Source organism: Crinia signifera, chromosome 19, assembly GCF_055691185.1.
Source record: "Crinia signifera chromosome 19, ASM5569118v1, whole genome shotgun sequence".
Classification (NCBI taxonomy): Eukaryota; Metazoa; Chordata; class Amphibia; order Anura; family Myobatrachidae; genus Crinia; species Crinia signifera.
In genome coordinates, this window is record NC_139226.1 from 11,622,635 (window position 1) to 11,694,723 (window position 72,089).

A 72,089-nucleotide genomic window follows, 5' to 3' on the forward strand; every position below is an offset into this window, starting at 1 on the left:
CGCAGCGAGCCCCGCGAGGGGACGCGGATACCTTCACAGGTAAACGCGTCCCTTCGCGGGCTTCCCAGGTGTCCGCGTCGCCATGGACACCTGGGAAGCCCGCGAGGGGACGCGTATAACTGTGAAGGTATCCGCGTCCCCTCGCGGGGCTCGCTGCGCTCGCCACGCTTCGGGCTCGGTGGCTCGCTGCGCTCGCCACACTATTCTATTCTCACTCCACGCCCTAGTGGATAGTAGGGCATGAAAAGGTCGGAGGCGCTCGCCACGCTTCGGGTTCACGTTGATGGCGGGGTGGCGTCAACTACTTTTGGGGGGACATTTCAATGTTCATGGGTGTTTTTGGCCCATTTACTATTGTTCCTATTATAATTTGGCTAAATTGAGCCATTTCACATTGTTTCCTATGGGAAATCGAATCGGATCGCATCGCATCGTTCAATATCGTGTATGTGTACGATGCGATGCGATCCGATTTCAGTACGGTGCTGTACGTAGAAAACCTGGGCGCCCAGATAGGAAACAAGTACCCAAAATTCACATAATGCCACACGGATTGAGCCAGAATTCACATAATGCCACACAGATTAAGCAAAAATTCACAATACGTTTCATAAACAGGAACATTGTCCACCAAAGGCGCGCATTAAACATTTACACCATAATGTCCATTACACGTTAAGTTACACGCCATTATGTCCATTATGTATTATGTCAAACACCATAATGCCTATTAAACATTATGCTACATAAGTGCTGCTTATCTACATGCTCATTGCCAAGGGTTCCATGCTCATTGACAGAGGTTCCATGCTCATTGCCATGTGGGATTACATGCTCATTGCCAAGGGGAATACATGCTCGCGGTAAATGGGGGACAGCCGCCAGGCAGAAGCGATAGCCACTGACAGTGGCAGAGCCTGGCTGTATTCAGAGCACTGCAGGCCCCGGCTATTTGAAATAATACCCCTTTCACACCAGAAAATTCATTCCCAGGTTGGCCCCTTTTACACCAGCCTAGTCCCTGCATTTTCTGGTGTGAGGGGGAGAGAAAATCACCCCTCCCCCCCCCTTTAACCAGTTATCCTATTTAACCGGCTATATCTTCGGAACCAACTGATCCATTTACATGAGACAAGTATCATATTGAAGAACTTTTGAGTGGGCTTTGACTTTTGGTCCAGTGAAACTGGAACGTTTGGTTCCAGAGTAATCTGCCCTCAAAGAACATGAACAGCCATGAAATTACATTTCAAAAATAAAAAAATTAGTTTACACTAGGGTGGCCAATCCCGGGATCGGGATCGGCGGGATCCCGGGATTTGGCCCCCAAAATGCCGGGATTTCAATCCCGGGATTGGAGATTCCAATCCCGGGATTTCGGGATTAGACTACGCATGCGCAGTCTAATTCCGGACAGCGTCTGAGCACTCGCTCAGACGCTGCCCGGCTTCTCCCATACCCGGCGTGCGGCCTGCGCAGTGTGATGAGGTCAGCTGTCACGCTGCGCAGGCCACACAGCCGCCCACACGCCCAGCAACCCGGCTCAAAACACCTTATCAGTCCAGCACAGTGCACGCCCGCCCAGCTACCCGCCCGCCCACCCAGCTACCCGCCCGCCCAGCTACCCATCCAAGCTACATGACCGCCTGCCCAGCTACCCGACCGCCCACCCAGCTTCCCGACCACCCGTCCACCCCCCTGCCCAGCTACCCGACCTCCGGACATACACGGCTCCCAGCAACCCGGCTAGCAGACATACCTGCAGCTCACCTGGCTCCCAGCAATGTCTGCATGCTCGCCCACCCACCCAGCACCCGCAAATGTAAGTACTGTGAATGTGCAGGGTGGCCGGGGCGTTTTTTTCAAATTAGGGAAGCCAATCCCGGGATCCCGGGAATCCCGGGATTGAGCATTTTTCAATCCCGAATCCCGGGATTGAAAAAATGCCCCGGGATTGGCTTCCCTAGTTTACACGTAATATCTCTGGAATCGATTGACCAATATGGACCTGGTATCATATTGAAGGCCCAGCGATTTGGAATTGAATGAGATCAACCACAAGCTTCTGTGATGCCAGGGGGGGAACTGGCAGCCGTCGGAACCGGGTCGGAATTGACGGGTCCCATATTATCCTATGGGGAAAAAACGTTACAGCTTTGCCAGGCGATATCTCTGGTTTCCGGGGGGCTAGAAACACAGGGCTGGGCTTGTTGGAAAGCCCTGGTCCTCAGCTACAAAATGAAATGACAGGGGGGCACGTGCCCGGGTGCCCCCCCCCCTGAATCCGCCACTGATTGTCAGTGACACTAGTGCAAAGACAACCCCCCCCCTCCCCCTTTTCCCAGGTAATTATACTATATAACACACCGTAATGTCCATCACATACTATATAACACACCGTAATGCCCATTACATACCATATAACACACCGTAATGCCCATTACATACTATATAACACCATAATGCCCATTACATACTATATAACACACCGTAATGCCCATTACATACTATATAACACCATAATGCCCATTACATACTATATAACACACCGTAATGCCCATTACATACTATATAACACACCGTAATGCCCATAATGCCCCTTTCAGACCGCACTTTGTAAACGGTATATTGCCGTTTTTTTACCGTTTTAAAACGGTAATCTGTGCGGTCTGAAAGGTGCAGGACCACTTAACCGGTTAGAAAATACCGTTTTTTCTAACCGGTTAAAATGCAGGGTCCTACCCGTTTCAGAACCAGTATTTTAGGCTCAAAATCGGGTCTGAAACGGTATTTAGGACCCAGCCAATGAGCTGGGTCCTAAATTCAGCGCAGTAAATATATAATGAGCGCTCATTAAATATTCACAGCACTGGAGCCGCCCCGTGCCCCCCCCCGTGTCGACCTACCCCCCGTGCAGCCGGTACCTCCGTTGTGGATCCCGGCACTGCAGTTCTGTATGGTCGGAAGCACTTATGAAAAAAAGTGTCTTTCAGAAAATGGCTGCCCCATAGGAAAACCTGTTTAAAAAAACTGTCTTTCGTATGGAGGCAGACATTTTCCAAAAGTCACTTTTCTTATAAGAAAAGTGACTTTTTAGAAAATGGCTGCCCCCATACGGGTTTTCCTATGGGGCAGCCATTTTCTGAAAGACACTTTTTTTCATAAGTGCTTCCGACCATACTGAACTGCAGTGCCGGGATCCACAACGGAGGTGTACTGGCTGCACGGGGGTAGGTCGACACGCGCGGGGGGCGTGGACACGCGCGGGGGCGTCGACACGCGCGCGGGGGGAGGGGGGAGCTGCACGGAGGGGAGGGTCAAAAAATCGGCACTTAAACGGTAATATACCGTTTAAGAGCTGCGGTGTGAAAGGGGTTTTATCTGGCAGACCCGTTTTTGGAAACGTTTTCGAATACAGGGTCAAAGCCAGTTATGCGGTCTGAAAGCAGCATTACATACTATATAACATATTATATAACACACCGTATATATGGTATGGTTACATACTATATAACACACTGTGATGCCCATTACATACTATATAACACACCGTAATTCCCATCACATACTATATAACACACCGTAATGCCCATTACATACTATATAACACACCGTAATGCCCATTACATACTATATAACACACCGTAATGCCCATTACATACTATATAACACACCGTAATGCCCATTACATACTATATAACACACCGTAATGCCCATTACATACTATATAACACACCGTAATGCTCCATTACATACTATATAACACACCGTAATGCCCATTACATACTATATAACACACCGTAATGCCCATTACATACTATATAACACACCGTAATGCCCACTACATACTATATAACACACGGTAATGCCCACTACATACTATATAACACACGGTAATGCCCATTACATATTATATAACACACCGTAATGCCCATTACATACTATATAACACACCGTTATGCCCATTACATACTATATAACACACCGTAATGCCTATTACATACTATATAACACACCGTAATGCCCATTACATACTATATAACACACCATAATGCCCATCACATACTATATAACACACCATAATGCCCATTACATACTATATAACACCGTAATGCCCATTACATACTATATAACACACCGTAATGCCCAATTTTTTTTTTTAAATGCTTTTTATTGAAATTTTCAAGAAAAAAGAGATACAAAGTCATTTAAACAAGTAAGCATTTGTCAGCAGTTGAGTACAGTTATTACAGGAACAACGTTTTTCACATTTTGTATAAGGAGAATTTGCATGTACTATTTTTCTAAAATAAAAGCTATATAAAGACATTTCTATCTTGTTATGTGTTTGACTATCAATCTATCATAGAAGTATATATCTCGTCATGTCTTCCACATTTTATTACAGCATCCTAAATAAAATGTAGCAATATAGATCATTATATTAATAATAATAGCAATAATGATAGGCCTCTGTTTTTTTTTTTTTTTTTTTTATAATAGATAGCCTATAGGCATTTTACTGCTAGAAAAATCAACAATGAGATACGTTGTGCTACATTTCTGTGGTTTATAGACCCAACACTGACAAATATAACATAAATAAAACAACCTTGACTTAACAATGACAAAGACAGAAATAGAGTAAAGGTATACGATAAGAATAGGAGGGGGAGGGGGGGAGTCAGGACCGAGGTTTGTTATGTTTACATTATGCATATAGTTGATTTGATCAGTTCTCAACAATGGTTACTTCTATATTACATAACAAAGAAAAGCGAGAGGTGTAAAAGTCATAAATACATATGACCTTCAGCTGCGGTCACATTCTGGGGTTTATTGGCATTTAACTAAGGTAACTGCAGTGCCGGGATCCACAACGGAGGTGTACTGGCTGCACGGGGGTAGGTCGACACGCGCGGGGGGCGTCGACACGCGCACGGGGGGGAGGGGGGAGCTGCACGGAGGGGAGGGGAGGGCTGAAGGCTGCACTGGCTTTGACCCTGTATTTGGAAAGTTTCCAAAAACGGGTCTGCCAGTGTCAAAAAATCGGCACTTAAACAGTAATATACCGTTTAAGAGCTGCGGTGTGAAAGGGGTTTTATCTGGCAGACCAGTTTTTGGAAACGTTTTTAAATACAGGGTCAAAGCCAGTTATGCGGTCTGAAAGCAGCATTACATACTATATAACATATTATATAACACACCGTATATATGGTATTTTTACATACTATATAACACACTGTGATGCCCATTACATACTATATAACACACCGTAATGCTCCATTAAATACTATATAACACACCGTAATGCCCATTACATATTATATAACACACCGTAATGCCCATTACATACTATATAACACACTGTAATGCCCATTACATACTATATAACACACCGTAATGCCCATTACATACTATATAACACACCGTAATGCCCATTACATACTATATAACACACCGTAATGCCCATTACATACGATATAACACTCCGTAATGCCCATTACATACTATATAACACACCGTAATGCCCATTACATACTATATAACACTCCGTAATGCCCATTACATACTAAATAACACACTGTAATGCCCATTACATACTATATAACACCGTAATGCCCATTACATACTATATAACACACCGTAATGCCCATTACATACTATATAACACACCGTAAAGCCCATTACATACTATATAACACACCGTAATGCCCATTACATACTATATAACACACCGTAATGCCCATTACATACTATATAACACACCGTAATGCCCATTACATACGATATAACACTCCGTAATGCCCATTACATACGATATAACACACCGTAATGCCCATTACATACTATATAACACTCCGTAATGCCCATTACATACTATATAACACACCGTAATGCCCATTACATACTATATAACACACCGTAATGCCCATTACATACTATATAACACACCGTAATGCCCATTACATACTATATAACACACTGTACCACCCATTACATACTATATAACACACTGTAATGTCCATTACATACTATATAACACACCGTAATGCCCATTACATACTATATAACACACCGTAATGCCCATTACATACTATGTAACACACCGTAATGCCCATTACATACTATATAACACACTGTAATGCCCATTACATACTATATAACACACCGTAAAGCCCATTACATACTATATAACACACCGCAATGCCCATTACATACTATATAACACACCGTAAAGCCCATTACATACTATATAACACACCGCAATGCCCATTACATACTATATAACACACCGTAATGCCCATTACATACTATATAACAACCTGTAATGCCCATTACATACTATATAACACACCGTAATGCCCATTACATACTATATAACACACCGTAATGCCCATTACATACTATATAACACACCGTAATGCCCATTACATACTATATAACACACCGTAATGCCCATTACATACTATATAACACACCGTAATGCCCATTACATACTATATAACACACCGTAATGCCCATTACATACTATATAACACACCGTAATGCCCATTACATACTATATAACACACTGTAATGACCATCACATACTATATAACACAGCGTAATGCCCATTACATACTATATAATACACCGTAATGCCCATTACATACCATATAACACACCGTAATGTCCATTACATACTATAGAACACACCGTAATGCCCATTACATACTATAGAACACACCGTAATGCCCATTACATACTATAGAACACACCGTAATGCCCATTACATACTATAGAACACACCGTAATGCCCATTACATACTATAGAACACACCGTAATGCCCATTACATACTATAGAACACACCGTAATGCCCATTACATACGATATAACACTCCGTAATGCCCATTACATATGATATAACACTCCGTAATGCCCATTACATTCTATATAACACTCCGTAATGCCCATTACATACTATATAACACACCGTAATGCCCATTACATACTATATAACACACCGTAATGCCCATTACATACTATATAACACACCGTAATGCCCATTACATACTATATAACACACCGTAATGCCCATTACTAATTATATAACACACCGTAATGCCCATTACTAATTATATAACACACCGTAATGCCCATTACATACTATATAACACACCGTAATGCCCATCACATACTATATAACACACCATAATGCCCATCACATACTATATAACACACCATAATGCCCATTACATACTATATAACACACCGTAATGCCCATTTTTTTTTTTAAATGCTTTTTATTGAAATTTTCAAGAAAAAAGAGATACAAAGTCATTTAAACAAGTAAGCATTTGTCAGCAGTTGAGTACAGTTATTACAGGAACAACGTTTTTCACATTTTGTATAAGGAGAATTTGCATGTACTATTTTTCTAAAATAAAAGCTATATAAAGACATTTCTATCTTGTTATGTGTTTGACTATCAATCTATCATAGAAGTATATATCTCGTCATGTCTTCCACATTTTATTACAGCATCCTAAATAAAATTTAGCAATATAGATCATTATATTAATAATAATAATAGCAATAATGATAGGCCTCTATGTTTTTTTTTTTTTTTTCATAATAGATAGCCTATAGGCATTTTACTGCTAGAAAAATCAACAATGAGATACGTTGTGCTACATTTTTGTGGTTTATAGACCCAACACTGACAAATATAACATAAATAAAACAACCTTGACTTAACAATGACAAAGACAGAAATAGAGTAAAGGTATACGATAAGAATAGGAGGGGGAGGGGTGGAGGGGGGGAGGGGGGGAGTCAGGACCGAGGTTTGTTATGTTTACATTATGCATATAGTTGATTTTATCAGTTCTCAACAATGGTTACTTCTATATTACATAACAAAGAAAAGCGAGAGGTGTAAAAGTCATAAATACATATGACCTTCAGCTGCGGTCACATTCTGGGGTTTATTGGCATTTAACGAAGGTAACATGGCCTTAAAGTGATTTTTAGTTTCATCATCAAGCGTATTAAGAAATAATTGCCATTTTCTAAAAAATGATTGGGTCCCATTACGGGGTTCTATTCTGGCATATTTCCACTCATAATATACCATTTGTAGCAATTTTTGTTTTAATATTAATAGTTGTGGGGCAGACTTCTTTGTCCAATGTAAGAGTATACATTTTCTTGCTACTGTAAGTATAGTTATGAGTAGCGGAATAGACCTTTTATCTATAGGCCAAGCATTAAAATTCAGTCCCATAAGCGCAGCTGGGTCAAATGCAAACTTTATTTTAAACATTATAGAAATATATTGCAATACCTTAAACCAAAATTTTTTGAGTTTGTAACAATCCCACATTGAGTGTGCATAATCTGCCTTAACAGCTCTACATTTTATACAATGTCCTAATTCTTCCGGGACCATAAACTTTCTTCTATATGATGTAATATACACTAGTTTGCAGGAATCTATGATCTGCAAACTCTCTTTGTTCTAGGGAATAGGATTGCCACCTAGCAACAGCTGGTGGGTTATGGTGTAAGCCTCCCGACATACGCTGGAATGGTATAGTGAAATAAAATTTTCACTTACCTTACCACAGCCAGGGGAGTAGGGAGCTTAGCTGCTGATGCATGACATGTGCACAGGCAGTGCACATATACTGCAGGTCATGCAGGTGCACTCTAGTCACATGCACCTGCTGTATATAAGGCTAAGCCCCGCCCCCTGAGGTCAGATTTTACAGAAGCTTACAGATGGCAATCCTAAAGTGGAACAAGAGAGAAATACCATTGTATGCAAAGACCATTGTATGCAAAAATAAATGTTAACTAGAACATTCATAACGAACATAGATCAGATCTGAGAAACTCTACTGGAAGGAGTAAGAATGAAACTGGGTTGGACTAGGAACCAACAACTGAAATAACTGCCATGCTGTATTGTAGCCAGGCATGTTATAAACTGAGGCAAACTTGTGAGTATAGCAGAGAAGAGGAAATAATTAATTTCTGATCTTTAGGTGGCTGCATTTGTTGCTTCTTCCAGGCCTTTGGAGTGCCTTGAATCAAAGGATAAGTTAGGTATATAACCGAACCTTAGAGAGAACAAGCAGCAGACCTAGCAAGGTACTGGGTGGGAAGGGTGGGAGCTGTTGCTAGGTGGCAATCCTATTCCCTAGAACAAAGAGAGTTTGCAGATCATAGATTCCTGCAAACTAGTGTTTGTTCGTCGGGAGGCTTGCCACCTAGCAACAGCTGGTGGGTAGACTACCACACACCTGGTGGTTGCTCTAAGGAACGCAATTCTTTGAGAACCAGAAGGCCTCCAGCAATGTCTAAAGAAAGTCCAAGCGGATGAACAATGTGCAGCTTGCAATACAGGCTGAAATGGTATGCCTCTAGCAGCCATTGAATTAACTGCGTCACAGTGAAGGGGATGGCCTCTGAAGTGGAGTGTCTATTCCAGAACTCTGTATGGTGGAAACTATACACTCCCTGGTCATAAAAAGGTCTGGCAGGATGAAAAATATTCTGGCATGTGAGAGAGAAGTTTGTTTGATGTCTCTCGTTACAGGTACTGTGAGGGGTAAGTAAGTGGATTGGCAATCAACTATACAAAGATCTGGATCTGACTGGTCTCTGACCAGATCACATTCCACCAGAGGTGTGTGCATGGAACTTGTTTTTGTGTGTCCCCGTAGAATAATAAGGAAACCCATTGGAGTAGGGGTCATCCAGGTTCAGATATGTGGTTTGACGAAAACTCAGCCCCTCTGGCTGCAAAGGCAGGGGCTAACAGTGAAGCTAACTTCTTTGAAAGGCCAAAGATATCTGCAGATGGTGGTATAGTGGCCAAGAAGTACAAAAAGGGATTAATGTCCCACCAGGTAGAATGCCATAGCATGGTGGGCTAGCTAGAAAGAATCCTTTAAGTATTCTTATTCTCTGAGGCCTGGGATAAGGAGAGCTAGAGTCAAGCCATATGAGCATATCTTGGCATAAGCCAAACCTGTTTCGAATGTGGTGGCAAGGAAGTCCAGAGTTATGCTAGGCTCGGAAAAGGGGGCCTGAAGAAGGAAGGTTAGAGGACTGTAAGGCTAGAAATTCAATTATGGATTGATATCTGGATCTTATTCTAGGCCTAAAACAGGCAAGGCGTGGAAAAGGCAGAGAGGATGGGAATGGTCTGCAACCTAGTAATGTTGCAATCCACATACAATGTGGAAGATGTTTCAGTAGGTCTGTGCTGCCCTGGAAGCAGTCTGTAGATGAACCTAGAGGAAGCCCGGAACCTTGTGAAAAAGGTTGATAAAGGGAACAAAACTCTGGAGGGCCAGACAGAGTATGCCAGAAATATTTGGGTATTTTGGACACGTCTGTTTTGATTTTGTGGATGACCCACAACCGCAGAGCCAGAGGGAAAAAGGCATATGAAAGTGGAATGTCAGCCCGCGAAAAAGGACATAGCATCCATGTGGAGAGTCCCTTGATATTTGGATATGAATGTCAGAACTTGTACGTTTGTTGGTGTTGCAAACGTATCCACTTGTGGGTGACCCAAGGTCAATTCTCAATTCTGAGAAAGATCTCTGGTGTGTTATGGCAGCAGTGGGATCTAAATCTACACCTCCGAAGGAACTGGAGAGTCGCTCAATCCACAGTATGACTGGTTATGTATAAGGAAATGGCTATCTTGTTTAACTCTTCTTGTATGCATGTAGCAAACAGGAGAATGGACCGCTGTACTGCCCACTTCCAGGCATTTATTGCCTGCTGACAGAGAATGCAAGATCAAGTGCCTATTATTCTTTTGAGGTAGATAAACAGTGGTTTTGTTGTCCAGACAGAGCTGAACTGAATTATCCCGTGGGTCTGAGGGAAATATAGAGGATATAGCCAATCTGGCAGCTCTTAGCTCTGAGATTGATATGAGCTTTAGAATCTCAAGTGGTCCACTTCCCTCCTACTGTATTGCACTGGGTGAATGCCCCCCAGCCCATGAGGGATGCATCTGATGTGATGACTATGTCTGGAGTAGGAGGTAGGGGAGATCTGGAATAGGAAATGTTTTCCAACTGTGAATCTCCCTGTGGACTATGGGAGATAGTATCATTTTGTCTGTCCTAATCCTGTCAAATAAGGGATGATAGGAGGTTCTGGAATTGTCTGCATATGAGAGGTACGTGGAGAAAACCCAGGATCTGAGGCTCTCATTTTCCTTATCAGCCTAGCCAAGTCTCTCAGTGAAAACTGAGCACCTGAGAAACAGACTTGTATGGCGTTCCACTTGTCTGAGGGAACCGCTATTGATAAAGAAGAGGAATCTATCAAAGACCCCAGAAAGACAACAGATTGGGAAGGTATTAATACAAATTTCTCAAGGTTCTTATGAAAACCTAGATGCCAGAGGAGCGACAGGATAAGATACCTGGGAGAAAAGGGGGACAATTGTTCTGCATGCACTACCAGGAGATTACCTAGGTAGATAATAACAGTGAACCCTTTACTGTCTGAGGTGTGTAATTGCTGCCTTCATGATGCATATGAGTATGTAAGGGGCATTGGACAGTCCGAAATCCATTACAGTCCAGTTGCATGGAACGTCTCTCCACAGGGAACTTAGCAGCCTCCTATGATTTGGATGTTCCAGTATCATGTTCAATGCCTCCTTCGGGTCTGTTTAGCTACAATGTTTAGCTTGGACCAGCCTAAAGGGTATATCTGCTAAACCCTCCATATGGAAAGACCAAGGTTTCATATATATTCAGTACTGGCCTATATGAAAGGTCCTGTTTCCTTACAGGGAAATGGTAGCTGACCCAACCTATTTGCAATTGTCTGCCGACTCGATCTAGCCCTGTTAAAGGGCCAGGGACATTATTTATCCAGCATCCAGAACTAGTGTTCCCTGGATGGGAGCATATCTGGTTAGGAAAAGGAACAAGGGGAATATGCCCCTCCTCCCACCTGTACATGGTAGTCCGCCTACAGGAGGCCAATGCTCTGGAAAGACAGGGAGGAATCCTCTGTCTTTATTAGGATGATATTCACTTCACCTCTCGTGACCTGCGTCTGGGAGAAGCCTCCTCTGAGCACTCTGTGGCTGTCACATTGCTCTAGGTTCAAACTGCTGGCTCTAACAGAATGACCCTCCTAGCAACCAGGCCCCTTGAAGGGCTGGGGACTTTAGCAGAACTTAACCTTGTGTATGAAGTCAGGACTGAAAGATCAGAATTAGGTTTGGGACATCCACTGATGCAGGAGCTACATTACTGAGATCTGCACTTGCTTGCTGGCAGTTCTGCAGGCATTTGAAATAGAATTAAAGGCCTGGCCAATCATCAGGGTAGCTCTATTAACAGCTTTCAATAGGGCCATTTGGAAGCAGGGAATCTAGGGAGTTCGCTGGAACCCTTTTTACTCTGCCTTATCCAGGGCAAATAATACTGGCCCACAGTGTCAGTTACTATGAACTTTATTTATTTTTATTTATTTATTTTTTGCAGCACTTTTCCCCCCACTTGTGCTGAGAAAGCAGAGTCAATCTCTAGGGTAAAAAGGGCAGGGATTTCAGGAATGCCCATGTGTTACAGAGAACAATCTGTCCTCCTTAATGAGGGGCTGCAAAAGCCAGCTGGGTGAATTACTACACCTCAAGCACTTGTTCAGGGCAGTGTGTGCTGTGTATAGCATAAATGGGGCATTTCACTTGCCAATGCCACTCAGGTCATTTGCAAATCACTATATTCACCCCTGTGAGAGGATTCACTGGATCTTGTTACATCCTCCAACTCCCAAGCCACTCCCTGTGAGTTAGCTGGGGACTGTGTACTGTGGTGACTAGTCCCTTTTCTGAGCACTAGTCCCTGTTATGAGCTTGTTGTTGAGCATACTGCCAGTGACAGGCAGGAAATGTGCTGGCCATGGGCAAGAGAGGGTGGTCTGTTACAGACCTCTCAGGTATTCCTACTGCAGGCAATACCTGGTAAAGAGATGTTATTGCCTGAACAGGCATCTCTTGAAGAAACATGTACTGTTGTTTGTTTATTTTTGTGCCTTTCCACAACACTGTGAGAATAGGCAAGGGGAGGAGGAGACTCTGCCTGTGTGGGCTCTCCTTTCTCCTTTTACAGACCTCTCAGGTATTCCTACTGCAGGCAATACCTGGTAAAGAGATGTTATTGCCTGAACAGGCATCTCTTGAAGAAACTCTGCCTGACTGGGCTCTCCTTTCTCCACAGAAACTTCCCTGCTGTCTTCCGACCTGACAGGGTTAAATAACTTTCTCCTCTTAAATAATACCTCATTCTGTGAGGAAGAGGAGGTATAAGCAGCCACAGCCATGTAATGTTTGGAGGGCCGTTTGTTTTGCTGAAGGATGGGGATTTTATCAGTCTGTCTGTAGCAGACACAGACACAGCTTCCTCCTTCCTTCAGCGCTGAGGTAAAATCTGACCTCAGGGGGCGGGGCTTAGCCTTATATACAGCAGGTGCATGTGACTAGAGTGCACCTGCATGACCTGCAGTATATGTGCACTGCCTGTGCACATGTCATGCATCAGCAGCTAAGCTCCCTACTCCCCTGGCTGTGGTAAGGTAAGTGAAAATTTTATTTCACTATACCATTCCAGCGTATGTCGGGAGGCTTACACCATAACCCACCAGCTGTTGCTAGGTGGCAAGCCTCCCGACGAACAAAAGCTCTGTGGATAGTTCTAGTACATACTTCCTGGTAATACATTGAAGTCAAAGATTTCCTGGTAATAATACCTAATCCTGTAGTTCATCCTAGTTCATACGTGTGTAGCTTTGAGAGTAAATCTATAAAAAAAGATTTTTTATATGGTGTTGGGGCATACAAGTTACAGATAGTAAACATTTTACCTTGAACATTAATATTTAGAATAACATATCTACCTTTGGGATCGGAATCCTCTGAATTGGTCTGTATGTTATGGAAGTACATTTATTTATATATGCAAAGTCTATCTAATTTATTCATGTCGCACGCAATCAATAAGAGAATGTCCAGATTTATAATCAATGAATATTATTTATAAGTGTAACCAGATGAAACTGTATCATGGATAATAAATATAACAATACAGGTATTATACTTAATAACGATTATTACTTACTCCAGCATCCTTAAATACAATTAACCTCAGTGTTATATATATGTGTGTGTGTGTGTGAATACAGCGCGGGAGGGGGCGTGGCTATGGTGCAGCAGCCATTTTATAATAACTAATTGTCGGCCATCTTAGCCAGAACACATGTTGGTCTGCCGCATGGCATTCCGCCATCTTGGATTCCTCCACATGGCACACAAAGGAACCTTAACAATCTACAGGCTCATACAGCTGCCTGGCAATCACACATAAACTGCCTGTACTTTCATATATTCTGCCCACAACATTTACTCCAAATTACCTCTAACCTGCATCATGCGATACTCACAATCCTGAATATAACTTGCACATTCATCAAACACACTATCCCTGCAGCATACACTATTTGAATATCATTAAGCTACAATGTGCTTCTCTGTACAGAACACCTAACTGGCACTATACACTTCTAAGGACTAATCATACCATAATAACATCACATGCCATTACACACACAATCCGAGCATCATGCTAACAACACCTGTTACATATATGTTGGTTTATTCCGCCAGTTTATCTAGATATTCTCACTGGATATTACACAAAGCATTCACACTCTTCAATACAAAGAGTCCATTCATGCTCACGCATAGCTTTACACATGCTTTCAAATACATGCGTCCCTTTGAGCAAACACACACTTGATTAAGCACAAATGCTGGAGTCCATACATGCTCCCGCACAGCCTAACACATGCTTCCAAATACATAGTTGTAGATCAATCTACCAAGCCAAGCACATCTTCTCTGAACAGATCACAACACCACACTTCCAACACAATACATACCTCCATATGTCCAGGGGCAACATCCCATTGATCCTACTGATCCACAATATACTCCACTCACGATTCATAACTACAGGCTAATAACACAGCACGTTTCAACCATTAGATCTATGTATGATATATTATTACAATGCCTTATCTCAATGATTCTAGCTAAACATCATTCACACAGGTCACTCTCAACTACAGACAGAAGCTTTCTTTGTGTAACCATATGTAAACATATTCTGGGCCTAAGCACATGTTAATAAATAACTAAGAATGGAAGTTAACTACTCTTAAACTCTCTAACATAATCCATGTTCCATAACCGGGGTCCTAGTACACAATTCGATTAGTCCTACAAGTATACGTTACTCAAAGCCATGTGCCCATCTTGTCCATGAGTGCTGCATTCCATCTTATCTGGTCAAGGTTCCAAAAGCAAGTAAGCGTTTGTGTTTCATTCACTATCCAAGGAAACTTTCTAGGGGGAGGGGTTGATCCTTTCATTCACCTGGTATCACTAGCCTATAGACACGCCCCTTTGTTTGCTGTATCCTGTATGGTTCACTGGTGTTTGGGAATGTTAATGACTTCATCTCTAATGCTGGTTTTTCTGTGACTACTCTACTGTGAACTTATAACTTGTTATAACATGTGAGTGCAACATGATATAGAATTCTAATAACTGTCATCTGACAGCTATTATAACTCTGATCATTTAGAGACTAAACATGACATGTATGCTGGAATGTGTAACTTGATATGCAATATTTCCTGGCCTATGGGATAAAATGATTATGTATTTCTGACTATATTAATGTTATGGGCATGGTTATAATTATAATTATGGAAATTATATGCTGGGAAAAATTAGGCATTGACAATGTCTAGGTTCTTCCTCGCCAGAGTTATGACTCCGTGTGCTTTTTTATTAAAAAATGCCGAACCTAAGACCGTCCAGCCTAGCATATTCATCTTTTTAATTTCCATGGGTACAAGATGTGTCTCCTGTAAGCATGCAATTTCGATATTTTGTTTGGAAAGATATGTCAACAATTTTCGGCGTTTAGCCGGGGTATGAATACCTCTAACATTCAAAGAGCCTATACATACAGCCATTTGTCATAATAATTTGTATAGAATTTTGACGACTGATAATAATTCAAACCTCGGTCAGGGAAAGGACATGAAGGGAAGGAAAAGACAAGACTAAACATATAATAGAAATAGAAACATAAAAAATAAAATGATAAAGCCAGCTAAGCTTCACATATGAAGGACTTCCATAACGTAAACTAAACCATGGATATCCATTCCAATACCATTATGTAAGTTAACTTGTATGTAAATTTGAACAATAAACACAAAGGGAATTCTCTTATCGTCTAAGAAACCTGATCACGGAGGGTCTTGATCTGCTATATCTTCAGATAGTTCACTTGATCTCGAGCGCGCTAGGTAGTCCTCGGCTGCTTTGGCAGAATCAAAGTCTTTGAAACCCGTAGCTGTGACAATGCGCAGCCTGGCTGGGTACAAGACATAAAACTTGCGTTTTTCTTTTATCAAAGTAGAACAAATGTTATTAAACGATCTTCTTGCCTTGGAGACCTCAATTGAGAAATCTTGAAACACCCTTATATTGTGTTCCCCAGACAATGGGATTTACCTTACGAGAAGCAATCCAAATAGCCTGCTTGTGAAGGTAATTTAGGACCTTCATAATGACCACTCTTGGCCTCTCCTGGTCACGGTTTTGATAATGTCCCATTCTGTGAATGCGCTCAATAACTATGTCTGCGCAAGCCGCTTCAATATTTAGGAGCTTAGGCAGGGTATTACGTGCAAAATATTCCAGGGCCGGGCCTTTCAATGATTCCGGAATACCAGCAATTCGAAGATTATTACGTCTCTGTCTATTTTCAACATTAATTAAAGCTTCACTGAGTTTTTTGTTATCTTGCTGCAATGTCTGTACGGATTTTTGTAGTGCAATAACACTATCAGTATTACTGCTTATGCGGGATTCTGCTTCCGTCATTCTCACTGAAAGTGAGGTGATGCGATCTGAAATTTCCGTAACTGCTTTTTGCAGTAGTGGGGACATAACTGAGTGAATTGCCTTAACCAAGTCCGTGTATGACAAAGAGTTAAGAGAGGTACTATCAGGGTTACCTGGGACATCCAATGATCCATCTTGAATCGGTTTCTTTGAAACTGGAGTACCTGCTTGGTCTTCACCAGGAGGCATTGTGCTGTGATCTCCTCGTCTCTTCTCCTGTCCTTGGCGTTGGGGTTGAGGAGTTGTTTTTGATCCCGAGGGGGCCTCAAGGAATTTATCCATCTTCTGAGGGAGTCTGCGAGGAGACCGGGAGCGGTTTTTGCGTTGTTTCGTCAGTTTTAAAGAATTCAAGTGTCCCGTACTAATTTTGTAAAAAAATAAATGAAACAACACTTTTCACATGAACAGTCCACAAACAAACGTTTCTATTACTTAGAGTTTCATACAGTAAGGTTTAATAGAGCTCAGTGTGTCATTTCTTGTTTATCCTCAAGATGGCATCATTGGGCTTCTTATATGTTAAGAATATGGAGTCAGCTCCTTTATGAGTAATGTGCCTTAAGTAGCATGTCCCTTTGTGAGATTTTCATTTTTTAAGGAATGTAGTAGCATATTAAATGAATTTGTGGATGATACATCTAGGAAGCCCAGTTTCTACATTTTTTCAGTTCAGTATCACATATTTCTTATAGTATTGTTAGAGTAGCCTGTTTAGAGGTTCTGTAATATAAGAATGACTTGAGGAAAAGTCTATATGTTACAGGCGTTATACTTTTTAGGAGGTATATCTGTTATTTTTTTTTTGTTGGAAGCAGTAAAGATCGCTGTGAAGATCAAAGTGAAGATCAAAGCCGGCTGTACCAAGTTAAAGAGAGAAGAGTGCACTGCTGCTCACTATAAATGAGATATTTTCTGTTTTGTCCCCCTTATGATGGATTATAGGTTGGGAGAGAGATGAGAGGGCTTGTATAGCATAAGGGAGTCTTCTCCTTATTTCCTTATGCGTGGCACCCTTAAAAATGGCGGCGTTGCAGTCACAATACTACCTGCGCCACTCACCCACTGCAGGTAATCTCAGCCTCAGCCAGATCCCAGCTCTGTTTCTTGCCCGGCCGACTCAGTCCTACTCACTGTTATTCCTTTTCCGTGAGCGTCTGAAGATCGTGGCGGTAGGCAGCGGGTCTTCTGCGTGTAAATATGCTGCTGGGTGTTGGCTGTTTATCGGAGCGAGCAGGCCTCAGGTTCTGAGCTGGCGTGTCATCCCGGTATGGCCGCTGAGAAGGGATTTCTCGATCCGCTGTGCACCAGGAGGGCTGGCGGTGCGTTGTACATGCTGGATCGCCTGGTGAAGTCAGCTGGGGATAGATGTTTGCCGGGCGTTCTAACGGAGCTCCGGCGCCATGCGTCCTTCTTCCTCAAGCGTCAGGCCACGCCCCCCACAGTAATGCCCATTACTAATTATATAACACAACGTAATGCCCATGACATACTATATAACACACCGTAATGCACATTACATACTATATAACACACCGTAATGCCCATTACATACTATATAACACCCCGTAATGCACATTACATACTATATAACACACCGTAATGCCCATTACATACTATGGGCCTTATTCTGGTTGGTGCGTACTTTCCCGAATTCTTTTGGATGGCGTTTTTTAGCCGTCTGCGCATGTGCCACGCATGGTCTACGTACTTGTTCTTACTAATACCGTACAGAAATGTGCACCGGAATCACTCGTGAAATATGGGCGTATTATGGGCGTCATTCGGAAATACAAAGTGGGCTAAACTGGGCGGAAACATGGGCAGACACGGGGGAGTGCACTTTTTTTGGTAGGCGTGCATTCGGATAGCATGCCGAATGCACGCGAACAAAAAGGCAAGAAATATGCGGTGTCCATAAGCAAGTATTGCTTTGCGGACACCACTCGTTAATGCGCTAGGCAATCGGAATGCCTAATCACTAAAACCAATGTTAGCTGAACACAATACAATCCACTCCTTTACTCATTACTCGTTAATTACACGCTTGTCAGTGCTTCAATTGGAACTATTGCAGCTTAAATGGTCCATTACTAAGCACACACATATATGCTGCACTTTTCACACACTTTTACACTGCAAATAATGAACACAAGTAATGGTTAGTATTACTGCCTCACAGCACTGAGGTCATGGGTTCTATCCCCACCATGTGTTATATATACAGGGCAGCACGGATGGTGTAATGGTTAGTATTACTGCCTCACAGCACTGAGGTCATGGGTTCAATACCCACCATGGCCCTAACTGTGTGGAGTTTGTATATTCTCCCTGTGCTTGCGTGGGTTTACTCCGGGTACTCCGGTTTCCTCCCACAATCCAAAAATATACTGGTTGGTCAATTGGCTCTCAACAAAATTTAACCCTAGAATGTCTGTGTGTGTGTGTACATGTGGTAGGGAATATAGATTGTAAGCTCCACTGGGACAGGGACTGATGTTCAAATATTCTCTGTACAGCGCTGCGGAATATGTGTGCGCTATATAAGAAACTGTTAATAAATAAATAATAAATAAATAACTTCAGCCTCGTAGACCAGACTGTTATTCCACTGCCATTCTTCCCTTTAGTAGGAAAACGACTCCAAATCCTGCCCCTAGGATGCGCCCCCTTACACGACCTCCCACTCCCCATTTACAGGCATCACTTGTGACGTACCCAATCCTACCCTACAGCTGACCAATCATAACTGAGCCATCTGGTGGGGGCGTGACCTGTCACTGTGTCGGTCTCACGCCCATCTCCCCCACAGCACCCGGCTACCGATGTCCCGGCCCCTACCGCCGTCATCCCACTGTCCCTGAGACCAGCTCGTCACCTGCCCTCCGCACCCCGGTGTGAGCCACGTGATGAGCAGAACCGGGAAGGTGCTCACGGGGAGCCTGGGCGGGGCCAGCGGAGAATGAATGGTCACTGGGCGGGGTAGGGAACCTCCCTCCTAGTATATTAGGCATACGAGGTCGCTGGTGCTCCGTGTAACGTGTATACCTATACCGGCATCTGCACCGACAACCCCCGGGCGCACAGTGGTGAGTAGCGTCTATAGATGAACCCCATCCCACTGCAGGTTGAAAGGGTGGTTGGTGCCTGGTGCTGACATTATCCGCCAGAAGGAGGCGGCTGATGATGCTCTGTGCCCCAGTATTGCCCGGCCTGACCCCGGAGCTCACTCCCGTCCCTGTGTCACCTGTGTGCCCCAGCAGCTGGCACTCGGCTCGGTGTAACCCGTGTCAGTGCTGCTGCAATCCCCCTTCCTGGCCATACATTGTGCTGCTGCCTGCTGGTGGCATTGTGATGTATACACTGTGTGATGCTGGCTTATGTGTTATACAGCGGGCATCTGTTCCCTCCTGCCCTCTCCACATGGGCATTACCGGGCGGTAAGAAGTTAGAGCCGGGTGACCTCTGTGTCTGGCAGTGCTGGGCCCCTGTTCCCTGTGTGTAACGTGCCATGTGTACACCCGTGTGATCCCCGTGGGCACGTTGGGGGTATTGCTCTTTGCCTGTAATATGAGGGTGGCAGGCACTAGGGCTATGTGTCCCATATCTATCTAATACAGTATAAGTAATGTGTGCAGGGTGTATTGGCTGATACGCGTGTACTAGGAACCTTTACACACATATAGCTCCTCCCTTCTTGCATTGTGTTCTCTGTTGGAAACTTGGAATTCTGACTGAGGATAGAAACTAGAGTAGCCACTAGCCAGGAAGTTGCAGAAGGCGCTGCATGCGGGGACTAAGTAAAAACCGGACCCGGATAAGACACCGGAACGCCGGACCAGACATCAAACTCTGCATTCCGGAGCTTATAGTGTCTGGTCCGAGGGGTGTCCCATGCGGGGGGTGTCTTGTCCGGGGGGATGCCTGTGATTGCTCACACCAGGGACATGGGGAAGGGGAGATTACAGCCTCCCCGTGTGGTCTGGACCGTTCCAGTTTTTATTACACCCCCGGACCATGCAGTGAGGCTGTATTCTCCCCCCTCTCCTCTCCCAGGTGACAGGTGCGAGAGCAGCCTCATCAGATGGAGCACCCCCGGACAGGACACCCCCGGACCGGATACTACAAGCTCCGGAATGCAGAGTTTGATGTCCAGTCCGGCATTCCGGTGTCTTATCCGATTCCGGATTTTACCCATACCCCTGCATGCGTTGGGCTGCTGAGCATACAACTGTCAGTAGAGATGACTAGTGAATCGCTGTCGCTGTTTAACTCTGGCTGAGAAGAGATGAGCGGATAAGTGTCTGTGTCATTATGGTCTATGCGGTTAGGATACACTGTTGTTTAACGATCGGCACACAGTAGTTTGCAGGAATCTATGACCTGCAAACTTCCTTTGTTCTAGGGAATAGGATTGCCACCTAGCAACAGCTGGTGGGTTAGGGTGGCAAGCCTCCCGAATGCGCAGAAAGGTAAAGTGAAAAAAAAATGTTCACTTACCTTTCCCCTGCTCTAGGGAGCGGGTCCGGGTGCCGGGCGCGTGCACGCGCCGGGCGCGCGCGCGCACGCTGGTCACGTGCACGCTCGCGCTCTCCTGAGCCCAGGATCCCGCCCCCTAGCTTTAGTTTTTTCGGAAGGTCGCCGATGGCAATCCCAATTAGAACATCTGGATGGAACACCTTAGTCAAACTATTAGGGAATAATGACAAAGAGAATTAGGTGCAACGAAGGATTTTACTGAACATAATCACGTAAGTGAAACAAGAACTAGTAAGGACTAACTAGGACCAGCAATACGGTCTATAGAAGGTAGAGTCCAATGAGAAGGACCAAGTGGTCGACTTGAAACTGTGGGCGGATGAGCCAAACGGATCTACTTGTTCTCCTTAGCTGGTTGTGCCTGCGGCTTCTTCTGGCCTTTTGGTGCGCCTGGAAGGGCAGAAGAGAATTACAGGATTATAGAATTGAGTTAGAGTAACCAACGGACCTAGCAAGGTCTAGGGTGGGTTGGGTGGGAGCTGTTGCTAGGTGGCAATCCTATTCCCTAGAACAAAGGAAGTTTGCAGGTCATAGATTCCTGCAACTACTGTTTGTTCGTCGGGAGGCTTGCCACCTAGCAACAGCTGGTGGGTAGACTACCACATACCTGGTGGTTGCTCTAATGAACTCGATCCTTTGAGGATCAGTGGGTCTCCAGTAGTGTTTTACAAACGTATGGCTGGATGACCAACGGGCAGCTTGCATTATCGATTGCAGAGGTAAGCCCTTGGCTGCAGCGGAAGTTACGGCTGCACCCCTAATTGAATGACATTTGAAGGTTGATGTGTCTATTCCGGCCAGGTTCATTGCGGCTACTATCCATCCACGGATAGTAGATGGTCTAGCAGGACGGAAGGGTTTCCGGCATGTAATGAATAACTGGGAATGGACGCCTCGAATCGGGGATGTCATTTGGAGGTAATGTGTCAAGCATGTAACTAGACACAGGTCCTCATCTGAATGGTCTTTCAGTATGTCAAACTCTACCAGCGGGTTGCTTAGAGAGCTGGTTTTTGTGTGACCCTTTAGGATTATGTGAAAGCCTAATGGGGTTTGTGTCAGCCATGGGTCTGACATGTGTATGAGGCTGAGTTCAGCGCCTCTCGCAGCTAAGGCTAGTAGGGATGCTAGCTTTCTGGATAACATACCCATATCCGATGTAAGGCCTATGGAGGCTAGGAATTGTAAAAATGGTTCGGTGTCCCATGTGCTAGAGTAGCGGGGACCACATGGTCTGGAGAGGAAAGCTCCCTTCAGAAGACGTAGGTAGAGCTTGTTCTCTGTAAGACCGGGGACCAATAATGCTAAGGCCGAGCCGTAAGAGCGTATGGTAGTAGATGCCAGGCCAGCTTCGAACTTAGCTGCTAAGAAGTCTAAGGCTAAGTTGAGGGTATTGGAAGAGAGGGCTTGAGACCGAGTAGCTACCCATGTACTGTATTCGTTAATGATAGCTCGGTATCTGGCCCTAGTTCTGGGTCTCAGAGAGGCATTGATTAGTGTTACTGATGCCGAAGATAAGTTGGCGTTTGCTAATAGCCGAGTAATGTCGCTATCCACATGGATTGTGGCAGTTTCTGGAGGAGGTCTGGGGTCCCCTGAAAACATTCTCTGGGGAGACCTAGGGGGATCTTGGGTCCCTTGCGCAACTGATTGACTAAAGGGAACCAGATCCTGGAGGGCCAGACTGGGTAGACCAGGATTATGTGGGGTACTCTGTCTATCCTGATCTTGTGTAGGACTTTTAGCAGTAAGGCTGGAGGGGGAAATGCATATGGAAGGGAAAGGTCTGTCCATGGGAAGGACATAGCATCCATGTGTGATGCTCCCTTCGTCCATACCCTGGAGACAAAGGTAGGAACTTGTGCATTGGATGGGGTCGCAAACAGGTCTATCCCCGGGATTCCGAACGTTTTGATAATGTTCTGGAAAACCTGTGGTCTGCGGGTTACTCTGTCTAAAGAAAGATGGTCCCTGGATAAAGAGTCTGCCAGTTCGTTTAATTCCCCCGGTATATAAACGGCTGTGAGGAGAATGTTCCTCTGGACTGCCCAATTCCAAATCTCTACTGCTTCTAGACAGAGATGGAGAGATTTGGTGCCTCCCATCCTGTTCAGGTACGAAACTGCCGTCCTGTTGTCTAAGCAGATCTGTACCGAAATCCCTTGAGATTGGGGAGGAGTGAGGGAGTGTAGTGCTAGTTTGGCCGCTCTCAGCTCTAATAGATTTATGTGGAACCTGGTTTCCTGGGTGGACCAAACTCCCCTTATTGCTTTGTTCTGTGTGCATGCCCCCCAACCCGTCAGGGAAGCGTCTGAGGAAATTATTATGTTTGGTATTGGGTCCAATAGAGGTCTGGGTGTTGGTAAGGGAAGAATTGTCCAGTTCTCTATTTCTGTTCGAACTGGGGGGGTTAATTGGATTTTCTCTCTCCAGGAAAAACCCTTCCTGAGTAGGTTCCCTAGGAGGAATTGGGAAAATCTGCATAGGAGAGGGACTTGCAGAAATCCGGGACCCAGAGCTCTCATTTTCCCTATGAGTTTGGCTAAGTCCCTCATCGACAGCTGGCGATGGAGGGTACGAGAAATTACTGTCTGTACTTCCGTCCATTTCTCTGGTGGGACTGATATCGAGAAGGAAGTGGAGTCTATTAGGAATCCCAGGAATATTATTGACTGACATGGGACCAGGATTGATTTGGGGTAGTTTATGGCGAAGCCCAAATCCTAGGAGAAGGGTCGTGGTTAGATCCCGTTGTGAGAGGAGAGTCTCTCTGTCTGGGTGAACTACAAGTAGATCGTCCAGATATATTAGGCAACGGATGCCCTTCTGACGGAGGTGAGACACTACCGCCTTCATCAGACGAGTAAAAGTGTACGGTGCGTTCGACAGCCCGAAGACCATCACCGTCCATTGGTATAGTGTGTCCTTCCAGAAGAATCTTAGGAATCTTCTGTGGTTTTTGCAGACCCGTATCGAATGGAAGGCCTCTTTGAGGTCTACCTTGATACAGTAGTCGTTTTGGGAAAGTAGGAATGGGACTTCTGGTAAGCCCTCCATCCTGAATGTGCGTCTTCTTATGAAGCGATTTAGGTTTTTTACATTCAGGACGGGTCTGTAAGTGCCATCTGTTTTTCTTATAGGGAAAAGGTGGCTGATCCAACCTTTTTTGGTTATGTCCGCTAATTCTATCTTGCCCTGGGATAGTGCTATGGACAACACTTCGTCTAGCAGTGGGCTGCAGTTCCTTGTACAGGGAAATGCTTGGCGCGGAAAATGGATAAGAGGTAGGGATAGCCCTTTCTCTATAATTTTCAAAATCCACTTGTCTGTGGATATTGTTTTCCAAACTGTTACAGCTTGTGAGAGGCCAAGGTGGGGGGTTATGTGTACGGGACTTACCATAACCTGTATCTCTCCTTGAGGGGTTCCTGTTGTAGGACGTTCCACCTCTCGTGGGTCTTGTCCTGTAGGAGCCTCCTCTCGATCCTCTGGTGGCGCCACTGTAGTCTCGGGCCGAACCACTGGCTGACGCAGCTCGACCCTCTTGGGAAAAGGGTCTTCTGGAGGATTGGGGGCCTTTGAGATCTGAGAAGGATCTACGGGCTTTGTATCTTATCTTAACCTCATTAATGAAGTCTGGACCGAACAGGTCTCCATCTGCCAGGTTGGGTACCTCCACGGGCTTAGGTGCGAGGTTAGTTAAACCCGCCTTTGTGAGCCAGCGTGCTCTGCGGGGTATTTGATATATAATCAAAAGTTTGGCCAATCATTAAAGTGGCTCTGCTAATGGCCTTAAGGAGGGCGTTCTTAGATGCTATTAGGGAATCTAGAGAACCCCCACATTCTCCCTCTTTTTCTGCCTTATCGAGGACAAAGAGGAGGGGACCAGCTGCATCTGCCACTTTCAGCTGTATTTTCCTTAATAGCTTATCATTAGCGTCACTTTGGGTTTTTTCCCCTATTAGTGAGCTGAGTGCCGGGTCGATTTCGGGAGCAAATAGGGCTGGTATATCTGGTATGCCCGTATGGCTTCTTGGAACCATTTCGTCCTCTTTTACCAGAGCAGTTCTGAATGCTAACTGGGCAAAATTATAAACCTCTGAGCGTTCATTAAGTGCCCAATGAGAGGCGTATAATTTATTGGGTGGCGTTCTGCCTGCCAATTGTACCCTGGCCATCTGCAGGTCGCTGTACTCGCCCCTTTTAGTGGATGCGGACGTTCTAGTAACCTCCTCTGACTCCCAGTCTACCTGAGGGGTTACTGTCTCACTATAGTCGTGAGGTTTAGGCAGCGCATGCTGCTTGCTAGAACCCTTATGGGACTGGGTTAGCAATTGCTGCCGTTCAGAGGCAGTGTGTTTTTGCCGGCCGTGGGCAGAAGATGGTGGTATGTCACGCACCATTTGGGTATTCCGGCTACGGGCAATACCCAGGAAAGAGACGTATTCTCCCGTACGGGCGTCTCTGTGAGAAACATTGTCTGTATGTTTCTTTTTTGTGGTGTGTTTCCTCACCTTTTTCTGAGGAAACACTGAGGGAGACTGTTGCTGACCACCAGGTGTCTCCCTCTCAGACTGGGAGCTGTCCCTGCTCCCCTCAGAGCTGACAGGGACTGTGCACTTTTTTCTCTTAATAATAATATTATCTTCTGAGGAGGAACTGTCCTCAGACAGTTGTTGCCTCCTCTTTCTGGGCATTTTTGCCCACTTGCTGACAGATGGGGACTTGTACAGTGTGTCTGTTGCTGAGACAGACACAGAGTCCTCCATCTCTGTCGCGCTGAAGAAAAAACTAAAGCTAGGGGGCGGGATCCTGGGCTCAGGAGAGCGCGAGCGTGCACGTGACCAGCGTGCGCGCGCGCGCCCGGCGCGTGCACGCGCCCGGCACCCGGACCCGCTCCCTAGAGCAGGGGAAAGGTAAGTGAAAAAAATTTTTTCACTTTACCTTTCTGCGCATTCGGGAGGCTTGCCACCCTAACCCACCAGCTGTTGCTAGGTGGCAAGCCTCCCGACGAACAAAAGGGGATGAAGCGCAGGCTGGGGGTACATAACAGAAAGGGGGGTGTGTGTTTCTACATTTGGCAGTGTGGCATGCGAGAGAGCAGTGCAAGCTCACTGCTAATAGCAGGGGCGGGCGGGCGGCTAGACGTGAGAACACTGACGCGAGTCCCTCCCGGTCAGACAGTGGCAGCCATGGGCAAGAAGATTCATTGGAATGAGTTGAGACCAGGGCCGGAACTAACCGCTCAGCAGAGGATGCAAAGCAGGCAGGCGCCTGGCAGGAGAGGCGCTGTCCCTGCTCTGCATCCCCTGCTGTCTCTGAGGCTGCCGGCTGCTGCTGCGCCTGTCACACTGCATGACAGGCAGCAGCACCGACACCACAGAGCTCCCTCCGGGCACCTAAACCATCAGCCTGGTCACTCAGCTGCAGCTCAGCAGCACGGACAGATAAGAGGCGGGGCTACACGGGCGGAGGGGCGTGGCTACAAGGAGCCAGACTGGTGACAAAATAAAAGAGGATGATTATGATGAACTGCAGCCTGCTAGGAGTAAACTGTGAGTGTACTATTGTCGGCAACTGGTGTGGGCATGTGTATGTGCAGCACTACTACTATCGACAACTGGTGTCGGCATGTGTATGTGCAGCACTACTACTATCGACAACTGGTGTCGGCATGTGTATGGGCAGCACTACTATTGTCGGCAACTGGTGTGGGCATGTGTATGGGCAGCACTACTACTGTCGGCAACTGGTGTCGGCATGTGTATGGGCAGCACTACTACTGTCGGCAACTGGTGTCGGCATGTGTATGGGCAGCACTACTACTGTCGGCAACTGGTGTCGGCATGTGTATGGGCAGCACTACTACTGTCGGCAACTGGTGTCGGCATGTGTATGGGCAGCACTACTACTGTCGGCAACTGGTGTGGGCATGTGTATGGGCAGCACTACTACTGTCGGCAACTGGTGTGGGCATGTGTATGGGCAGCACTACTACTGTCGGCAACTGGTGTGGGCATGTGTATGGGCAACACTACTACTGTCGGCAACGGGTGTGGGCATGTGTATGGGCAACACTACTACTGTCGGCAACTGGTGTGGGCATGTGTATGGGCAGCACTACTACTGTCGGCAACTGGTGTGGGCATGTGTATGGGCAACACTACTACTGTCGGCAACGGGTGTGGGCATGTGTATGGGCAACACTACTACTGTCGGCAACTGGTGTGGGCATGTGTATGGGCAGCACTACTACTGTCGGTAACTGGTGTCTGCACATGTATAGGCAGCGCTACTAATGTCAGCTAATTGCTGTCTGCATATGTATAGGCAGTGCCACTACTACTGTCGGCAACTGGTGTGGGCATATGCATAGGCAGCATTACTGATGTCGGAAACTGGTATGGGAATATGGTTATACAATGCTACTAATGTCGGCAATTGGTGTGGGCATATGGTTACACAATGCTACTAATGTTGGCAACTGGTGTGAGCATATGTATTGGCAGTGCTACTACTACCGGCAGCTGGTGTGGGCACATGTATAGGCAGCACTACTTCTGTCATCACCTAGTGTGGGCCTATGGTTATGCACAAAAACAAAAATACAAACGTGACCTCTCAGGCGCTCCGCTTAAAGGTAACCAGGGTTCCTCTCCCCAATATAGATCATATGAAAAGAGGAAATAAAGATGCAATAGTGAAGCAAGTTTTGGCACGCTTCCCTCCCCTTTTTAATGACTAAAATACATATATAAAAACATGTCATAAAAACAATTTCATACAGACAATATAAAAGCTAAATCCACAAAAATTGAGAAAGTGCTGTGTGCAGTCACGGATTCAGATATCCAAACAGGGACAAGGGTGAGATAATTACCAGGTATGTTGGGAACTGGTGGTTAGACAGTTCCTTATAGCGCTTACAACACAGTTTGACAGTGGTGTTGACACTGGGTTCTGGCACCTGCTCCCCGGTCCTCCGTTCACCGTCTGACACCAGCAGTAGTGTGTAAAACAGCCACAGTACTTTTTCAAGACACCTTGAAATTATGGTAATTATCTCACCCGTGTCCCTGTTTGGATATCTGAATCCGTGACTGCACACAGCACTTTCTCAATTTTTGTGGATTTAGCTTTTATATTGTCTGTATGAAATTGTTTTTATGACATGTTTTCATAGATGTATTTTATTCATTAACCCCTTCCCGACATATGACGTACATTTACGTCATATGTCGGTTGCGGGGGAATCAAGCCAGCTCACGGAGTGAGCTGGCTTGAAAGAGAGCAGGTAATGGCTGTATATTACAGCTAGGTACCTGCTCTCACGGCCACGAGTGGCGAGTTCGCCGATCGTGGCCGTTTAACCCTTTAAGCACCGCGGGCAAAGCGCCCGCAGTGCTTAAATAGCTGATCGGAGGGGGGGCGCCCCCTCCGGCGCCGATAGGGGCCCCCCGCGGCGAGATCGGAGGGTGCCGATCGGTTGCCATGGCAGCCAGGGGTCTAATGTAGACCCCTGTGCTGGCCGTGTCAGCATTCCTATTACATCCTGCCTGAGGCAGGATGTAATAGGAAGTGCTGAAAATCACTATGTTCAGCCATAGAGCTCTATGGCTGAACCTAGTACAGGCGATCGCGCCCCCTAGTGGTCAAGTACACTAGGGGGCCTTGTAATAAAAGTTAAAAAAAAAAAAAAAAATATTAAAAGTTCAAATTAACCCCCTTTCCCCATTTCACAAATAAAAAAAAATAAAAAAATAAATAAACATATTTGGTATCGCCGCGTTCCTAAAAGTCCGATCTATTAAAATATAACATTAGTTATCCTGCACGGTTAAAGGCGTAAACGGAAAATAATTCCCAACGCCAAAACTACGTTTTTTGGTCGCATCGCCTACCCAAAAAAAAATAACTAAAAGAGATCAGAAAGTCGCCCATATCCCATAATGGTATTAATTAAAAAGTACACTTCAGCCCGCAAAAAATGAGCCCTCACCCAGGTCCGTAGGTGGAAAAATAAAAGTTATAAGCCGCAGAACATGGCGACGCGACGCAAATTAGAAAAACCGTAAAAGTTTCTATTTTTTTTTTTAGTGGTAAAACATAACGAAAACTATATAAGTTTGGTATCACCGGAATCGTAACGACCCATAGAATAAAGATAACCCATCATTTTAAACGAACTATGAACTCCAAAAAAACCGTAACCAGCGCAAAATTGTGGAATTGCGTTTTTTTTCTTTTTTACCCCGCATTGAATTATTTCCTGATTCCCCAGAATATTATACAGTATAGTAAATGGTACCATTAAAAAGTACAACTTGTCCCGCAAAAAAAAAGCCCTTATGTGTCTATATAGCCGGAAAATTAAAAAAGTTACGCTTATTTGAACGCGAGGAGGAAAAAAAAAAAAATTAACAAAAAAGGCCTCGTCGGGAAGGGGTTAAAAAGGGGAGGGAAGCGTGCCAAAACTTGCTTCACTATTGCATCTTTATTTCCTCTTTTCATATGATCTATATTGGGGAGAGGAACCCTGGTTACCTTTAAGCGGAGCGCCTGAGAGGTCACGTTTGTATTTTTGTTTTTGTGCATAACCATAGGCCCACACTAGGTGATGACAGAAGTAGTGCTGCCTATACATGTGCCCACACCAGCTGCCGGTAGTAGTAGCACTGCCAATACATATGCTCACACCAGTTGCCAACATTAGTAGCATTGTGTAACCATATGCCCATACAAGTTTCCGACATCAGTAATGCTGCCTATGCATATGCCCACACCAGTTGCCGACAGTAGTAGTGGCACTGCCTATACATATGCAGACAGCAATTAGCCGACATTAGTAGCGCTGCCTATACATGTGCAGACACCAGTTACCGACAGTAGTAGTGCTGCCCATACACATGCCCACACCAGTTGCCGACAGTAGTAGTGCTGCCCATACACATGCCCACACCAGTTGCCGACAGTAGTAGTGCTGCCCATACACATGCCGACACCAGTTGCCGACAGTAGTAGTGCTGCCCATACACATGCCGACACCAGTTGCCGACAGTAGTAGTGCTGCCCATACACATGCCGACACCAGTTGCTGACAATAGTACACTCACAGTTTACTCTCCTAGCAGGCTGCAGTTCATCCTCATCATCCTGTTTCATTTTGTCACCAGTCTGGCTCCTTGTAGCTCCGCCCCTTCTGCCCCGTGTAGCCACGCCCGTCCGCCCGTGTAGCCCCGCCTCTTATCTGTCCGTGCTGCTGAGCTGCAGCTGAGTGACCAGGCTGATGGTTTAGGTGCCCGGAGAGCTCTGTGGTGTCGGCGCTGCTGCCTGTCATGCAGTGTGACAGGCGCAGCAGCAGCCGGCAGCCTCAGAGACAACAGGGGATGCAGAGCAGGGACAGCGCCTCTCCTGCCCGGCGCCTGCCTGCTTTGCATCCTCTGCTGAGCGGGTAGCGCCGGCCCTGTGTCGATCATGATGCTCTCTAGAGATGGGTCGTTCACGAACGAACCGGTTCTTTTGAACGGATCACAACCAAGAACGAGTGAGCCGACGAGCCCAAAAATAGGTGATCCGGTTCAGTTTCGGTTTCGGGTGCAATGCATTTTCCTGATCTCAGTGCTGCCACCTGTGGCAGCTGAGATGTACTACCTCTGGAGACTGAGTACAGTGCTTTGATTACAAGTGATAGAAAGATTATCTGCTGCTGCCAGGGATGGCCATTCGGTGCAGACGCCATCGATGGTTGCCATCGATGGTGATTCTGCACCCAGCCATCAATCAGTATTTTTACTCGGTCATGTATATTCCCTTTTTTTTTAAAAGCGAGCCGAGGATCCGTTTAAAAGATCTGTATCATTCCACTGAGAGATCAGTCGGATCCCGGCTCGGCTTAATGATCCATTTTGCCCATCTCATTGCTCTCAGCAGATGTGGATGGGGTCCGGAACTCCGGATGTCCAGTGACAGTCACTGACTACTGGCAGCAGCCTGTGCGAGGGGGCGGGTACAGCCGACGCTGATGCCTGGCAGCAGCCAGAGGGTGGTTGAGGTGAACCGTGGCGCTGATGTCGGGCACCGGCCAGTGGGACCGCCAATGCCGTGTAGCAGGCGCGCACGGGGTATGGTGTCCGCTAGTCAGCGTAGGCAGGGTATTCTACAGTCAGGGGCCAGTTGAGATGACCATGGCCCAGCCAGGACACACAGTCACTGCAAACGGCTGCCTGAGGTGGTAATGCTCTCCTGGTCTGCCAGCATGATCGCAGGGAGGTTTCAGAGAAGCAGCTGCAGGCTGAGGTGAGTTTGTGTTTATGGCTATGTAATTACCCCACTTGTTCTAGAGTGTAACTGCCGCCAGGCGTCTTAACTATTCCCTCCCGAGTGTCGCCGCCCACAAACCCCCCCTCCCCTTGACTAGCGTCTCACTATTCAATCCCTACTGCCCTGCATCTCTCTAACACGTCCTGCGTCTAACTATCCCCTCCCTACCACCCTGCGTCTCACTATCCCCTCCCTGCCGCCCTGCATCTCTCTATCACCGCCCTGCGTCTCACTATCCTCTTCCTACCTCCCTGCGTCTCACTATCCCCTCCCTGCGTCTCACTATCCCCTCCCTGCGTCTCACTATCCCCTGCCTACCTCCCTGCGTCTCACTATCCCCTCCCTGCGTCTCACTATCCCCTCCCTACCACCCTGCGTCTCACTATCCCCTCCCTACCGCCCTGCATCTCTCTATCACCGCCCTGCGTCTCACTATCCTCTTCCTACCTCCCTGCGTCTCACTATCCCCTCCCTGCGTCTCACTATCCCCTCCCTGCGTCTCACTATCCCCTCCCTACGTCTCACTATCCCCTGCCTACCTCCCTGCGTCTCACTATCCCCTCCCTGCGTCTCACTATCCCCTCCCTACCACCCTGCGTCTCACTATCCCCTCCCTACCGCCCTGCATCTCTCTATCACCGCCCTGCGTCTCACTATCCTCTTCCTACCTCCCTGCGTCTCACTATCCCCTCCCTGCGTCTCACTATCCCCTGCCTACCTCCCTGCGTCTCACTATCACCTCCCTGCGTCTCACTATCCCCTGCCTACCTCCCTGCGTCTCACTATCCCCTCCCTGCGTCTCACTATCCCCTCCCTGCGTCTCACTATCCCCTCCCTGCGTCTCACTATCCCCTCCCTGCGTCTCACTATCCCCTCCCTGCGTCTCACTATCCCCTCCCTGCGTCTCACTATCCCCTCCCTACCTCCCTGCGTCTCGCTATCCCCTCCCTACCGCCCTGCGTCTCGCTATCCCCTCCCTACCGCCCTGCGTCTCGCTATCCCCTCCCTACCGCCCTGCGTCTCGCTATCCCCTCCCTACCGCCCTGCATCTCGCTATCCCCTCCCTACCGCCCTGCGTCTCGCTATCCCCTCCCTACCGCCCTGCGTCTCGCTATCCCCTCCCTACCGCCCTGCGTCTCGCTATCCCCTCCCTACCGCCCTGCATCTCGCTATCCCCTCCCTACCACCCTGCATCTCGCTATCCCCTCCCTACCGCCCTGCGTCTCGCTATCCCCTCCCTACCGCCCTGCGTCTCGCTATCCCCTCCCTACATCTCTCTGTCCCCTCCCTACCGCCCTGCTCTCTGTCCCCTCCCTACCGCCCTGCGTCTCTCTGTCCCCTCCCTGCCGCCCTGCGTCTCTCTGTCCCCGCCCTGCGTCTCTCTGTCCCCTCCCTGCTGCCCTGCGTCTCTCTATCCCCTCCCTACATCTCTCTCTGTCCCCTCCCTACCGCCCTGCGTCTCTCTGTCCCCTCCCTGCAGCCCTGCATCTCACTGTCACCTCCCTACATCTCTCTATCCCCTCCCTACCGCCCTGCGTCTCTGTCCCCTCCCTGCGTCTCTCTATCCCCTCCCTACATCTCTCTCTGTCTCCTCCCTGCTGCCCTGCATCTCACTGTCACCTCCCTACATCTCTCTATCCCCTCCCTACCGCCCTGCGTCTGTCTCCTCCCTGCATCTCTCTATCCCCTCCCTACATCTCTCTCTGTCCCCTCCCTGCCGCCCTGCATCTTACTGTCACCTCCCTACATCTCTCTATCCCCACCCTACCGCCCTGCGTCTCTCTGTCCCCTCCCTGTCGCCCTGCATCTCACTGTCACCTCCCTACATCTCTCTATCCCCTCCCTGCCGCCCTGCATCTCGCTGTCACCTCCCTACATCTCTCTATCCCCTCCCTACCGCCCTGCATCTCACTGTCCCCTCTTACCACCCTGCGTCTCTCTCTATCCCCTCCCTGCCGCCCTGCGTCTCTCTGTCCCCTCCCTACCGCCCTGCGTCTCACTGTCCCCTCTTACCACCCTGCGTCTCTCTCTATCCCCTCCCTATGTCTCTCTGTCCCCTCCCTGCCGCCCTGCATCTCACTGTCACCTCCCTACATCTCTCTATCCCCTCCCTACCGCCCTGCATCTCTGTCTCCTCCCTGCGTCTCTCTATCACCTCCCTACATCTCTCTCTGTCCCCTCCCTACCGCCCTGCATCTCACGGTCACCTCCCTACTACCCTGCATCTCACTATCCCCTCCCTACCACCTACTGTCTATCTACCCCCTCCCTATCCTCTATCTCCTCCCTATTGTCCTGTATCTCTGCCCCCTCCATCAGATAAAAACTTGTACTGCACCACTGTGGAGTGGTAAAGTGGTGACTGCAGTGTGGAGTATGTTTTTTTTCTTTTTATGTGGAGGCATATGTGTTTTTTTTCATGGAGGGGGCCCTTCCAAGATTTTGCTATGGGGCCCACTATGCTCTAGTTACGCCCCTGCCTGCTATATTACGGTTTATTCAGAAGTTCTGAGTGCTGCTACTGCTGTACACAGTGTGAGTAATTATACTGGGGACCTTACAAGCTAAGCTGGCACCAGGGCAATATTGTTGGACACAGGTTTGGGTGGCTTAAATATATATATATATGTGTGTGTGTGTGTGTGTGTTTATATATATATATATATATATATATATATATATATATATATATATATATATATATATATATATATATATATATATATATATATATATATATATATATATATATATATATATATATATATATATATATATATATATATATATATAATTGCAGGGGATCCGGCACTCACTCTTGCTGAAAATGCTGCGCCCGGTGCCCTCACCTTTGGCTACCTAGTGGAATGCTTTTATACATGTCTATTGGGGGCCCTTTTATAATATACATGTATAAAAGCATACCACTAGGTAGCCAAACTCAGGAAAACGAATACTCATTCAACAATGTTTTGAATATATACATAGGCGTGCGCAGCACATTTTATTAGGGGGTGCACCATCAAAGGAGTGTGCATAGCTCCGCCCATTGGGTGTGTCTAACACCGACAATCAGGCGTGTCTTCCATCATCTATTGGCACTCGCTACAATATAAAAAGTCTCTCAGCCACACCAAAATCTCCAGCCTAGTTCAGTATTAATCTTCTAATTACTACATGCAAATACAGCCATAAACATATATGGACGACGCAGGTATGTAGTGATATGACAATGGTCTAGTCCAGGGGTGGCCAACCGGTCAGAGGTAAAGAGCCGAAAAATATCAGTAGTCAAGCTAAAGAGCCGACATCATGCGCTTGCCGAAGGCACATGCGCCAAAAAAAGGGGCGTAGTCTATTTTGACCCCTTTGGTGGGTGTGATACAAATATGCCTTTAATAGTGCAGTGCCATATATACATATGCCCCAATAGTGCCAGATACACATATGCCCCCCACGGTGCCAGGTATGCACCACACGGTGCCGGGTATGCCCCCACAGTTCCAAAAAGCTGGTATGCCCCCACAGTGCCACAAACTGCTATGCCCCCACAGTGCCACAAACTGCTATGCCCCCACAGTGCCACAAACTGCTATGCCCCCACAGTGCCACAAACTGCTATGCCCCCACAGTGCCACAAACTGCTATGCCCCCACAGTGCAAATTTCCCAGCAGCAGCACTCACCTTTGTTGCTGCTGCTGCCAGGCAGGGAGAGGACAGTCTGGTGTCCCCCTGCAGTCCTCCTGTCATGTCACTGATGGGAGGAGAGCACAGCACACCGCGCGTCTCCTCCCCCTCACTTCCCTGTGACTGGGCCGTCCACCAATCAAAGCTCGCTGGCCGGCTCCTGATTGGCTGCTGGCCCGCAAGCTCTGATTGGCGGACGGCCCAGTCAAAAGGATGTACAGTAAGGGGTAGGAGAGATGCGCGATGCACGCTCTCCTCCCCTCAGAAGGAGAAGGGATTCAGGGAACCGGCAGCAGGGGGGACTGGGACAGACGGTTGGCGGCGGGCAGCAGTGGGAGCAGGAGCCGCACTTTACAAGGGGGAGAGCCGCATGAGGCTCAAGAGCCACAGGTTGGCCACCACTGGTCTAGTGCAATTAACAATGCAAACACACATATAATTGATTGATGGGCGCTTCTTTTAATGGAATACAGTTCTAAAAAGCAAAAGTCTTTGGTTAAGGGTATTGTTAGTGGCAGAGGTGTTCATAAGGGTGGGCACAGCATTTGGGGGTGCCTGTGCACCCCTAACACTCAATGTGCACACACCAATGAATATATATGTCTGTGTGTGTTCACCCTCTCAACGCTTTCTTCCCTTGTTACACCGTAAACTCTTTCCCACTGAGCCGCTCAATTACAAGTGCAGTAACATTTTCCCAAATTCCGACTAATTAAACTATTATATTTTTCAGGTGTCAAAAAAATTGTCCAGGCCATTCGGTGCAGATAATGGGTAGGTCTTATTTCTCTTGTGTTACATTCCTGTTTCATCACTACAGGCATTGCTAGATATGACGGAATAAATATAACTATTATGTAATCCAACCACAACTCATACATATTTGCCTACTCTCCTGGATTGGTTAGGAGGGTCCCAAAAATCGTGTGGCGCTGCAGGCCCCCTGGAGACTAGGCAAAACTCCAACATCTCCCCTTAGCCACCATTGAAAGGGGATATGTCTTTGGCGGCTGATGACTGATTGCACATTTATAATAGTCCCGTCCTGACTTTTAAATGCTGGTAATATGGGCATTGAATAGCTGTAATGAGACCACTCCCCTGCTCTGCCCACTTAGTATGAAGCCATGCCCCCTCCCAGGTAGGGTAAACTGCATACATTTAACCCTTGGGGAAGCTGCATAATCAAAATCAGTGGGGCGGAGGTTCATGTGCTCGGTAAACTGCAATGTTCGCCGTTTACTAAGCAAACCTGAATCAGGACCATAGTGCAGATCGTAAGAAACATAGATATTGGGAGAGGGTTAAAGGTGTCTATTTCAACACACAGGGAGTACACTGCTTGAGAGAAAGCCAAGGGATAGAGTACAGGAGTTCTCTAAAATACAGGAGAACATCTCTTGTAAACTTAGAAATATTCACAAATTATAATCTGGAGGCAAGACAAGGGGTATGGATGGGGGATCACAGGCCACACAGTCTGGTGTTCAGAAAAAAAAAAAATTTGTATTCCAAATGAAAGTTGAAAAAAACATATACTTTTTATTATTATCACAAGTATAAATAGTCCTGAACATGCAAAAAAGTTTAAAACATCCAGAATCTCAAGAAAAAATTGGTGTCTCCTGAGAAAAGAAACTGTTTCTTTAAGAGTACATTTAAAAAATAGCACAGTCCTGATACAAAGTACCGTTTTGGCTCAATATAGGAGTTTTTTTGTTGCACTGCAAGTAGAGAGATAGGCACAGGGTGGGAAAGAGAGTAGATAGTTCGTACCACCACTCCCGTGTGCTTCTGGTCCTGATCGTAGTTAGTGATCCAAATCCTTGGACCCTGGGCCACAAACGGCATGTGTGCTGGGAAATCAGCCGGCCAGGGAGCGGGAGGGAGGAGGTACCGTAGCAGGACTTCTGATAGTGTTTGTTTGTCCTGGCTGACAGTAGGTGTTTTATAACCAGGAGGGGGGGGGGGCTATAAAACACCCCATTTGTTCCCCTCTGTATTCGTGCCCAGTGATTGAGGTTCAAAGCTTGACAGTGAAGGATGGACTATCGGGAACCTTCACAAAATGTTCCTTCAATTTTTGGTGGTGGTATAATCTATGTCAGGGCTTGACAAATCTTTCTAAAATCTAGGAGCCAGGACAAAAGTTTGGGAGCCAAAGTAAATTTGTCCCCCCCACCCCCCCCCCCCTAAGCAGCTACAAGTAAGCTGGGTACAATCCTATGTCTCATCACCTGGTTACTGCTGGCCAATAAACTGCTTAAAGTTCCTGCAGCCTTCGAGATCGAGAGGTCTCATCTTATGTACTTTTGCTGGTTAGTGAGGGAGAAGGGGGAGAGGGCAGCGCTGCCGCTGCTCAGGCAGGAGGGGGAGACAGGCAGTGGTGCTGGTTAGTGAGGATGGAGGGGGAACAGGCAGCGCTGCCGCTGCTCAGTCAGGGGGGGGGGGGGGGAAGGGGAGTCGGGCAGCGCTGGTTAGCGAAGGAGAAGGGGGAGAGGGCAGCGCTGCCGCTGCTCAGGCAGGAGGGGGAGACAGGCAGTGGTGCTGGTTAGTGAGGATGGAGGGGGAACAGGCAGCGCTGCCGCTGCTCAGTCAGGGGGGGGGGGGGAGAAGGGGAGTCGGGCAGCGCTGGTTAGCGAAGGAGAAGGGGGAGAGGGCAGCGCTGCCGCTGCTCAGTCAGGGGGGGGGGAGAAGGGGAGTCGGGCAGCGCTGGCGCTGGTTAGTGAGGGAGAAGGTGGAGAGGGCAGCGCTGCCGCTGCTCAGGCAGGAGGGGGAGAAGGGGAGTCGGGCAGCGCTGGCGCGGGTTAGTGAGGGAGAAGGGTAATCGGGCACCGCCCACGACCAGATTCTGCTTCCTCCCTCCCTGCAAAAAAATCTGGTCGCCAGGAAGCAGAATCTGGTCGCCATGGCGACCTGGCCCCCGGGATTTGCCGAACCCTGATCTATGTTGATTTATATAATATATATTGTGACAAGAAATCACATAGACTGGATTGAAACAAAGTCTGGTTCTTTATTTGCAGCAGGTAGACAGCACACCAGGATAACAGCCTGCCAATTCTTAGGTTACAGCAATGCAGTTTTCCAGTTTACCTAGCAGGCTTCAGCAGGCAGAGTAAGTGGGCCAGCACACCAATATAGACAATTAGAATAACCTCTTTTTTATTATTTCATAAGCCAGGGAAATACTCAATAGTCACCCATCCATCAATATAATCGGGGACAGAGATATTGACAGCCGGTTTCGGTTCTAATACCATTACCAAAATTATGTTTACAACAAAGGGGTGGAGAGGTGCCCCCTTTGGAGAAGGAGCCCGGCATCAGATGAGTTTCCAGAGTAAGGCCTCTGGTGTGCATGGGACCTTCTGGTAATGGCGGCAGACTCTGTGCTGGGGGATTGCTGGGTGTTACTGGAGAGGGTAACGTAACTGTAATGTTAGAGATTTGTTAATATTTCCTGCACTTTCCTATGTGACTTATTTCTGATAAATGATTTTATATAACGTATATAACAAGGTTATAATTACTCTTTAGATGCTGGTGGTGTCCTCTTCCTGCTCAGTCTGGCATTCTTCTACCTTTGCTCTGTATTTGGTAAGTGTATAGGATGTATAGTAAGAACACTGGGGGAAATTTCCCTCGTACCTATGTAATCAGTGGGATTAATCCTGCGGGTCTATCAGACACCAGTTATATGTATGAACTCTCTGCACATGTTACATCTGCCTGACCTGCAGTGCAGCACAGTTTTGTCCATTTTGAGAACCAATATATTCTGTGATCAGGTCTGAATTAGACCCAATGAGTGAATCTTGCACTTTCTTCCCTCTGAGTTACCTCTTGGTTGAATCTGGTCTTTCTCTGTCCCAGGTGATGCCGCTGCGGAATCCTGCTTCTTCTTCATTGCGTCAGACCTCCTCGATCAGGCGCTGGTAATTAAGGATTTAACGAAGGGCATTAATTACTGCATAATTATCCAACCAGCAATTGGAGAAACTGTTGCTTGTGCCCTGAATGCTACAGCCGTGTTACTAAATAATACCCACCTGCTGCTGAAGACACGGAATGGACCTCAGGAGACACTGGTCCTGGAACATGGGAGAGGGAGGGTCGGACGCTCGGTTACTTCTAATAGTACAGGTTAGTAGGTCTCATGTCCTACAGCTTAGATGGGGTGGAAGGTGGCCACTTTCATGGGTCCGACACCAAATCCAGCCATCTGGTGACCTCTATATCCACAACGGGGGGGAAAATGTATGAAGCCGGGAAAAGAGTGGAGATGTTGGGCACTGGAGTAGTTTCCATAGCAACCAATCAGCTGCTAAAGATTCTACTTCATCAGGGCTGGGCAATTGCGGCCCTCCAGATGTTGATGAACTACACATCCCAGCATGCCTTGCATCAGTTTCAGCATGGCCACATAGCAAAACGAATGCAAAGCATCCTGGGATGTGTAGTTCATCAACATCTGGAGGGCCGCAATTGCCCAGCCCTGTACTTCATAAATGTTTGAGCACGCCCCAAGTTGTGTTTACCAATTTTTTTTTTGTTACTACGACCGCTATCCATTATATTATATGTGAGTGTTTTGGTTTGTGCAGAACACAGAAGTGACACCACATTCTCTCATGATTCCCCCACTTCTACATACCCTCCAACAATCAGTGCACATCCGAAAAAGGGGCATGGCCAAATGGGCGTGTCGGTGGAAAAGGGTGTGTGGCCACATGCCCTTTCCGAATGTGTACTCGCGTCAATTCACATCATGTACCCGGGGCCCCAATATGACCCGGGTATCATGATAGCGGCACTCACTCACTTCCTTTACCCTCCTAAGCCGGCCATCAGCTCTAATCCTGTATCGGCGGCTCCCCTTTTGCGCTGTTGCGTGCGCTCATTTTGCCCTCCCCTGGAAACGGAGACATGGTGCAGGGGTTCCGGGGAGAAATCACTATGCAAGGGGAGGACGGCCGTCGCGCTGAGTCCCCCTGCAGTGCTACCCGGGAAATGTAGTCTATCAGGTCACTCCCACACAAAGAGCAGCCAGCAGTGTAATATAAGAAAACTACAGTTCCCAGAGACGGAGGAGCTGCCTATCAAAAAGCGGTACATTCGGTACAGTCTGATTTAGCCGGTAAAGACCATTAAAAAATGGTACTGTACCGGCTAAATCAGTACAGTTGGAGGGTATGCTTCTATAGAATGCCGTGTTGTGTTTCCGGAAGGGGCCTAAATCATTTTCTTTCCAAATTTCTTTGTGCATATAAGGAATGGGCAAGGGCTCCCCAATAGCGCCACTTACACATTACCCACAGAGACCAACCGTTTCCATGTAGGGGAGGGGCACTGTGTTCCTGGCCCAAAAGGTTTTTGCCCTCCAGATAATTCAGTGTTTTCTCTCTCCCAGCCTGTCCCACTTCTACAGATGTTACAGCGCCAACTGGTCACCCAGAAGCTTGGATTACATGGGTTGTATCAGTGTCTGCTATAATGGCGGTCATTGGTGTCATAGGTGAGTAATATTATGTATATATACATACACCCAAATCCAATTAAAATGAACCTATACACCCCCCCCCCCCCCACAAAAAAAATAAAAAAAAATAATGAAGAATAAAATAAATAACAAATAATGCGTAACAGGTAACAAATAATGCGTAACAGGTAACATGGCATATCAGGCATGTCCAACCTGCGGCCCTCCAGCTGTTGTGAAATTACAAGTCCCATCATGCCTTGACACAGTTTTGCTATTAGGGAATGCTAAAACTATGGAAAGGCATGCTGGGATGTGTAGTCTCACAACCGCTGGAGGGCCACAGTTTGGACATGCCTGTGATATGATTTATGTAGTTCCAAAGAAAAGTATTTGAAAACACTTAAATATGTGGAATCCTAAATTTGGGCTTTTCTTTAAAAAGAGGTAAAAATATATTTTGACATATGAAAATAAGACGTTATTTTTTTCAGTAATTTGTTTCAGATTTTTATTTATTTTCAAGTCACAATGTGTACATGTAATTATTGGATCATTTAGGCTAATTGAAAAATCCCAATTAGACCAGAAGTTCCGATGGGGTTCCCAACATTTAAACATTTTCAGATGGTGATTCTCACCGACTTTGGACCCGCTGGGACGTTACAATAAATAAGCCGCGTTAATTCCTATTGATATTACTGCGGCTGTATATCTCCCCAGTAACTGAATAGCGATGTGGGGGCTTCATCTGTTTTAGGTTTATGGTTAAGCTGAACAATGTTTTCTACCTTTGTGGTCCATATCTGGAGTTTCCGTTTTGGGCTAAGCTGGTCCATAGAGTACAGCTGGCACCACATTCGGATTCATGTAGGATGGGCACTAGCAGACTATATGCCAAATAGGGTTTGTAGAAGAGTCCTAATGCCACACAGAAGATCAGCCAATTACTGTTAAAGGGGGAACCAGGTTGGCATGCCAAAACACTGCCCCCTCTACTGATGCCAGCTTCATGAGCACGCTGCTATTCACTTATATCACATACATAGCGGAAGCCTTTATCCACCATAGTGTTAGTGCCCGATGGGAGAAGGGTCTTTGCCCTTACCCCTGGCTGTGCCATTACCAGATGCCCAGGTTAATGTATGTACAGTAGGTGTTATCTGAATCTGTCATATTCTTTCATTATATGTTAATTTTAAATTTATTTGTTTAAAGTTGCTGTGTGGATGTTCAGAAAGCGGAGGAGAAGAGGTGCCGGCTATACTGCAGCGAACGCAACAAATAGGAATGAAGCCGACGACAGTTCCGGCAGCTCTTCTAAAAGTGACGTGTCAGCTTAACGGACCAAGGGCACTAACATTGCCGGAGCAGCCACCTATCCTCTCCATTACCTCAGTGTCTTATAGGGGTGGAATTCAATTAGCCATGATACTTACTGTGGGGTTTTGGCTCCAGGGTTACGTGTCCAGAGATATTTAATTATATCCACTGGTGAGCTCTTGGCTAATGTGCACTAACCCTTAGCGCTCTTCTGGTAGTACCATTGAATATCACTGGACGTTTACCCTGGGAGCTGAAACCCTGCTGGAAGTCCCGCAGCTCATTGAATCCACCCCAAAGCTTTTTATTGAATTGCCATAGAACACAATGCAGTGATAGAACGTGGTCTGTTTGTCAGTGGGAGAAAAGCCATAAATCCAGCTAAAGGGAGTGTTAGATATTTTGACTATTTATCAAGCCCTGTAGCTTACACAAGTGTTAATAATTGTACACAGATTGCAGACCCCATAACATACTATTAAGAACGCCATAATATTCTATGATGTCATTTTACTGTAAATGAATTGTGCCACCCTGTCATGGTATGAAGTTTGGAGGACGCGTTTCGTCCTTTAGACTTCATCAACCCCTTGCTGAAGTTTAAACGACAAAACCTGTTGGGATTACCTGACTGATTTCTTATATAAAGACGGTGTTCTCCTTACAAATGTTTTCCATCAAGAAGTAGCTGGGAAGGGGTCTTCCGGAGCTTCATGCCGCTTTCAGACCGCAAAACTGGCTTTGACCAGGTATTTTAAAACGTTTCTAAAAACGGGTCTGCCAGCTAAACCCCCTTTCACACCTCATGTCTTTAAACAGTATTTCAATGCAGTGTTTGTTCCTTCACAACACGGAACCCGTTTCAACCCATAGAAAACAGTGGATGAAAAAAAACGGGTCTGAAACGGGTAGGACCCTGCTTTATTACCGTTTAGAAATACCACTTCAATAGAACCGGTAAATTCACTCTGCGCCTTTCAGACTGCACAAATTACCGTTTTAAAACGGTAAAAAAACAGCAAAATAACGGGTAAAAAGTGCAGTCTGAAAGGGGCTTTAGTGGTGAAATCCTTTTAGGTGCTAAATACTGCACAATTACTGCCCTGTCATAGAATGCTCCCACTAGATGGCAGTTTTGTTTGTAAAATATAATTATTTATGTAGCTTTTTTATATCAGTTGGTCTACTTGTCCTGCTCCGTTCTCCTCCTGCACCAGATGTGGGTCCTCTGTCAGTCCTCACTCCTTGTGGCCAGGAGACTCCTCTGCACGCAGCAGGAGAGACAGACGATGTCACTGCGTCTCCTCATTCCTACCACTAGCGCTATATAAATGATACTAGGGGAGGCGGGCTAAGTAAGTCATTCACTAGCCAGTGATGTAGACGGTGCAGTAACGGGTGGAGTGACACACAGCAGGGAAGCCAAGGCAATCCCTTTCATAAGGATGTGCAGCACTACCTGCACTGGGGTCCCCCTGCGCACGCCTATTAGTAAGCCCGCTCAAAGCAGAAACTTCGAAAGCTATTCTGCTACCTTCTGTGTTGGTGCATGTGTGAGAAAGATGTAGTTTCACTCTGATGGCAGTGTTTTGGAGACTCACAGACACTTTATATGTATTCACACAAGCACTTTTTAAGAATAACGGCAGTCTCTCATGAATTTCAAATCTTTCAATCAACTATTTTTAATACAGTTTTGAAATGTTTGTCTAATTTATATAAACTTTTAAATGCTTATAAACGACTGTTTTTGTTTAATTTTAAAATTGTAGCAAAAAAAATGATGACATAACATTTGTCCTTAATAGAAATGGATTGTACTTTTTTAAATGTAAAGACATTTCTAAAAATTAAATTTTTTATTATTTTACATGTGATTGAATGTAATGGTTATTTCCAGAATCCGATGACTATGGGACATTACAATGGCTGAGCTTTTGTGTTTGTAGAAGTAAGCACATGTGTGGTTTGGGCAATGCTGCCATCTTCCCTGTAGACTTGGGTGAGGACACTGTAACTGATGCCCTATGTACAGTGTGTATATACCATTACTAATACATACAGGCCCAGGTTGGAGATTATACACCTATGAGCCTTAGTTGCCATATACTGGACCGGATTCCGCGTTGCACGCTATGTGGATGTCAGAAGAGAGGAGCCTTATAAAGTAACCATGTCCATGCATTCTTCATCCTACACACGGGAGAGGCGGCCATCTTGGTACACTACTGAGTTGTAATAACTAGAAATGTTGGGCCTCCCTGCATACAGTAGGTAAAAAAAGTTATAATTAATGTATGTGCCCGTTCCCAGGGATTTCACTGTTGCAAGCACGCTAGCATTATTGGCACTTCCGAGTAATGCTGCATATGCTGCTCTTCCCTGACAGGCACTGGAGGTTCAGTAGGGCCTCTAGCATCGGTCTCCTCTAAAGGCGGCAGCCATTTTTGGTGATTATTTTCAGCAGATTTCCAAGTGGATGGCTGTCCACAGATAACTAGGTTATTTCTGGGCGCTTGCCACAGGTGGTTTTCTGATAGACATGAAAAGAAAGAGAAGAATGTCCTTTTATTAGGTGCACCTCAAAGAATTAGACTCTAAAATATAACTTTTAATCGTTCATTTGTAAAAGGCTGCGAACATATTAAAACCATGTAACAAACAAGGGTGGGTTCACACACATAAAAAAGATGGGGTGGCAGGCAGGTAAATAATTTTGTGTAAGATAATTGTACAGTGTGTGGGGCTACCACAGTCTGTCCAGTAGATCACTATCTTATGCGGGAGCAAATCTCTCTGCTGACAGAGTCTAGGTAGGTGCCCCCTGACAGGTAGCTCGTCTACCGTTGCTGTAAAGTATCACGATGTGCTTGTCAAGTATAAACCTGCTGAGAGTGTTGTGTTTATTCTAATCACAAGCATAACATCAGCTGTATCACTCCTGGCTATCACGGTGTGTCTACCCCGTATAGATGTCAGAGAGACCTCAACACCGGTTGGCCAGTGTGTGGTCAGCAGGTAGTACAACTGGAGGTGTCTCTGGGGTTAATAATTTGCCCTATGTATGCTGCAGGGGCACATGAACCTCCAAGAGATTCCCTCACTATATAGGATGATAGAGACCCAATATGGGGTGTCTCTACAATCAGCACATCAGTGGGTATGAGCCCTGATAAGGGCTATAGAGTCTCCACACTGCTCAAACATAAATCATAATACATTGTAAGAAAAAGAATAAATCTGCAAACAAAACTGCCTGTGCACCGCTAGCCGGCACGCGCTTCGCAGTTAAGCTTCCTCAGGGCCAAAAAAAAGGTATCTGATAGAGCTGCTCCCCAAACCACACAAAGGAAGAAGAAAAGCAAATAAGCAGCTCTCAAAAAGATGTATACTGACATGTGAATCAACAGAAACATTTAATAGGCATAAATCATGAAAAAGAAACATTCAGGACCATATTGGCATAGTCACTAAATAGAAGATAAACCTGCACTGGACTGGACCAGTAGCTGAAAGTCCCAAAGGCTGAGATATCCAGAACATTTGTCGGCTGCGGTACTCCAAGGGACTAAAGCAATGGTTGTCCAGTGAATAGGCAGCTGGCAAATAGGTCTCTGCTAAGGCCACACCAGGTCCAACCAACCCGTTTCACTGCCCACACTGCTAGCTTTTTCAATGGCTCTCCACATGGAACCTGCCTAGACCATGCAAAGGCTCCCACTGCCAATGCTTTGACTGCGTGGGCAATGTTTGCATAGTAAGATGAGCATTACACGGAGAGAAGACATATATTATATAGATGTAAGTTTGCGAGCAGGGCCCTCCAACCTTTCATCTGTCTGTAACTACCCAGTTTGTGTAATGACTATTTGCAATTGTAAAGCACAACAGAATTTGCTGCACTATATAAGAACCTGTTAAGAAATAAATAATATACAGGTAAATGAAAGGTGGGTAACGTGATTGCTTTATGTGCTGCTTATTCCGCCCATGAAAGTACCAGAAGAGAGCCACCGGGGGGTGCACTACATAGGACAGAATGCACAAACCGTAGAAATATAACATGCAGTGGGGGATTACTGAAGCGGTGGTATGAAAACAGTCAGCACATTGCAGGAATAAGTTCATGGTGACAAAAAACAAACAAATTAATAATATAATTAAAATGAGGACAAATTGGAAAAATACAATTACCAGGTGAGGTATTTGGAGGGTGGAGTAGTAGCGAAGGGCTGCTGAGACAGCCGTGGGGCCTGGTACTAAAGAGGGTGTGGCCAAATCTGGATAAAAGGATTAAAAAAAAGGAATATACTTTGGGCCCCACACACTGGGCAATATTCAGGAATTTTCTGAGCGATTTTAATAAATTACTCAGAAAGTACCTGAAAACGCATGTAAATCACTGTGTGTATAGCCCACACAGTTGCTCGTTCTCAGGATTCAGAATGGACCTGTCGGTCAATTGAGAGCAGTTGCTCAAAAGCTCCGGCTCATCTCCCGCATGTGTGGCCGCGGGCAGATGAGCAGGGGCTTCTGAGTGACTGGACGCCGCCCAGATGACCCGCCAGACTGAGAGCTCACCCTGTGCCACAGGCGACATCCAGCACGGTCTGGCAGCCATGCCTCTGCAGCAGTGACAGGATCCACTGCTGCTTGGCCATCCGTGTACTGATCCGGAAGCCCCTCCACCGCTACCCGCTGTCCACCATGGTCCCCTGGACGTGCCTGGAAGCCGAGCAGTCAGCAGCAGCGGCAATGATGAGTGCTGCTGCTTGCCGCTCCCTCCTGGCAGACACCGATGCTCAGGGGCGGGCTGGGCCGGGGGGCCGCTTACCCACCCACTGGCTGCGGGCCGTGCTGCGGCTGGATCAGCTTCTCCAGCCCTCCTGCACTGGCCGCGGCTTACAGAACACGGCCGCGGCTACAGGAAAATGGCCGCCGGCCCCCAGCACTGAGGACATGTTCTCAGTGCAGGAGGCCGGCGGCCATTTTCCTGTAGCCGCGGCCGTGTTCTGGAAGCCGCGGCCAGCGCAGGAGGGCTTTAGAAGCTGATCCAGCCGCAGCACGGCCCGCAGCTAGCGAGTGGGTAAGCGCTCCCCCCCCCCCCTCCCTCACCCCAGCATATGTGTTTCTGTCACTGTGGGGGGCATATCTGGCACTGTGTGGGGGCATATCTGGCACTGTGTGGGGGCATATCTGGCACTGTGTGGGGGCATATCTGGCACTGTGTGGGGGCATATGTGTATCTGGCACTGTGGGGGGCATATCTGGCACTGTGGGGGCATATATGTATTTGGCACTGTGGGGGCATATGTGTATCTGGCACAGTGGGGCATATGTGTATTTGGCACTGTGGGGGCATATGTGTATTTGGCACTGTGGGGGCATATGTGTATCTGGCACTGTGGGGGCATATGTGTATTTGGCACTGTGGGGGCATATGTGTATCTGGCACTGTGGGGGCATATCTGGCACTGTGGGGGCATATGTGTATCTGGCACTGTGGGGGCATATGTGTATCTGGCACTGTGGGGACATATGTGTATCTGGCACTGTGGGGGCATATGTGTCTGGCACTGTGGGGGCATATGTGTATTTGGCACTGTGGGGGCATATGTGTCTCTGGCACTGTGGGGGCATATCTGGCACTGTGGGGGCATATGTGTCTTTGGCACTGTGGGGGAATATGTGTCTCTGGCACTGAGGGGGCATATGTGTCTCTGGCACTGAGGGGGCATATGTGTCTCTGGCACTGTGGGGGCATATCTGGCACTGTGGGGGCATATGTGTCTTTGGCACTGTGGGGGAATATGTGTCTCTGGCACTGTGGGGGCATATGTGTCTCTGGCACTGTGGGGGCATATGTGTCTCTGGCACTGTGGGGGCATATGTGTCTCTGGCACTCTGGGGGCATATCTGGCACTGTGGAGGAATATGCGTATTTGGCACTGTGGCGGCATTTGTGTCTGGCACTGTGGGGGCATATGTGTATTTGGTACTGTGGCGGAATATCTTGCACTGTGGGGGCATATCTGGCACTGTGGACATCACATTGTGCGGTGTAATGGGCATCATGGTATGGGGCGTAATGGACATTACGGTGTGGGGAGCATTGGGTAATTGCCATCACAGTATGGGGTGTAATGGGCATCAAGGTGTGCAGCATATTGTGTAATTAGCATCACAGTGTGCGGTGTATTGAGTAATTAGCATCGCAGTGTTTGGGCGTAATGTGTAACTGGCATCATGGTGTTCAGCATAATGTGTAATTGGCATTACGGCATGTGGCTTTATGTGTAATGGGTATTACAAGGTTCGCTAAAATGTGCAATCTGCAGGTACACAATACAATCATGGTACAGGCAACGCCCCTTATGATAGGCCACGCCCCTAATTTTTCGGCGCGCCTACGGCGCGCAAAAGCATTCCTTCCGACGGTGACTTGGCTGATTATGGGCCAGTGCTCTGGACTTGCCCCCTAGGCTAAAAGTTGCCAGCCAGCCCCTGGCGATGCTCAGCATCTGTGCTCAGCACCCAGCAGATGTGGCGGTTGCCGCTGCGGCAGGAAACACTTGGCAGGACAGGTAGATCCAGACTTGTATTTATGAATGAATGCTTCTTGCATCCGTGCTGCAGGCAGCGCTGCTTGTCTGACTGGCACAGTGGCAACCACCAGCATCTGCCAGGCGCTGATTAAATGTTTAGGGGGGGGTCTCTGAGCCGCTAATGATTAAATGTTTAGGGGGGGGGGTGGGGGTCACTGAGCCGCTAATGATTAAATGTTTGGGGAGGGGAGGGGCACTGAGCCACTAATGATTAAATGTTTTATTAATTAATACAGGTTGAGTATCCCGTATCCAAAATGCTCGGGACCAGGAGAATTTTGGATAACGGATTATTCCGTATTTCGGAATATTTTAATATTTCAATTATGTATTTTGAAGTATCTTGCATTTATGCTGTATAAACACATAATATACACACAAATATATTTTATTACCACATAAAATACACACAAACATATTTTAATTGTTCAAAAAACAAGGTTTCAAAACGTGAAACAAAATGTGTGTACTATCTCAGCACTGAATTTGAATGCCAAGCAATCATTTTCTTGCACATATATAGTGCCAGTTACATATCATGTCCCCAGTGATGCTGTTACATATGTCCCCAGTGAGTTTTTAGCAAGAAAAATTTTTTTTTTCACTTTCTGGAATGTCCGTATTTCGGAATAATTCGGATAACGGATATTCGGATACGGGATACTCGACCTGTATACCATTTTTGTAATGAAGTGCAGTTTTTTTACGTCACTTTCTGTGTGACAGTTGTGACAGATTTGAAATCTCCCATGCTGAATCTCCCATTGTGAATCTCTGGCACAAATCTCTGCATATGTAGGGCCCTTTACTTGTAGCCTTCAGAGGTTGCTGTGTTTTGAGAACTTGCCCATGACTTTGCCCTTATCCAAGATGTACATTGATAGTGTGGATGGTACGGTGACATTTGTGGGTGTGTGCGTGTTGTTTAGGTGTGTGGGTACTTGTGTATTATCACGGCGCCCATCGCATTGCATACCATAAGGCTTAATATGGTATGCAATGAAATGAGATGCGATGCGATGGGACCCGATCTTATACAATTTAAAATTGTATACCATTGTATATGGCATACAATGAGATGAGATACAATATAAAATTGTATAAGCCCCCTAATGGTTGCTTTCAATGTTAATTGGCCCTCATATAAGATTTTTAATTGTATAAGCACCCTAATGGATGCTTACAATGTTAAATGCACTCCCACGCCACCCCCACTATCAACGCCAACCCGAAGCTCGCCAACTCGCCAAGCTTCGGGCTCGGTGGCTCGCCACACTATATAAAGTCAACTCCACGCCGACGTGGCTAGTGGGGGTATGAAAAGGTCGGAGGACGCGTGCCGCCGCCCCTCGTGGGCTCACTGCGCTCGCCACGCTTTGGGTTGGCATTGATAGCACAGGTGGCGTGGGGGTGCTTTTAACATTGTAAGCACCTATTACGGTGCTTATACAATTATTTATCTTATTTAACAATAGGGTGCTTATACAATTTAAAATCTTATACCATTGTATATGGCATATAATTCGATGGTATACAATTTAAAATTGTATAACCTCTGATAACATTGTATCGCATCGCATACCATCGTATGCCTTATGGTATGCGATGCGATGGGCGCCGTGTTAGGAAACAAGTACCAAAAAATGGTTTGTGTGGCAGGGGCGGGTGGGGAAGTAGTACAGGTGCGAGAGGGGCAGGTGTGGTATTTCGACAGGTGTATGTGGCGCTGCTTTGGTTGGTGGAGTGGGCGGTGCAGTGGTGACATGGGTAGGTGATGGTTGGGTTCAAGGGTGCCGTGGGTGGGGGAGGTTGATTGGGGGTGGTGTGGGTGGGGAATGGTGGGTGCAGGGATACTGCGATGGTGGAATTGCAGGTGCGGGTGTGCCTCGTGTGGGTGGTGAGGGCTAGTTGAGGGGGTGCTTTGGGTGTGGTAACAATAGTGGTGTGGGGGGGTAGGTAGGGGTGCATGTGTACTGTGAATAGGTGATGGGTGGGTGCGGTGTTGGTTTGGCTGGGTTGGGGGGTACTGCGAGTTGAGGAGTTCCAGGTGCGGGTGTGCCGTGGGTGGGTGCATTAGTAGAATGGGTGGGAGAGCGGTGGGTGCGGGATTGCTGCAGGTGGTGGAGAGTGTACAGTAATGTTGTGGGTGTGGGTGTGCTGCGGGTGGTGGAGTTGCACTTGTGGGGGTGCTGTGGCTAGGGCAGGTGTGGTGGTGTTGTGGTTGGGCAAGGGGCGGTTGCAGGGGTACTGCAGGTGGCGATTGAGGGTTGGGTGTGGTTGATTAGTGGGTGGGTGTGGGCGTACTGCATGCGCAGTAGGTGTGGTTGTGGGGGAACGGTGGGTGGGTGCAGTGTTACTGGGTTAGGGGAGAAGCAGGTGTGTAGCTGGTGTGTGCAGGGATGGCATGTGTGGGGGAGTGTCATGTGCAGGAGTGTGTCATGTGCAGGAGTACTGCAGTTGTGTTTGGCTGAGGTCCGGGGTGGGTACAGGTAGTGGGAGAGGTGTGTGAGGGTGGGGAAGGGGTGGGTGTGGTGCTGATGGGGGTGCGGGAGTGTGTCTGTGGTTGCTGTTGGTGTGGGAGATTCGGGAGTGGCAGATGGGGTAGGGGTGAGTGCGAGGGTAGTGTGGGTGTTGAGCAGCCACTTTGGTGGGTTGTGGAGGCTGCAGTGAAGGGAGGATGATGTGTAGTAAGTGGGGCAGGAGGGTAGATGATGTGCAGTCAGTGGGGGTTAGAAGGGCTGCTGGGTATTGTCGTTTATTTTCTGTTTCTTCCCTACAGTGCACCCAGCTTCTGCCGGACACTACAAGTTTTAATAGTATTGCTTTAAAATTATACATTTTAGATAGTGTCCATTTTGGATATATTTTTATTTTATTTTATATTCTTACTTCCAGACGCTAGAGGTTACTGTGTTTTGAGAACTTGCCCATGACTTTGCCCTTATCCAAGATGGTCAGTATTGCTTCAAGAAAATCCATTTTGTATACTTTTTTTTATTTTAAATGTTTTAATACTCTTACTTCCAGGCACCAGAGCTGTGTTTTGAGAAATTGACCTTACCCAACATAGTCAGACTATTGCTTCAAGAAAATCCATATTGTATATTGTTTTCTTTTGATTTGATATGTTTGATATTCTTACCTCCAGCCACCAGAGGTTGCTGTGTTTTGAGAACTTGCCCATGACTTTGCCCTTATCCAAGATGGTCAGTACTGCTTCAAGAAAATCCATTTTAGATTTCTTTTTTATTTGATATACTTACTTCCAGCCACCAGAGGTTGCTGTGTTTTGAGAACTTGTCCATGAGTTTGCCATTATCAAAGATGGTCAGTACTGCTTCATGAGAATACATTTTGTATAGATTATATATATATATATATATATATATATATATATATATATATCTCCTATATATTTGGCTACATCTGTCACTCAAAGTGGGTGTCTGTGTCTATAACGCTCTGTTCCTGGACTTTCCTCTTAATGTGTGATTGCCTTCATCTGTGCTGAACACCTTTCTGAGAAATTAACCTGTTTAAAACAGGTGATGGCAATCATACATTAAGGGGAAGTCTAGAAACAGAGCATTGTGTCCCTCCTGGAGAGGGTCATGTTGGGAGGTATGTGACAGAGAACCAGCCCAGTGAGCCCACAGACAGTGCCAGACACCCACTGCCTTCCCATGTTGCCCAGCACTGCTACTCCACAGCCACCAGGTGAGCGCCCCCCTCCCGCGTTTTGCGGCAAAACCCCTCCCGCGCGCCCCCTCCCGCGATTCGCGGCAAAAACACCCGCTCCCCCGCGACCCCCCCTACCGCGATTCGCTGCAAAAAGAACCCCCCCACGACCCCTCCCGCAATTCGCGGCATAACCACCACCCCGCGACCCCCCCACTCCCGCGAATCGCGGCAAACCCTCCCCCGTGACCCCCCCCCGATTCGCGGAAAAAACACACCCCCCCCGCGCGACCTCCCAACCCGCGATTCGCGGCAAAAAGAACCCCCCCGCGACCCCCCCCTTGCACGATTGGCGGCACCCCCCCTGCGACCCCCCTCCCGCGATTCGCGGCGCCACCCCCCCCCGCAATTCGCAGCAGCCCCAGGATTAAATGGCACATGCAAAACACTGACATGGCTATGGTCGACAATGAAAAAGGTTGACATGAGTTTTTGAAGATTTATTTTAAATTTTTTTAATTTTTTTCATATTCATTGTCATGTGTCGACATGGACACCAATGAAGTGGCACACTTATGTCAACATTTTCATGTGTTGACCTTTCTGTGTTGATTTTTTCTTGTGGCGATTCGCGTCACACCACCCGCAACCCCCCTCCCGCGATTCGCGGCACCCCCCGTGACCCCCCACCTCCCGCAATTCGCGGCAACCCCCCACCGGAACCCCTGTGAACCCCGCCCTCCCGCGATTCGCGGCACCCACCCCCGCGACCCCCCCTCCCGCAATTCGCGGCACCCCCCCCCCCCCCCCGTGATTCGCGGCAGCTCCAGAATTAAATTGCACATGGAAAACACTGACATGACTATGGTCGACAGTGAAAAAGGTTGACATGAGTTTTTGAAGTTTTTTTGTCATTTTTTGAATATTTTCATATTCATTCTCTTGTGTCGACATGGACACCAATGAAGTGGCACACTTATGTCAACATTTACATGTGTTGACCTTTCTGTGTTGATTTTTTCTTGTGGCGATTCGCGTCACACCCCCCGCAACCCCCCCTCCCGCGATTCGCGGCACCCCCCGTGACCCCCCACCTCCCGCAATTCGCGGCAACCCCCCACCGGAACCCCTGTGAACCCCGCCCTCCCGCGATTCGCGGCACCCACCCCCGCGACCCCCCCTCCCGCAATTCGCGGCACCCCCCCCCCCGTGATTCGCGGCAGCTCCAGAATTAAATTGCACATGGAAAACACTGACATGGCTATGGTCGACAGTGAAAAAGGTTGACATGAGTTTTTGAAGTTTTTTTGTCATTTTTTGAATATTTTCATATTCATTCTCTTGTGTCGACATGGACACCAATGAAGTGGCACACTTATGTCAACATTTACATGTGTTGACCTTTCTGTGTTGATTTTTTCTTGTGGCGATTCGCGTCACACCCCCCGCAACCCCCCCTCCGGCGATTCACGGCACCCCGGCACCCCCCCGCGACCCCCCCCTCCCGCAATTCGCGGCAACCCCCCACCGGAACCCCCATGAACCCCGCTCTCCCGCAATTTGCGGCAACCCACAACCGGAACCCCTGTGAACCCCGCCCTCCCGCGATTCGCGGCACCCACCCCCGCGACCCCCCCTCCCGCAATTCGCGGCACCCCCCGTGATTCGCGGCAGCTCCAGAATTAAAATGCACATGGAAAACACTGACATGGCTATGGTCGACAATGAAAAAGGTTGACATGAGTTTTTGAAGTTCATATTCATTCTCATGTGTCGACATGGACACCAATGAAGTGCCACACTTATGTCAACATTTACATGTGTTGACCTTTCTGTGTTGATTTTTTTCTTGTGGCGATTCGCGTCACACCCCCCGCAACCCCCCCTCCGGCGATTCGCGGCACCCCGGCACCCCCCCCGCGACCCCCCCCCTCCCGCAATTCGCGGCATCCCCCCACCGGAACCCCCATGAACCCCGCTCTCCCGCGATTCGCGGTACCCACCCCCCCGCAACCCCCCCCCCTCCCGCAAATCGCGGCACCCCCCCGCGATTCGCGGCAGCCCCAGGATTAAATGGCACATGCAAAACACTGGCACGGCTATGGTCGACAATGTAAAAGGTTGACATGAGTTTTTGAAGATTTATTTCATTTTTTGAATGTTTTCATATTCATTGTCATGTGTCAACATGGACACCAATGAAGTGGCACACTTATGTCAACATTTACATGTGTTGACCTTTCTGTGTTGATTTTTTCTTGTGGCGATTCGCGTCACACCCCCCGCAACCCCCCCTCCCGCGATTCGCGGCACCCCCCGTGACCCCCCACCTCCCGCAATTCGCGGCAACCCCCCACCGGAACCCCTGTGAACCCCGCCCTCCCGCGATTCGCGGCACCCAACCCCGCGACCCCCCCTTCCCGCAATTCGCGGCACCCCCCGTGATTCGCGGCAGCTCCAGAATTAAATTGCACATGGAAAACACTGACATGGCTATGGTCGACAATGAAAAAGGTTGACATGAGTTTTTGAAGTTTTTTTTTTTCATTTTTTGAATATTTTAATATTCATTCTCATGTGTCGACATGTACACCAATGAAGTGCCACACTTATGTCAACATTTACATGTGTTGACCTTTCTGTGTTGATTTTTTCTTGTGGCGATTTGCGTCACACCCCCCCCCCACAACCCCCACTCCCGCGATTCACGGCACACACACACACACCTCCCCCGCGATTCTTGGCACCCCACCCCGTGACCCCCCCTCCCGTGATTCACGGCACACCCCCGCGACCCCCCCTCCCATGATTCGCCGCAACCCCCGCCCCGTAACCCCCCCTCCCGCGATTCGCGGCACCCACCCCCGCGACCCCCCCTCCCGCAATTCGCGGCACCCCCCGCGACCCCCCCTCCTGCAATTCGCGGCACCCCCCGCGACCCCCCCTCCTGCAATTCGCGGCACCCTCCGCGACCCCCCCTCCCGCGATTCGAGGACACCTAAGTTGCAATACAGGGCATCTTTCATACAATTCTAACCATATTTCTCATATACAAACGTTCACAAATTAAGGGGGCGCAGCCCCTTACGACGGTGTGAAGAGCGCCCGTAGGGCGCGATGAATCACCTAGTATATATATATATAGCCTTGGAAGTAAATCATACAACGGGGCGGCACTTGAACGGATTTCTCTCATGAAATAATTGCAGGCCGACAACTGCTTTGGTCTGACGTTTCAGTAATTTAATACCTTTTTCAAAGACACAAGTACATACAAACAGCACTTCCTCCCATTGCCCACTTCCGGTTCTGATGCCAGCACGCCGAAATAGCGTGATTTGCTCACCCTCCTCACTTTTATGATAAAGGTAAGCACATTGCTTGGTTTATTACTGCACATTAACCTTGACAAAGGGGTGTCATATACCCCGAAACGTTGGAAGCTATTTTTTTGCTGAAATATACCTGTTTCAAAAATTCCCAGAGTGCCACTGTTGTCTCTTCACCTACCTATATATATATATGGCAATAATGAGCGGCACTCGGAGGCTGACGTAAGTGGTGAAAAAAGAGGAAATTTATTCCTTGTGCAGATGTGAAAACGTTTTGGAGCTCGGGGGCCCCGTCGTCAGTTCAGGGAAAGCACAATTGACATACATACAGAGTGAAATTTATAGGTGACTTACCCGCCCCCTGTGGGTCCCGTCCGTGTCCTCCTCCAGCGGCTTCCGGGTTGGCGCCGTCTCGGTGACGCTGCGGGCGCAGGTCCGATGGTCGCGATGGTTGCGTGCGGCTCCATCACAGATGCGCGCTCCCGGCTGCTGGCACTTGGGTCACGTGGGGCGGCTGTGCGCTGTAATGATATGTGGCAAAATGAACATCAACTGCAGTCACAGATTTGCATAAAACATGAAAGTACAGTGCTTAAAAAAACGTTTCCATATACATGAAAAGCTTAGGGGAAACAGATAACTTACAGTGAAAAACGAATGTATAACTGTGACAGTACTATAGAGAAAGAACAGTGGTGTTAGACTGCCATCTACTGGGCAGAACGTGAAAGTGTTACTATAATACACTAATGCATATGACATTACAGAAGTGCCCGGGCACTTGTAGACTGTTGTATACAGATTGCAGGGACAGGCCCTAAATGCTGTCCGCATTTTTTTTTTTAAATGTATGTTTTGTAATGTCATATGCATTAATGATTAGTGTATTATAGTAACACTTTCACATTCTGCCCAGTAGATGGCAGTCTAACACCACTGTTCTTTCTATATAGTACTGTCACAGTTATGCCTTCGTTTTCACTGTAAGTTATCTGTTTCCCCTAAGCTTTTATTGAGTTTACTGAGTTTTTATTGAGTTCTAAAAGTTTACTGACTCATGCTGCTTTCCCACTGCAGACCAGTTTAAAGTACTGGTAATCTTAAATGGTATTTAAAATGGTATTAGCATTCCCACTGCAGCAGATTACCGTTTTAAATACCATTTAAGTACCATTCCCATTGCATTGAACCGTGTAAAATGTACAGTGCCTAACCCCCCCCCCCCCCAGTGTAAAGAGTGCCTAATCCCTCCCCCCTCCCCCAGTGTAAAGAGTGCCTAACCCCCCGTACCTGCCCTGTGCCCCCACCTCCCCTCCCATTCTACTTACCTGCACGGGGATGCATACCTCCCAACAGTCCCGATTTTATCGGGACAGTCCCGATTGTCAGGGCCTGTCCCGCTGTCCCACCCGCGGGCGGCAGTGTCCCGCGGTGTGGGGGGGCTGTTGCAGAGCCGGATTAACAATGGGCCTGATGGAGCTATAGCTCCAGGCCCACTCTTCAAATAGGCCCATTTTGTAGCTGAGGGTCAGGGCTTTCCAACGAGACCAGCCCTGCGTTGCTAGCCCCCCGGGAACCGGAGATACCGCCAGGCAAACCTGGAATGTTTTCCCCATAGGATAACATGGGACCCGCTAATTCCGACCTCCACCTGGTTCCAACGGCTGCCAGTTCCCCCTACAGCATCACAGAAACTCAAGGTTGATCTCAGTCGAACCCAAATCGCCGGGCCTTCAATCGGATACCTGGTCCATATGGGTTCATTGGTTCTAGAGATATTGCAGGTATTTTTTCATTTCTGAAATGTAATTTCATGGCTGTTCATGTTGTTTGAGGACAAATTTCTCTGGAACCAAACGGCCCAGTTTCACGGGACCAAAATCATTTGAAGGCTACATGTAAATGGGTCAGTTTGTTATGAAGATATAGCTGTTGTTTAAAGGGGGGCGGGGGTGGTTTTCTCTCCCCCTCACACCAGAAAATTCAGGGACTAGGCTGGTGTAAAAGGGGCCAGTCCGAGAATGTCCCTGCATGATCCTTGGACCATATTCCCTGCATTTTCTGGTATGAAAGGGGTATTACAGGTATTTCAAATAGCCGGGACATGCAGTGCTCTGAATACAGCCGGGCAGCCCCCTGCTCTCTGCCCGGCTGTTAATGGCTGTAATTTCTGCCCGGCGGCGACTGTCCCCCAGTTACCGCGAGCATGTATTCCCCCTTGGCAATGAGCATGTAATCCCACATGGCAACAAGCATGGAACCCCTGGCAATGAGCATGGAACCCCTGGCAATGAACATGGAACCCCTGGCAATGAACATGTAGGTAAGCAACACTTATGTAGCATAATTTTTAATAGGCATTATGGTGTTTGGCATAATACGTAATGGAGATTATGGTGTGAGGCTTAACATGTAATGGGCATTATGGTGTAAATTTTTAATGTGCGCCTTTGGCGCGCAATGCCCCTATTTATGAAGCATATTGTGCATTATTGCTCAATCTGTTTGGTATAGTGCAGGCATGTCCAAATTATGGCCCTCCAGCTGTGAAACTACAAGTCCCATCATGCATTGCCACAGTTTTGCAATTGGGGGATGCTAAAACTATGTCAAGGCATGCTGGGACGTGTAGTTTCACAAAAGCTGGAGGGCCACTGTTTGGATATGCCTGGTATAGTGTGTATTTTGGCTCAATCCATGTGGCAAAATGTGAATTTTGCCTTAACCTGTGTGGCATAACGTGAATTTTGACTCAATCTGTGTGCCATAGTGTAAATTTTTGCTCAATCGGTGTGAATTTTGTCTCATTCCATGTGGCATAATGTGTAAGAAGCAAGTACAGTATAAGGCAGGGGTGTCAAACACAAGGCCCGCGGGCCAAATCCGGCCCGCCAGATCTCTTCATGTGGCCCGCGCAGCGGCCGCCGGCCTTCACTTTTTATTCTCGATTTTTTTTATTTAAACAAGAAAGCCGCCTCTTCAGCGCATGCGCGGCAGCCTACAAGCCAGAGAACGTCTGCCCTCTAGCGCAGTGCCGCCGGTCGTCAACCCCTCCTCCGCTCCCACCTGCTGTATAGGAGCCAGAGAGAGGAAAGAGCAGGTCCGTCGTGGTGAATGGTGCTGCTGCTGCTGTGCGCTACAGGTCACTTACTGCTGAGTGTGCACTGCACAGTGACCGGGAGTGCGCTGCCCCCCACTCCTGGATAGATAGTGCGAGGAGCGCTACTCACAGGGGGGAGGGGGAAATGCGCCTGTGTGTGAACGTAGCTGTGTCCTTGGTGGTGGAGCAGCTCCGACTGGAGTGGACGCATCAGAGCGGGTAAGTGTCAAACTCTCTGCCTATGTGTGTGTGTGTGCACTGGCACATTGCAGCCCATCATTAATTGCTGTGTCCCATGATAATAAGCAGGACATATGCCCTAAGACTAAGTGCTGCCCCCCTGTGCAGGCAGCGTGTGCCCTAATGCACTGCAGTTCACAGCAATAGCAGGAGGGAAATGCTACTGCTGAGTTACAGTGGTATTATTTGGGACATACTTGTATGAAGGACACTATTATGATAATAAAGGCCCTTATTCTGTTCGGTTCGGTAACGGCCGCATGCGGCCGTTCCGCCGATGTTTTCGCTCTGCGCATGTGCAGAGGGCACTCTGCGCATGTGCAGGCGAAATCGCCGCACACTTTTTTTGACCGCCGCAAAGGGGGCGGATAGGGGCGTGAGGGGCTACTTAGCCTCATTTCCCTATGCATACGCCCCGCGTTTCATGGGCGTTCCCATGCAAACGCGGGGCGTATGCATGGTAATGAGGCCATGACGCGCGTGTAGGGGGCGGGCAGCTGACATCGCCGGATGTCAGCTGCCCGCCCCAATACAAGATTTCACACGGACAAGTGTCCGTGTGGTCTTGTGTTGCGGGACCTGGTGGAGCGTGCGGCCCTGCATTCGATGGTCTGCGACCATCGAATGCAGGGGCTGCTCCCAAGGTGGAGGAGGCGTATCCCCGTCCACTTTCATACGGATCGCCACATATCCGCGTACGGACGGAGGTGGCGATCCGTACGCAAGGCGGGGATTCGTCTGTGCGGTCGGAGCCGCATATGCGGCTCCGGCCGCACCGATCAGAATAAGGGCCAAAGAGTGGACACATAGGCCCTTATTCTGATCGGTGCGGCCGGAGCCGCATATGCGGCTCCGACCGCACAGACGAATCCCCGCCTTGCGTACGGATCGCCACCTCCGTCCGTACGCGGATATGTGGCGATCCGTATGAAAGTGGACGGGGATACGCCTCCTCCACCTTGGGAGCAGCCCCTGCATTCGATGGTCGCAGACCATCGAATGCAGGGCCGCACGCTCCACCAGGTCCCGCAACACAAGACCACACGGACACTTGTCCGTGTGAAATCTTGTATTGGGGCGGGCAGCTGACATCCGGCGATGTCAGCTGCCCGCCCCCTACACGCGCGTCATGGCCTCATTACCATGCATACGCCCCGCGTTTGCATGGGAACGCCCATGAAAAGCGGGGCGTATGCATAGGGAAATGAGGCTAAGTAGCCCCTCACGCCCCTATCCGCCCCCTTTGCGGCGGTCAAAAAAAGTGTGCGGCGATTTCGCCTGCACATGCGCAGAGTGCCCTCTGCACATGCGCAGAGCGAAAACATCGGCGGAACGGCCGCATGCGGCCGTTACCGAACCGAACAGAATAAGGGCCATAGTCCTACAGATACAACCGGCCCTTTGAGGGTGACCAAACTGCTGATGCGGCCCCCGATGAATTTGAGTTTGACACCCCTGGTATAAGGGGTTACTATTGTGTTGCATGATTTGTATAAGGGGTATATGGTGTGGTAAACTTAGGTTACCACATAAAAGGTGCTGACATATTTTCTACCAAGTTTTGGTTTTCAGTATTTTTTTATAGACATAGAAACATAGAAACATAGGCATGTATTCAATGCTCCTATGTCGCCGTAAATAACGGTGAGTGTGCATGTTTTTTGGAGAGTAGTGAACTTTTCTCTCCTATTTTGTGCTTCCCTGTATTCAGCACTGTTGCTTCTCCAAAAATATTTTGCGAAGCTAACTCAGTTCACCCTGCACTTCTCCCCATGTCTGTTCAATGGGGATTTTAGTGTCTCTCTCAAAAAGTGTATTCAATGCACAAATTGCGAGTCCTGCTGGTTTCTTTTTTTAGAGCAGTTCTCCATTTTTCCCTCGGCATCTTTTTTAGGTGAACTGTAGGACTATCTTTGTTAAAGTTGTTATTTTTTTTGTTTTTTATGGCTTATAAAGTAAAAAAAATGTACTCTAATGTATTTATTGCAAGTGCCATAATGCTGTACTTCTATATTAATTTATTTGGAATTTAATAAGTTATTTTAATGGTAACCAATAAGAAATCATTTTGGAATGCTCCTAGTAATTTCCCATTCTTCCTCTCTTCTTCCTCACCTAACCCCCAAACAGGCTTTTAAACACGCTAACAATTATAAAATAAATTAAATAAAAACACAGGGCAAAGAAACAATGCTAAAAGCACAACACAAGGATAAAGGCCAAACAGAACAAAATACACCCGTCTGCACAAACCCAATTAAAATAGTCACACAGCCATTTGTTGTAAAATAAATACTGAACAAAACATTTACCTTTCTAAACCTTTGTAAAAACATACAAGTCCACAAATGCGAGGAATACGCTGCTGAGATGAACACCCTGCTCATATCCCAGTCTGACCAGCTCACGTGGAGAGCAGGAGAAAACAGATGTCTCCAGTTACAACACTCCCATTTGAACTCGCATAATTATGCTAAGTTCGCAAAAGGGGCCGGCGAGCTGGCCACAAGTTGAATACTGAGGAAGTCAGAAATGAGGAGATAAGAAAAAGTGCAGAGCACTTTAGCGAGAACACAGGGACACAGAACAGTGAGCGGTGAGCCAGACTCTCAAAAAACATTGAATACTCCTCATAGAATTTGACGGCAGATAAGAACCACTTGGCCCATCTAGTCTGCCCCTTTTTTAAACATGTTACCTCAAACCATATTTGATCCTTATTTTTTTGTAAGGATATCAATATGCCTATCCCAAGCATGTTTAAATTGTACTACTGTATTTGTGTCTACCACCTCTGATGGTAGGCTATTCCACTTATCTACTACTCTTTCTGTGAAGTAATTCTTCCTCACATCTCCCCTGAATCTTCCTCCTCCCAGTGTCAGTGCATGTCCTCGTGTTCTGCTGCTCCTCTTCCTGTGAAGAATGTCTCCCACCTGTACCTTACCCCCTCTAGTGTCAGTGCATGTCCTCGTGTTCTGTTGCTCCTCTTCCTGTGAAGAATGTCTCCCACCTGTACCTTGTTAAAACCCTTGATATATTTGAAAGTTTCTATCATGTCCCCCCTTTCCTTTCTCTGCTCTAAAGTATACATATTAAGATCTTTTAGTCTTTCCTGGTACGTTTTGTGATGTAGGCCATGCACCATTTTAGTTGCCCTTCTTTGTACAATCTCTAATGTATTTATATCCTTCTGAGACTGTACAAAGAAGGGCAACTAAATGGTGCATGGCCTACATCACAAAATGTACCAGGAAAGACTAAAATATCTTAATATGTATACTTTAGAGCAGAGAAAGGAAAGGGGGGACATGATAGAAACTTTCAAATATATCAAGGTTTTTAACAAGGTACAGGTGGGAGACATTCTTCACAGGAAGAGGAGCAGCAGAACAAGAGGACATGCACTGACACTAGGGGGAGGAAGGTACAGGTGGGAGACATTAGTCACAGGAAGAGGAGAAGCAGAACACGGGGACATGCACTGACACTAGGGGGAGGAAGGTACAGGTGGGAGACATTAGTCACAGGAAGAGGAGAAGCAGAACACGGGGACATGCACTGACACTAGGGGGAGGAAGGTACAGGTGGGAGACATTAGTCACAGGAAGAGGAGCAACAGAATACGAGGACATGCACTGAAATGCATGACTAGAGTGCCGCCTCACCCTGCAAGTATTTTAGGACATCGGCGTCCTGCGGGTGCACCTTTGGAATGCACCCGCCAATATATCTCCCTGCATTTTTCTTATGCCAGCCCCCTGCATTTTCCAGGTATATATAATTAGTTGAAAGTATTTACACAAATAGAGACACACCCATGAGCAGACCACCCAACCAGAACACTGATCATGCCACCCACATTATTAGGTGCTGGCCGCAACCCCTATTATTGCGCATAATAGGCCCTTGATCATTTTCAGCTCCAGGCCCATTTAGACCTTAATCTGGCTCTGATACTCCTCATAGAATTTGACGGCAGATAAGAACCACTTGGCCCATCTAGTCTGCCCCTTTTTTAAACATGTTACCTCAAACCATATTTGATCCTTATTTTTTTGTAAGGATATCAATATGCCTATCCCAAGCATGTTTAAATTGTACTACTGTATTTGTGTCTACCACCTCTGATGGTAGGCTATTCCACTTATCTACTACTCTTTCTGTGAAGTAATTCTTCCTCACATCTCCCCTGAATCTTCCTCCTCCCAGTGTCAGTGCATGTCCTCGTGTTCTGCTGCTCCTCTTCCTGTGAAGAATGTCTCCCACCTGTACCTTACCCCCTCTAGTGTCAGTGCATGTCCTCGTGTTCTGTTGCTCCTCTTCCTGTGAAGAATGTCTCCCACCTGTACCTTGTTAAAACCCTTGATATATTTGAAAGTTTCTATCATGTCCCCCCTTTCCTTTCTCTGCTCTAAAGTATACATATTAAGATCTTTTAGTCTTTCCTGGTACGTTTTGTGATGTAGGCCATGCACCATTTTAGTTGCCCTTCTTTGTACAATCTCTAATGTATTTATATCCTTCTGAGACTGTACAAAGAAGGGCAACTAAATGGTGCATGGCCTACATCACAAAATGTACCAGGAAAGACTAAAATATCTTAATATGTATACTTTAGAGCAGAGAAAGGAAAGGGGGGACATGATAGAAACTTTCAAATATATCAAGGTTTTTAACAAGGTACAGGTGGGAGACATTCTTCACAGGAAGAGGAGCAGCAGAACAAGAGGACATGCACTGACACTAGGGGGAGGAAGGTACAGGTGGGAGACATTAGTCACAGGAAGAGGAGAAGCAGAACACGGGGACATGCACTGACACTAGGGGGAGGAAGGTACAGGTGGGAGACATTAGTCACAGGAAGAGGAGCAACAGAATACGAGGACATGCACTGAAATGCATGACTAGAGTGCCGCCTCACCCTGCAAGTATTTTAGGACATCGGCGTCCTGCGGGTGCACCTTTGGAATGCACCCGCCAATATATCTCCCTGCATTTTTCTTATGCCAGCCCCCTGCATTTTCCAGGTATATATAATTAGTTGAAAGTATTTACACAAATAGAGACACACCCATGAGCAGACCACCCAACCAGAACACTGATCATGCCACCCACATTATTAGGTGCTGGCCGCAACCCCTATTATTGCGCATAATAGGCCCTTGATCATTTTCAGCTCCAGGCCCATTTAGACCTTAATCTGGCTCTGGGCTGTTGGGAGTCCCCCCCGTCAGCTGCTAAGCAGCGGGGGAATAAATGCTGTGCGCATGGGCACAGCGTCTATTCCCGCAGCCAGGGGGCTGGGGCAGTGGCGTAACGAAAATTTTTGCTCCCCCCCGCCGGGACAATTTCGCGCCCCCCCCCCCCCCGGACAATTTTGCCGCTGCCCCCCGCAGGGGTCCGTTCGGCGCGGAGGTACCTGTATTCATTTCAGGGAGAGCCTGGAGGTCCCTGCGCCTGCGGCGCTGAGTAGGATGTTGCCGGCCGGGGTCCCTGCAGTGAAGTGGAAATAACGCGCTATCTCCTCCTCCTCCGGAGATAGCGCGTTATTTCCACTTCACTGCAGGGACCCCGGCCGGCAACATCCTACTCAGCGCCGCAGGCGCAGGGACCTCCAGGCTCTCCCTGCCTGAATACAGGTACCTCCGCGCCGCACGGACCCCCCTGCCAGCTCCCCGCTGCACCCACAAGCAGTGGGGAGCTGGCTGAGAAAAAATAGCGCCCGCAGACACCCGGCGCCTCCCCGCCACCGCGGGGGCTGCGACATTATAGTTACGCCAGTGGGCTGGGGGCATGGCTAGAGGCTCACAGAGCCTCTGGGTCATGCCCCCATAGCGGCAAAATGGGGGCGTGGCCTCGTGGGGGGAGCCGCGAGTATAGGCCACGCCCCCAAATTAGGCCACGCCCCGCCTCCGGCGCGTAGCAGCAGCGTCCCGCCTGCGAGTCTGCGAAATTTGGGAGGTATGGGGATGCAGGGCAGTGGGGAGGCAGCGGGGGTCCATGCAGGGTACAGGCAGTCCCAGTGCCTGATGAGAACTAGTAGTTCTCACTTTGCGCATATGTAATGAATGCACGTGCATACTAATGAGCCACTCATTACATATGCGCATATGTAATGAGCGGCTCATTATTATGCACGTGCACTCATTACACATGCACAAAGTGAGAACTACTAGTTGTCATCAGGCACTGGGACTGCCTGGAGGCTAAATAACATTTAAGAGGCATTCCCACTGCCTCTTAAACGTTATTTAGCCGTGTAGGACTCTACTTTAAAAACGGGTTGAAATACCATTTAGCTTTAAACGGTATTTCAACTCTGGCACTTTCCCACTGCAGCATTAAAACGGTAAATTGCGCTGAAAATCGGCAATTTACAGTTTTTTAGCTGCAGTGGTAGAGGGGCATCAGTCATAGATCATCTGTACAAGTCTCTCAGCTGGGACACCAGCTTACTCCTTTTTGGTCAGGCTACAACGGCGCTCCCTTGCAATTTAACCCTTACACTGCTAAATGAATAATGCTTATTATTTATAACTTATCTTATTATTGATTATACTCAAATTTTTGTTGTTTACCCTAATATATCTTTAACCATTGTTTATATTTTTATATTTTACTCAAATAAAAATGTTCATTTTAAAGTGTGTTCTGTTCTCATTGTGCACAGCATGAGTGTATTGTACTATATTATATATACCCAGTTATAACGCAGAGTATAACAAACCCATTTATATAGCGCACACATATTCCGCAGCGCTGTACAGAGAATATTATTACCAGTTATTATATAGCGCACACATATTCCACAGCACTGTACAGAGAATATTATTACCAATTATATAGCACACATATTCCACAGCGCTGTACAGAGAATATTATTATCAGTTATTTATATAGTGCACACATATTCCACAGCGCTGTACAGAGAGTATTATTACCAGTTATTATATAGCGCACACATATTCCACAGCGCTGTACAGAGAGTATTATTACCAGTTATTATATAGCGCACACATATTCCACAGCGCTGTACAGAGACTATTATTATCAGTTATTTATATAGTGCACACATATTCCACAGCGCTGTACAGAGATTATTATTATCAGTTATTTATATAGTGCACACATATTCCACAGCGCTGTACAGAGAGTATTATTACCAGTTATTATATAGCGCACACATATTCCACAGCGCTGTACAGAGACTATTATTACCAGTTAATTATATAGCGCACACATATTCCGCAGCGCTGTACAGAGAATAATATTACCAGTTATTATATAGCGCACACATATTCTGCAGCGCTGTACAGAGAATATTATTACCAGTTATTATATAGCGCACACATATTCCGCAGCTCTGTACAGAGAATATTATTACCAGTTATTATATAGCGCACACATATTCCGCAGCTCTGTACAAAGAATATTATTACCAGTTACTTATACTGTATAGCTCACACATATTCCGCAGCGCTGTACAGAGAATATTATTACCAGTTATTATATAGTGCACACATAATCCTCAGCGCTGTACAGAGAATATTATTACCAGTTATTATATAGCGCACACATATTCCGCAGCTCTGTACAAAGAATATTATTACCAGTTATTTATATAGCGCACACATATTCCGCAGCGCTGTACAGAGAATAATATTACCAGTTATTATATAGCGCACACATATTCTGCAGCGCTGTACAGAGAATATTATTACCAGTTATTATATAGTGCACACATAATCCTCAGCGCTGTACAGAGAATATTATTACCAGTTATTATATAGCTCACACATATTCCGCAGCGCTGTACAGAGAATATTATTACCAGTTATTATATAGTGCACACATATTCCGCAGCGCTGTACAGAGAATATTATTATCAGTTATTTGTCACAAACCGTGGGTCTCAGCCCTGTCTGAGACCACGTCCATTACCTTCCCGGTGGTCAGCGTTGAGAGTAAGGCCTCTGGTTGCTGTCAGTGTCTGGCAAGATGTCCCATGTGTGGCTGGCGCTGACCCGTGGAATCGACATGCCGGCATGGTGGACTCCGTGCGTCATGGGCGCCGCCATGACACTTGCGCTCAGCTGACCAGGGGGTCCAATCCCGCTGCTCAGCCTGGGTGACCTCTGACCCACACACCTGCATACCTCTTTCCCTGTACTGATTGGTGCTGCTGCAGCTAGCCAATCAGTACTCAGCGAGGGGGATATATTCCGGCTTCTAACTCCCAGTCATCGCCTTGAATATGTGTTCATCTGACCTCAGTCCCTCCTGTGTTCAGCTGTTTCCAAAGGCTCCTGGTTATCCGGTCTCCCCGTGTACCTCTCGCAGATTCTGCCGTTACTACCTGGTTTGACATCTCCAGAAGACTCCTGCCATTCCACTCTGCAGTCGAGTGATTACTCCTGTTACCATCCTCACCTGGCATACCATCTCCAGAAGCCTCCTGCTATTACCATCGTGCAGTTGAGTGATACCGTCGACCCAGCTGTCGACATCAGTGTTGACACTTTCACACTGTGCCTCCCAGAGACTATTCCATCTACCCGTGTCTCCAGTGTCATACCACTCACAGCCTACGTCCAGAGGGCCAGGGCAGAGGGCCGCGACCTGCCTGTCAGACGCAGCGAAGTCCATATCCCCTTGCGGGGGTCCCTGGTGAATACCGCTGGCAGGTTAGACTCCGCGCCTCTGCTTACGGTCTCCGCCAACACTCTGGTACGCAAGGCTTTGGCTCTGTGCATGTCATTCATCAGGCCTCCAGCCTTCCGATACACAGCGCCCTCCACTGGTCCACCACGGTCAGGGCCGGGAACACAACAGACCCCAGACCTGACAGTATATTCAAGGCCGATGGACTCGGCTCAAGACCCAAGTGTGGGGCCAGCGGTTCTTCAAAATGTTGCTGCCAGAATAGAGACCCAAGAGGCCACCCAGCAGCAGGTGATCAAGTTCTTACAGGATGTGTCCAGCCGATTGGACACCCTGCAACAGTCCCTGTCGACTTCTGTGTCAACCTCTCCCGTACGATCAGCAACACCAGCCCTACCTTTTCGTCTCCATCTGCCAGCACCCACCAAATACGATGGTGACCCCAAGACCTGCAGAGGCTTTATCAACCAGTGCCAAATTCAGTTCGAATTGATCCCTCAGAACTTTCCTACGGCCAGAATTAAAATTGCATACATGGTGTCGTTATTGACTGGTTCTGCCCTGAAGTGGGGATCACCTTTATGGGAAAGAGCAGATTCTCTGCTGGCAGACTACGATCAATTCATCCAGACCTTCCGCCGCATATTCGACTTGCCAGGTCGACCCGTGTCAGCAGCTACCGACATCCTCCAGATTAAGCAAGGGTCCCGCCCCATGGGGCAGTATGTAATCCACTTTCAAACTCTTGCGTCTGAATTACAGTGGAACAATGAAGCCCTCACAGCTGCCTTCTGGTTAGGAGTCACTGACCGGATCAAAGATGAGCTGGCGTCTCGCGATCTTCCTGACCAATTGGAAGATCTTATATCTCTATGTATCAAGATTGATCTACGTCTTCGTGAGAGAGGACTAGAAAAACACGAGAAGTTAATTCCCAAAGTTTCTCCCAAGATTCGTTCTGAGTCTCCTACGCGTGAAGAACCAATGCAAGTGGGTAGATCACGACTGACTCCCGAAGAACGTACCCGTAGGCAGCGCAATCGTCTGTGCATATATTGTGCTGCTCCTAGCCATTTCATTAACAGTTGTCCCGAGCGTTCGGGAAACGACCGAGCCTAACCTGTAAGGGAGGAGTCAGGTTGGGTCAAGTGGTGAAATCTCCTCCAGAAAATGACTTTGTTTTACCCGTATCTTTGGATACCCCTGCCGGTTCCCATGCCAGCACTGCCTTGGCAGATTCCGGGTCAGCCGGGAATTTTATCTCTCAAGATCTGGTTACCAAACTGAAGATCCCTATGGAACCATTAGTTCCCCACCTAGCGGTTACAGCAGTTGACGGCAGCAGAATCCCAGGCAGTGAGGTTCGCTTCTGTACCAGCCTCCTCACCCTAAGAGTCGGCATGCTGCATCAGGAGCAGATCAAATTTCTTGTCATTCCCAAATCTTCTTATGAAATCGTCCTCGGTCTTCCCTGGTTTCGTCTTCATAATCCCACCATCAATTGGAAGACGCTTCAGATCGAGCAATGGAGTTCGCATTGCCAACAGCAGTGTATCAAATCAGTGGTACCCACTCGTTCAGCCAATGTAAAAATTCTTCCTGGGCTCCCCGAAGTCTACAGTGAATTCGCTGATGTCTTTTGCGAGCAGTCTGCTGATACTCTTCCTCCTCATCGTGATTGGGATTGTAAAATTGATCTCCTCCCAGGGAAATTCCCTCCCAAAGGTCGAACTTATCCATTGTCCGTTCCTGAGACTCAAGCCATGTCTGTATACATACAGGAGAATCTTCAGAAAGGCTTCATCCGGCCCTCCAGTTCCCCAGCAGGCGCAGGTTTCTTTTTTGTAAAGAAAAAAGATGGAGGCCTTCGCCCATGTATCGATTACCGAGGTTTAAACACCATCACAGTCAAGAACAGCTACCCGCTTCCTTTAATTACCGAACTTTTCGACCGAGTGAGAGGTGCCCGAGTCTTCACCAAATTGGACCTCCGAGGGGCATACAACTTGATAAGAATTCGTGAAGGTGACGAATGGAAGACCGCATTTAACACCCGGGATGGTCATTACGAGTACCTGGTAATGCCTTTCGGCCTCTGTAATGCCCCAGCAGTATTCCAGCAATTTGTGAATGAGGTTTTCAGGGACATGCTCTATGTTTGTCTTGTGGTATACCTCGATGACATCCTCATCTTTTCCAAAGACTTATCCTCTCATCGAACTCAGGTCAAGGAAGTATTGTCTCGTCTTCGCCGAAACAAACTGTATGGCAAGATTTCCAAATGTACCTTCGAAGTTCCTTCCGTGCCCTTCCTGGGTTACATCATTTCTGGTTTTGACTTACGTATGGATCCAGAGAAGTTAGAGGCTATTAACGGGTGGTCACAACCCACTTCCCTCAAAGCAGTCCAACGCTTTATAGGGTTTTCAAACTACTACAGGAAATTCATTCGAGGCTTCTCCACGTTGATTGCACCCATCACCGCACTCACCAAGAAGGGGGCTAATCCAGCCAGCTGGCCTCCAGAAGCCGTCGCAGCTTTTCAGTTTTTAAAACAAGCCTTCGTCACTGCTCCTATCCTGTCCCAGCCTGATGTCAACAAACCCTTTTTTCTTGAGGTAGATGCCTCTCACATAGGAGTCGGTGCTGTATTATCCCAAAAGAACAGTGATGAAAAACTCCATCCCTGTGGGTTCTTCTCTCGCAAGTTTCTTCCAGCAGAAAGAAATTACTCCATTGGAGACCAAGAATTACTGGCCATCAAATTATCCCTCGAAGAATGGAGATATCTCTTAGAAGGTGCCAAGTTCCCCGTGACGATCTTCACAGATCATAAAAACCTGTTATACCTCCAGTCTGCCCAATGTATGAATCCTCGACAGGCTCGTTGGTCCTTGTTTTTCTCTCGTTTCTCTTTCAAGTTGTTATACCGTCCAGGTACTCAGAATGTGAAAGCTGATGCCTTATCTCGTTCCATGCAAGAGGATTCTGACCTACAGGAGAATCGGCCCATTCTCGACCCCATCGCCTTTGCTCCCACTCAAGTGTCGCCTGTGCCTCCTCCTGGTAAAATCTTCGTCCCCACTGAACTGCGTCAGAAGCTTCTCTCCTGGGCACACAAGTCATTATTCTCTGGGCATCCTGGCGCCCAGGGGACATTAAAGATTCTTCAGAGATCCTATTGGTGGCCGCAGATTGGCAAAGAGGTGAAGGAGTTTGTGGCTTCATGTCCAGAGTGTGCACAGCACAAAGTGTCCCGACAAGCTCCAGCCGGCCAGCTTCATCCTCTGTCCATTCCATCTCGTCCCTGGACTCACATTTCAATGGACTTTATCTGCGACTTACCCAAATCTCAAGAGTACAACACCATATGGGTAATAGTTGACAGATTTTCCAAGATGGCCCGATTCATTCCATTACCCGGGCTACCGTCCGCCCCCAGTCTGGCTCAGCTGTTTGTACAACATATCTTCAAAAGTCATGGCTTGCCTAATGAAATTGTGTCCGATCGTGGGGTACAATTTGTAGCACGGTTTTGGAGAGCCCTGTCTGATGCATTCCAAATCAAATTAAAGTTCTCTTCAGGCTATCATCCTCAGTCCAACGGTCAGACAGAAAGGGTGAACCAGGATCTGGAGACTTTCCTACGTCTTTATGTATCATCCTCTCAAGATGACTGGTCGAGACTCCTCCCATGGGCAGAATTTGCTCATAACTTCAGGTACCACACTACCACTGGTCATTCCCCTTTCTTTATAGTCTATGGACAAAATCCCCGTGCCCCCAATTTTGAAGCTTTACCTGCGATAGAAGTACCTGCAGCCGCAGCAGCCGTTAAACACTTTTCTCAAATCTGGCGAGAGGTTCATTCCAACATCAAGAAAGCTTCAACAAGGTACAAATTCTTTGCAGATCGCAAGAGAAGATCTGTTCCTGAGTTGCGTCCAGGGGATAGAGTTTGGCTTTCTACCCGAAATCTCAGACTAAGGGTCCCTTCTATGAAATTTGCTCCCAGATTCATTGGTCCTTACACTGTTCTTCAAAAGATCAATCCTGTGGCTTATAAGTTGAAGTTACCCAAATCTTTACGCATCCCCAACTCATT

The 72,089-nt window shown here is 47.3% G+C and overlaps 1 protein-coding gene across 1 annotated transcript; it reads left to right on the forward strand.

The window, feature by feature from the left end:
- Nucleotides 1-19,960: 19,960 nt before the first annotated feature.
- On the forward strand, nucleotides 19,961-44,147 carry LOC146042116 (uncharacterized). Its single transcript, XM_083162038.1, has 6 exons — nucleotides 19,961-20,102; nucleotides 36,294-36,334; nucleotides 39,101-39,160; nucleotides 39,437-39,706; nucleotides 40,974-41,078; nucleotides 42,261-44,147. Exons 2-6 carry the CDS (start codon nucleotides 36,331-36,333, stop codon nucleotides 42,383-42,385), a joined length of 564 nt encoding a protein of 187 aa, XP_083018164.1. The 5' UTR covers nucleotides 19,961-20,102; nucleotides 36,294-36,330; the 3' UTR covers nucleotides 42,386-44,147.
- Nucleotides 44,148-72,089: the final 27,942 nt, after the last annotated feature.

Coding starts and splice junctions, on each gene's coding strand:
- LOC146042116 (XM_083162038.1), top strand. Junction 39,707..40,973: donor GGTTACTTCTAATAGTACAG/GTTAGTAGGTCT, acceptor TCTCTCTCCCAG/CCTGTCCCACTTCTACAGAT. Junction 41,079..42,260: donor GGCGGTCATTGGTGTCATAG/GTGAGTAATATT, acceptor ATTTGTTTAAAG/TTGCTGTGTGGATGTTCAGA.